General features: G+C 47.8%; 1 protein-coding gene across 1 annotated transcript; it reads right to left on the bottom strand.

The window, feature by feature from the left end:
• Positions 1 to 18,323: 18,323 nt before the first annotated feature.
• On the bottom strand, positions 18,324 to 50,838 carry LRRC38 (leucine rich repeat containing 38). The gene is made up of 2 exons (XM_077138059.1): positions 50,214 to 50,838; positions 18,324 to 20,315 (listed from the first exon to the last, which is right to left on the bottom strand). Exons 1-2 carry the CDS (start codon positions 50,836 to 50,838, stop codon positions 20,062 to 20,064), a joined length of 879 nt encoding a protein of 292 aa, XP_076994174.1. The 3' UTR covers positions 18,324 to 20,061.
• Between the last annotated feature and the right edge of the window lie 21,251 nt (positions 50,839 to 72,089).

The following is a 72,089-nucleotide window of genomic DNA, read 5'->3' as shown; positions in this document are numbered from 1 at the left end:
TAAGAGCAGTCCCCACAAAGTTGCAATTTTTGCAACATTTAGTGATTCGCTGGGCTCAGTCCCATACGGGTAGCCTATTAAAAATGGACTAATATACGATACTAGCTAATGTTAATCTGCACCCCACTTTTTAAGCCCCTACCCTCAGGTAAATAGGGAACCTAACATCAGCCAATCAGAACATTTCCTCGCCTGCTTCCAAGTTTGCCCTTTATAAGCTTCCACTTTCCACCCCCTTGGCAGAGCGCCACTCTACATTCTGGGTGAGGTGCTGCCCAATTCATGAATCACTCAATAAAGCTGTGACATCCTAACTTTCATGTCATTAAAATTTTTTATCAGTAGTAAGGAGCAATCCCTCCTGGGGAAGGGCCGAGAAAGCTCCCTGAAGCAACAGGAGATGATGAGATCTGGGATGCAGAGCTGAGCGAGCACTGGAGAATGGGGTCCAACTTCTGGGGAACAGTGCATAGACTGTCAGATTTGGAGGAGCCAGAGGCATGGCTGGAGTTTGCAGATAAGCAGCCCTGAGTTGGAAGCCTGGGAAATAAGACCAAGGAACTCAGTTTGGATCAAACAGGTGGTCAGTAAGGGGTAGGCAGGGGCTATAAAACAGTCTCAGTAAAAAGTATCAGCACCTCCTTTTTTAAAAAAAAAATGTGAAATTCACAAAACATAAAATTAACCATTTTAAAGGGTACAATCCAGTGGCATTTGGTACATTCACAATGTTGCACAACCATCGTCTCTGTTTATGCCGCATCATTTTCAGCACCCTCCAAGGAGACCCCGTACTCATTCTCAGGCTGCTTTTAGGGGCTGGGAGGGGCAGCCTGGAATCAGGACAGCCAGAAATCAGCACAACTTTAGCACGAGGACTGGAAGGTTCAGGGATGCAGGCCCCCCCTCGATTCGCCACATCAAGTGGTACCACATCAGGTGCTGGAAATGGCAGTTTCTACCACCTTTTTGGGTTGTTTCAGTTTTAACATCATTAATAGACTTCAGTTTTTAGTGCAGCTGTAGTTTTACGGAAAAATTGTTCAGAAAGTACAGAGTTCCCACATGCCCCCTTCTACTTCCACCCACTGCCTCTCACCAAGTTTCCCCTGTTATTAACATCTTGGCCTAGTGTGGGGCATTTGTTACAACTGATGAACCAAAATTGATATATTATTAGTAACTGAAGCCCACAGTTTACATTAGGGTCCTCTCTGTGTTGTACAGGTCCATGAGTTTTGACTAATGTGTAATGTCATGTACCCGCCATTACAATAGCCTAAAGAACAGTTTCACTACCCCACAAATGTCCTTTGCCCAATGTTCTAGTTTCCTAGCTGCTGAGTGATGGTTGTCCAACATTGCTGGGATGCCATATACCAGAAACAGAATGGCTTTTAAAAAGGGGAATTTAATAAATTGCAAGTTTACAGTTCTAAGGCCGAGAAAATGTCCCAATTAAAACAAGTCTATAGAAATGTCCAATCAAAGGCATCCAGGGAAAGATACCTTGGTTCAAGAAGGCCGATGAAGTTCAGGGTTTCTCTCTCAAGTGACAAGGCACATGATGAACACAGTCAAGGCTTCTCTCTCACCTGGAAGGGCACATGGCGAGCACGGCATCATCTGCTAGCTTTCTCTCCTGGCTTCTGGTTTCATGAAGCTCCCCGGGAGGCGTTTCCCTTTTTCATCTCCAAAGGTTGCTGGCTGGTGGACTCTCTGCTTCGTGGTGCTGCAGCATTCTCTGCCCTCTCCGAATCGCCTCCATTCTCCAAAATGTTTCCTCTTTTTTAGGACTCCAGAAATTTATCAAGACCCACCCAAATGGATGGAAACATGTTGTCACCTAATCCAGTTTAACAAACACTCTCGATTAAATCACATTTCCAGGGAGATGATCTGATTACAGTTTCAAACATACAGTACTGAATAGAGATTAGAAGAAACGGCTGCCTTTACAAAATGGGATTAGGATTAAAACATGGCTTTTCTAGGGGACACACATCCTTTCAAACCAGCACACTCAACCTACCCATCCCTACCTCCCTTTAACCATCTTTTTGAGATACTGATTTAAAAAATGAAATTCGCTGGCAAAGGCCCATAACTTGTATATGGCCCTCTAGTGGGGACCTGGATTGTACTTGATCATATTTATTTGGCCTTAGAAATACAGGTTATGAGGAAAGAAAAGGGGCAGGGAGCAGGGCTTATGATGACTGAGTTTATGTTCTTTGTCCAGATGGGACAGTTGAACACATGCTTTGGGAAAGCAGAATTTTCCCTCTGGGAAGGTCTAGCCTGGAGAGCCAAGGATGCCTGTCTCATTTTGGTTGATTTAAGAAAATTCTCCCCTTACACAAAAGAAAACCCCATTCTCCATTCGCCAGAGCTCTTGGAAGGTGCAGGTGGCTGTCACAGCGGGGAGGGGTAAACTCATCGTCGGCCCAGACAGGCCCTGGAGAGGAGTGCCCACCAGCACCGGCACCTGCAGCAAGGTACCCTGCTACCTCAGCACCGACTGCCAAGGGGCACCCTGCCCCCCAGTCTCTGACTCCCTGGACGGGGAAAGACTTTACAGCTGAATGTAGCATCCAGGGAATTCCCAGAGACTGACCACTTCGATGAACTCTGTCTAATGATCTGAGAGTAGGCTCTCTTTCCCTCCAATTAACCACATGATATTGTCCAGCAATTGGCTATAAACTGGGGAGGCACCAGAGTGCCTGGGGGTTCTCCCTCCATGTTGGGTCCTCCCTGCTTTGTAGACTGTCACCATTGGGTCACTACGCCCTTGCCCCACAACTTTCGGTGGCTCCTTCTACATACATTGTGATCCCAAACTCCTCTATCTGGCTTCTGAGGGCCTGGTTGGTTGTGAAGCAATTGCCTGTAATGGGCCATCTTTTGGGAGCTTCAGTGTGCTCCTGGAGCTAGGGTTCCACCCACTCTCCCAAAGGACCCTTTGATCCCAGTTGCTCAGCTAACACCTAGTGGAGCTGTGCGCTGTCCCCCAAACCTGTTCTACCTCTGATTTGATTCAGCAACGGGGCCCTCACCCAGGGAGGGGGCCCAGCTTACCTCCCACTGCTGCCTCGCTTTTGCTTATTCCCCCAACCCTGAGCTCTCTTCTGGGTCTCTCAATCCCCCTAGATTGCAGGAGTTTCTGTGGGCAGCAGTAGTGGAAAATTAAATAGAGGGGACAGTGGCTGAATGGCAACATAGTCACGATGGGAGGGGGAGGTGAAACAGAACTACCGTGTCCCAGAGATAGAGTGGGAAGGAATTCTCTTTTCCCCCCCACTTAAAATAATGGTAATAACTACATATTTCAGAAAATTTATGAATAAATTAAATTTAAAAAATAATAAATAAATAAAAATAAGAAGAAATCTATTTTATAATTGAGAAATATGCAGCAAATTGATTTCTTTATACGTTTAAAGAAGTAGTGGCAGGGGGTGGTGGGGGTGTCTAATCCATGATAGGTCTTCTTAGGAAAGTTTGACATGGGGGCGGGTGGGGTGGCCATGACCTTGAAAGGTTGATAGCCACAGACCTAGAACTGTGGCTCTGGAATAGGAGCGGGGGTGGGGGGTGGGATGGCTTTTGTCCTGCGGGGAACATTTAGGCACATCTGGAGACATTCTCGTCTGTCTGGGGTGCAGCTGGCATTTAGTGGGTGGAGGCCAGGACGCTGCTGCACGCTCTGCAGTACTGAGAACAGCCCCTGCAGCGCGGAATTATCCCGTCCCAGGAGTCAGTAGGGCTGCGGTTGGGAATCCCCGACCTAGAACCAGGGTTTCCACCGGCTCCTGATTGAGGCATTTGTTAAATAAGAGCCCCAACCGGGGCATAAGGAATCCACATTTCCAGGGAAGTGGGCCTGGCCAAGAATTTCCAGACTTCTAGAGCTGATGGAGTCCTCATCCCGTCCTCCTCCTTTGGAGGGATGGGAAGCCTGTGGGTCAGGGAGTGGAAGGGCCTTTTCTAGGGGTCAGCGGTAGGGTCAGGACTACAGCCCCGACTTCCTGCTCCCCTGTTCCTGTTCCAACTGCCCCACAAGGGCCGGGGAGAGAAGTCACGCTCTCTCTCCCCACCACTGTCAGAACGCCCACCTGCGGCAGGGGGCAGAGCCTGTGGGCACCACCACTTGGAGGAGACGCCTGCTCTCCTCTGGGTCGGATCCCCTAGAAGCGAGCCTGGGGAAGGAATCTGGGGGTACATGACTAAAGGAGCAGAGGCCCTTAGAAGAAGCCAGCAAGGAAGGGAGGGAAGCAGAAGGATGGGGGGAGGGGCTACACAAGACTGGCTTCAGCCTGATTGGACGTGAATGAAAGGGGCGGAGCTCCCCATCAGTGGGCGGGGGAGGAGGGAGCAGGCAGGGTGCACGGGAGTCTGCTTCTCTTAGCTAGTGAGGACCCACAGCACGCCTCTTCCCACCTCCCTGTTCAGTGACATCATGTTGGGAGCTTGAAGCTCACAGAGGAGGGACTATTTACCCCACGGAAATGGGCAAGTCCTACAAGTCAGGAATTTTTTTCCTTTATCCAGTTTCCCAGCACATTATTGACAGAAAGTAGCGTAGTGGTTGCCAGGGGCTGGGGAACGGGTAGGGAGGTGGGGAATGACTGATAATGGGTACAAGGTTTCCTTTTGTGATGATGGAATGTTCTGGAACTAGAGAGTGGAGATGGTTGTGAATAAACTAAAAACCACCGATTGTATATCTTGAAAAGATTAATAGTAGCGACTTATACCTCAATTTTGAAAGATGGGGAAAAAGGAAGCCATGTGGCAACAGTGCCTTCTTGATCCCCAGGAAGGGCTGGAGAGCCCCAAGCCAGCCCGGCAGGGAGGTGGCAGGTCCAAGAGAGAGCCACCTGGGTAGAGCTGATTGGCACAAGGGAAGGGAGCTGGGTGGGTGCAGGAGAAACTTCGGTTAGCGCAGGAGGCCCTCAGAGACCCTGGAAATGCTGACCAGGACCAGAGCCCCAGGGAGAGATGGTCCCTGGATTGCTTCATGCCAAGATGGACCAGATTCCCCTTCCTCCTTTCCTCCTGGATGGATGAGTGGGTAGAAGATGGATGAGTGGATGGATGGATGGATGATTGGAAGGGTGGATGAGTGGATGGATGATTGGGTGATTTTTTTCCAATCAGGGATTGTTTTCCTTTATCCAGTTTCTCAGCACATTATTGACAAAAAGTAGCTTAGTGGTTGCCAGGGACCAGGGAGCGGGTAGGGGGATGGGGAAGATGACCATCCCGGCCACTCTAAGCTTCTTTGGTTTCTCCCTTATTCTCTGCCTAGAACATTCTCCCCTCATCCAGTTGCCCACACCTGCCCGCTTAACCTGGCTAACTCCTGCTCACCTTTCCAGCTTCGGATGAAATGCCCCTGTCCTGGAGACCCTAATGTCGCCCTGCTCGGGGCTCCCAGCACTTCCTATTGTAACTCCCCACGTGTGTTGTGACTCCTTGTTTACTTCCCTTCTGTGATAGAAAATGACTTGTGATAGAAAATGATTTGAGGTTAGAGGCCATCTGTGCCTGCTTTGCTTCTGTCAGACCAGTCCTTGCCCATAGATTCTACTTAATAAATATTTATTGAAGGAGTGAGTTAGTGAGTGTGTAAGCAATTCCACGGAAGAAGCGTCTAGGATAAGGAGGATCAAGGCAGGAAAAATGGGGAGAGGGAAAAGTGCAAACCTGAACAACCTGGAAGCCTGTGCTCCCATCCCTAGAACCCAGGAAGAGTGGTGGTGGGGGTGACTATATGTGTGTCAGATGGTGGCTGGAGAGGCCTGGATTTCTACACCAAAGACTGGGCTGATCTGTGCTGGCCTTTCCCTGGATGTGGGAGTCACAGTGGAGAACCAGAAGTAATAAAAGTGGTTAATCCCACATTGCACAGGTGGAGAAGACCATTCTCTCTCCCTTCCCCCCTCTTCCTGCCATCACACCATTTTCCCCAACATATAATCAGTTACTTGAGAAGAATCAGTATTAGGAAGAGAGTAAGCTCTTTGAGTGAACTGAGCAAAGCAGCAGACTGACTGTTAGAGCTCAGAATTACTGAGGGAGAAAGTCTTGGGGAAATCAAGCACTTGGAGCAGTGCATGAGTCCCCGCCCTCTGCAGAGGGAGGGGGAGACAAGGACAGATGAAGAGCACCCTCATCTTGCCATCTGTAGATTTTAAGTAAATCCACAACCAGACCTTTTTGCAAGGAAAGCCTGTCCAAGTAATTAACTGAAGTAATTAGGGGTCAGATGGTCACAAATGGAAGTCACTCAGTTCCCAGCTGCTAATGCCAAGGCTGGCGGTGCCATGGAGAGGAGAACAAGGGGAAGAGAGTAAGTGGAAGAGAGCTCAGAGAGGTGAAGAGGTAGCTGCCAGTGCTTAGCCAGATGCTGTGATCTGTCAGAGGGTCTTAATCTCCTGGGTTCTCAGAAGGAGTGCAAGATGCAAAAACGGGTAATCAGTAGGCCATGCTGGGCAAAGGAATAGGCTTCTGAGCAATGACAAAGATCAGCAACTGCCAAGGAAGGAAAATCTCAAGTTCTTCCTGATATTGCTAATCCCTGGACTCAGAACTGTGTCCTCTGCAAGGTGAAAGGAATTGTCCTTTAGTGCACTCAGCTTGAGTCTTGTAAATCCTTCCCTGACTATACTCCTCACATGTCATGTGTGGTTTTCAATTCCTTGGAAAGGATAAAAGACTTACCCTCCATCTGGACACCCATTCACCCACCTGTCAATCCATCACTCATCTATCCACCCTCCACCCACCCACCCACCCACCCATCCATCCATCCATCCACCCATCCATACAACAATCCATTCATCTATTCATCCAATCATCCATCCACTCATCCACCCATCCAATCATCCATCATCCATGCACCCACCCACCCATCCATCCATCCACTCATCCATCCATCCATCCACCCATCCATCCACTCATCCATCTTCTACCCACTCATCCATCCAACTACTCACCCATCCATCCATCCATCAGTCCACCCACCCACTCACCCACCCACCCATCCATCCATCCATCCACCCATCCATACAACAATCCATTCATCTATTCATCCAATCATCCATCCACTCATCCACCCATCCAATCATCCATCATCCACGCACCCACCCACCCATCCATCCATCCACTCATCCATCCATCCATCCACCCATCCATCCACTCATCCATCTTCTACCCACTCATCCATCCAACTACTCACCCATCCATCCATCCATCAGTTCACCCACCCACCCACTCATCTACCCATCCACCCACCCACCACCCACCCATCCATCTACCAACTCACTCATCCATGCATCTACCCACCCACACATCCACTCATTCATCCATCTACCCACTCATCCACCCATCCACTCACCCACCCATCCACCCATCCACCCATATATCCATCCATCTGTCCATCCACCCACCCACCCATCCATCCATCCATCCATCCATCCATCCATCCATCCTTCCATCCATCCATCCATCCATCCATCCATCCATCCATCCATCCATCCATCCATCCATCCTTCCATCCATCCATCCATCCATCCATCCATCCATCCATCCATCCATCCTTCCATCCATCCATCCATCCATCCATCCATCCATCCATCCATCCATCCATCCTTCCATCCATCCATCCATCCATCCATCCATCTATCCATCCATCTGTCCATCCACCCATCCACCCATATATCCATCCATCTGTCCATCCACCCACCCATCCATCCATCCATCCATCCACTCAGTCACCCGGCTGTTCCTATGTCTGTCTGTTCCTCCATCAATTCGTCCACCTACACATCCATCCACGTTGCAAATACTTATCATGCTCCTGTCAAGTGCAAGGCAGGTCTGAGCTCTGGAGATAGAGGATCAACCAGACAAGCACTAACCAGTTTATAATCTAGTGAGGGGGAAGCAGACAATGCACAAGCAAAGAAAACAAACCTGAGAAAACCACATCATGATGAGTGGTGTGGTGAGAATAAAACAGCAATGATGCATCAGGATGTACCAGGTGGGGGTTCTGCTAGTGGGACAGGCAGGGAAGGCCTCTCTGAGGTGACCTTTGGGCTGAGACTTGAATGGCAAGAAGGAGCAGCCGCCTGGGGGAAGAGCAGCCCAGAAAGAGTATGGCCTTGGACGAGGGTCCTTGGCTGGAACAGGCCAGACTGGGTAAGGAATCGAAGGGAGCAAGAGTGGTGGGAGAGCAAAGGGAGGAGGGTGGCAAAGCTGGGCACTTCTCACAGTGGCATCCACAGCGTAAGAGCCAGCCAGGCCAGCAGCAGGTCCAGCTCGGCTGTCTTTGAAATGTGGTGGTGTTATGCTTGAATATTTTCATACTCTGCTATCCTAATACTTTGGTAATGCATCTCCCAAATATTCTGATAGACCCACTTCATTGGTCCTGGGTTCCTGACAAAATCAACTGCATTAAACTCTGGCTTGGACTCCAGCCTGGACTCTGCCCCCTCACTCCTTGGACTTCCTTCTTTAAGAGAAGCTGGGGTGCGATTCTCTTCAGCTGGGGAACTGTGTTTGTTCAACTGCTCATTTGACAATTGAAGGCTCCTGTCTGCCAGGCCCAGGCAAGGGCAGGTATTTAGTACTGGATGATGCAGATTACCCCTGACCTCATGGAGCATTCAAGCCAGAGAGGGTCTCTGGGGACACAGGATTCAAACAGGCGGAAGTAAGACATTCACGGTGCTGGCAGAGAACCCTATGCTGGGCTCTCCTGGCCCCTGCATTTCTTTCTCTCTCTTTGACTATATACTATACATATATATTAGCACCCCTGGAGTCCCAGAAATTACATTAGGGAAGCCGACTTGTGGTACTCTTTGAAATCCTGTCTTCTTCCTCCGTGCCCTGGCTCAGCCTAACTCCCCCTCTATAATGGAAAGATTTTCCAAATCCAATGGAGACTCAATGGGTCTTGCAAATAATTCAATCTTGTCATGCAGACCCTGAGCCTGGAGATTCAAAGCTTTGCCAAGTAATTTACAAGACTGCTGATGAAAGTCATGCAGAAATCTGGGTAGACAAAACTATTTGGAAAGAAAAAGGAAAGAAAGAAATACTCTAGAGCTAAAACTGCACTTGAATAAGCCCCAGGAAACCCTCTAGGCCCAGGGTTCAGGGCACTTGTACTGTGATTACTGTAAACAACCTGAACATAGGAAAAGAAACTCCCTAAACCTTCCCAAAATTGCAGCAACCCCAACCCCCACCCCAATGCTCTTTGCTCTCTAAGAAAACAAAGTGCTTTTTAACACACAACATTCTCAGAATCTTATAATAATAATGGTATATAATCTAAAATAAATATTTTAAATGCTTATACTTATGTCTTGATAAATAAAAGTAATTCAGTTATAAAAACCTTTTATCCAAGCTTTGCATGAATTAAATTTATATGTATAACTAATTACAAAGGATTTAACAAAACTCTAGAGACAACCTGGATTTCAAAACTCATATAAAATCAAATTGTATACAATGCATTGTTTTGCTTTGTTTTGTTTTATGGGGGACAGTATAACAGCTATACATGTCATTAATCCTTGTTAAAAGATGGCACATTGCTGTTTCAAAGGTGCATTGACTCTTCAATGCATTTATAAAGAAAATTTGACATCACTACCATAAACAGAAAACCAGTAATGATTGCCATAGGTAGAAGCTATCAGTAAATAGTAATGACAATGGAATAAAAATGTCTGGAAGATGGCCTTTCCCCTTGAGATGACTGCTTTCTCTGTAGGCTCACATTTCACATTGTGGAAAACACTGACTCATGGTAAATTGTTAGAAAAGAGGCAAATATTTTGTGGGCATCTGCTGTGTACCAAGTGCTAATTCATGATCAAAATGTCTAAGAGACAGACCCTGCCTTCAGGGAGCCTCGTCAATACCATGAACTGAACATCAATTTTAAAAAAAACAATATTATAACTGAAAAGTGAAATAAACTGCTGTATAGCCAAAAAGAAAAGTGCATTGACTAAGGTGTTTTAAAGACTTGAACAAATCTTTGTGCAAAAGATGTTTTCATTGTTTCTTTTGCATAGTTTCACTATATTATTTAGAAAGAACAAGGAATATTAATAAAAACCTTCAGGCCAGGTGTGTTAGTTTGAAAGGATGTATGTACCCTAGAAAAGCCATGTTTTAATCCTAATCCCATTTTGTAAAGGCAGCCGTTTCTTCCAATCTCTATTCAGTACTGTATGAGACTATAATTAGATCATCTCCCTGGAGATGTGACTCAATCAAGAGTGGTTGTTAAACTGGGTTAGGTGGAGACAGGTCTCCACCCATTCGGGTGGGTCTTGATAGTTTACTGGAATCCTATAAAAGAGGAAACATTTTGGAGAAAGTGAGAGAATATGAGAGAGCAGAGAATGTCACAGCACCACGAAGCAGAGAGTCCACCAGCCAGCGACCTTTGGAGATGAGGAAGGAAAACGCCTCCTGGGGAGCTTCATGATACAGGAAGCCAGGAGAGAAAGCCAGCAGATGACGCTGTGCTCGCCATGTGCCCTTCCAGGTGAGAGAGAAGCTTTGACTGTGTTTGCCATGTGCCTTGTCACTTGAGAGAGAAACCCTGAACTTCATCGGCCTTCTTGAACCAAGGTATCTTTCCCTAGATGCCTTTGATTGGACATTTCTATAGTTTTCTATTGTTTTAATTGGACATTTTTTCTTGATCTTAGAACTGTAAACTTGAAACTTATTAAATTCCCCTTTTTAAAAGCCATTCCATTCCTGCTATATTGCATTCCAGCAGCTAGCAAACTAGACCACCAGAGATAAAAACATTAATGTTCTCTGTTTTGTTTCCACATTAATTCTAATTAGAATTAATAGAATTGGTGCTGTTAAAGTTTAGTAACTTTTAGACTGGACAAATAATTAAAAGAAAAGACTAGAAAAGCACTGATTGTTTTTGTAAACCTGCAATTAAATCATGGCTTGGCCTTATTAGCCAGCCCACCCAACTTATCTACAGAAAACTATTTCATAAATATACCCTTCATAAAATATATCGCTGAAATACTGATAAAATGGTAAACTGAAGAAAATAATATTTCTGACAACCATCCCTTATGAGCTAAGTACAATACAAGCATACAATTTTGTTTTACTGATATTTTCCCTAAATTGATACAGATTTACTAATCAAATGAGCTAGTTTGAATCTACTAAGTATTTTAAAATGAAGAGAAAATTATGTTTGCATTTAGCCAATTTGAGTTGTTATTCCGACAAGTTTGAATTGACCATAATTATAGGTTGTAAGATGAAGAGTTTCCAAAATCATTTAGTAACTTAATTATATAAGGAAAACAGGATATGTATTTCTTTTATTAAAGAAAAAGAGGGTAGTTTTGTCTTAAAACAGAATGAGATAAAGGAAAATGTAGGACAGGACCCAAATAAATACAGAAAGTTGCTTATGCTTTACAGAAAAGGAAATCTATTTCTTGTGGTCAGAGCTGGGAAAGATTTGATGGGTCTATCTATAAAGTTTTTAAAAGGCTTTGGAACAGATAATATACTGACGCAAAACTAAGATTTGGTTTTCTGTCTCTTAAAGTAATAAAGATTTCTTGGATTATTAGTCTGTTTTAATAAGAGATTATAAAGGTTTTCTTTTCTGAATAACCAGAGTAAAAGGCAGAAAGTCTATGTTTTATCAGAATAACTTCTTGTGCTTTATGTTAACTTTACAATATTACAACTTCACAATGTCCTTGCTGTTTAAGAAAAAACAGACTCTAAGGTCATATCAAATCATATCTCTGTTGATTTAATGTTTGTATTAACTTTATCATCTTTTATTATCTTAAAAACAAGTTTTCTCACTTAAAAAAAAACTGAGTCTTTTCTTAACTTTAATTAAAATAAAGAACCAATATTGTTTCACAGTGGTCCTTTTCCTAGTTAACATAGTATTCAACTCAAGGTGAAACCCTAAGGAATGTTTTTTATTTCAAACCATCTTTGGGGTTTTCCAGGAAACCCCTAGAGAATTGCAGAGGATTTATTCTTTCACCTTGTAGAAAGAGAAATGCTAAAAATAATTAGTTCATTTAATATGTTATAAATCATATAGGAAATGTCAAAATTAAAAGGATCTTCTAACCTGCTGATAGTTGAATTTGTATTGATGAACTATTGTTCATATAAATATTTAAAGATCATATAAAATTCCTAGGGGCTTAACAATGTTCTCACTGTCCATACTATGCCCTGATAGTGATCTGCATGATATTAGATTGTTAGTCATGGTTTTAGTTATTTTAAAGTCGTTATCTGTCCCAGAAACAACCACATTTTCTTGTCAGTTATATTATTTTACTCCGATGAGTCTCCATAAGTGCTGACAGTTGACTATAGGTCAGAGCTTCATTTTCAACAAAAAGACACTTTGAAAAGGAAGGAAAGAGGGTGCAAGGGTAGTTCCATGGTAGAATTCTTGCCTGCCATGTGGGAGACATGGGTTCGATTCCTGGCCCATGCACTTCCAAAAACAAACAAGCAAACAAAGAAAGAAAAAACAAACAATGACTCAACAAATGGTGCTGCAATAACAGGATACTCACATGGAAAAAAGAATGAAATGTAATCCATGCCTTACAGCATACACACACACACACACACACACACACACACACACACAAAGGAAGCAAGGCAAGTCTATACATTATGCCCTATCCATTAATTAACATAACCCTAGTAAAAGTGTAAAGGGGAATCAGACAGAACTTCTGCTATGGTCTATAGTTAATAATCTCAATATTAGTTCACTCTCAAATATTTTTATCTCTGGAAATTATTTTCATTTAGAAAATAATCATAAAGGAATTGGGACCCAGATTGTAAGCTCTTGCAGTAGTCACATTTGTTTCTAAGCTTTAGTTGTTATTTATAATTCTGAGATGTTTTGCTCTTTGCATGTAACCTGGTAGCACCCTGTAATTTCGGGTGTGTGTGTGACACTTGAGACTCACAGTTGAAGTTCTCCAGCTCTGTAGGTGCTGAAGAAGCTGCATTAATTCTTAAAAAAAAAAAAAATCTCCATAGAGCAACTGCTGAAGAAACTGAAAAAGGGGGCAGACTTCAATAAGAATAATAAATAAAATTGATCTGATTAGAACTAAAGTGAACAAGAATACAAGGTGAAGAGGAACATTGTCTGTATTTTAAGATTTTAATTTCTATATGAGACCATGGAGGAGAGATTTATTTTACCCCAAATCTGAATTTTCTGCGGCACACTATCGGATTTAACCTGTTCAGTCAGTTATTGGAACAATCTAACTCAGCTTTATTTAACACAGAACCTGAAACGAGAAATGAGACCTTAGTTTTCTGCATAGGCTGAGGCAATACCGTGACGCATTCCAAAATGTTGTGGGCATAAAATGAAAAGTATTTGTCCCTCGAGGGACTGTGGAAGAAAAGCACAGAACTGTAAACTTCCCCACCTGGGGAATTCCCCATACTCCCTCAAGCTTACTGAAACGGTCATTTGTAAACCTGGGCGTGTCCCACGTGCCAGGCACTCAGCTGGCAGCTTCCCATCCCACGACCTCATTGTGTCCCTGCTAAGAATTCAGAGGACGTGAGGTTTCCGGTGGCTCATGCGTGGCTCCGGTTGCTTTGGGGTGGAGCCGACAGGCCACTGCCCACCACCGCCGGCTGGGGGCTCTTCTGAGGCTCGTCAGCACTCGACTGCCTCACTATGATCCTTCACCACCAGAGGCTCAGAAGGCGACATTGGTTCTGTACCGAGTGGCAAACTCGGAAAGAACAACTCATGGAAAACCAGCTCCCAGCTGCGGTTCCAATCACAGGAACTCCGGAGAGTGGCGAGTTCCCAGCCACCGAGGCTGAACATGGGTGTGAAGTGTCACCAAAACAGCACTGGTGTTTTCCCAAGGCCAAAATACAATAACTCACACTCTGCAAAGGCATGTTTTTCAAACACAGATGGTGTGTCCAAACAGCAGAGAACCGTGCCTTTTCTCCCCCTTTAAAATATCTTTTATGGGAAAAAAACAATTTAAACGTTTGAATGGGTGTTTATTAACCTGGGGTCATCAAAGAACAAAGCTACCTTGTTGGTTGCAGGCAAATGAGAGCTATGGGGGTCTGCTTTGGGAGGACTCACCAGGCAGGGTTTGAAGAGACCACTTGGTAGATAATAAACCACACCTGAGATCGAGGAGACCCCGAAAGGGAAGTGACAGCCCAGGCCCAGGCTGGAGGTGCTTGTGGTGGGAGAACCACAGTCCAGTTAAATTTCACAGAGGAAAAACCAGCCATTCCCTGGACACCGCATCTGAGATTCAAGCCTGTCACTTTGACCATCAGAGCCTGTGGGGATGTCGGGAGGAGGAGGAGGGGGCTAGGGGGAGAAAGGGGAAGAGAAGGAGGAGGGGGAGGATGGGGAAGCGTGGATGTTCAGTGCAAACTGAAAAGTATTTGTCCCATCACTAAGGAAAGAAGTCAGATGTGTAAATGGGTCTCAGCCTTTCTTCCCATCTGAAGCCCTGTATGGACCAGCTACGAGGGGCAGAAGCCGTATCCCATCCTGGGGCTCTGAGCCAGGGCATCCAGGGTCCTTTGGTTCCTGCTGTGGTGTGAGGACACTCCTCATATCTGGGAAGGCAGGACAAGTGTACAAATGCACCCCCCCACACACACACCTCTATCTAAATACTTACAAGACATCTATGAAGATAAACTGTTACAGAAAACTGGATAGAACTACCCAGCTACCTTGACAAAAATACCTTCTTCATAGTTTGGACACCAAGTTTAGGTTGCACATTCTTGAATCCCTGGAGAGCTTTACTGGAATAGGACAGAGTGGGGGGAGCTGCACCCCTGCACTTCCTACCACCTGCACCTCTCCAGCCTGCACATTCTAGGGGTCTCAGCACCCCCAATGTCCATTCACATCTCCACCCACATCTATCCCTTAGTCAATGTTGGAGGAGGGATGCCGGGAAGAGGCCCAACTGGCCTAAAGTGAGTCATCTGGGCAGGGAATTCTCAGGTCCGAAGTACCAGAGAATGTTCTAGAAAGGGGGAGACTGGCTCTGGGTGGACATGTGCTCTTGGCCCCATGGATACTTCACCCCATAGGGTAGAGCACAGCAGGGCACAGGCCAGAGCAGGGTTCTCTAAAGCACTGGACCCTCGAGAGGGCCCTCCCTTGCACAGGCCCAAGGGCCACTTTGGTGGTACCTGCTGCCATGCCGATAAGAATTGACCTGTGGTGCTGTCAGGACCCTCTGGTCAACAAATCCTAAAGAGAGCAAGACAATGAGACAGGCTATTCTGATGGCTTTGACAGTCCCGCAAAGGTCTGAGACGCTGGGTTTGAGACCTGAAATGAACTAATCCTGGGTGTGTGCAGCCACTGCTTTTGCCTCTCCCCAACAGACAGTCCCAAGAAACGAGCTGTCCCATCTCTCCCTCCAGGCCTGTGCCACCAGCTGGGGGAGGGGCTGTGTCCTGCGGTGGCCAAGCAGCCCACTTGTGGCCAAATTCCCAGTCCGTCCATCACTGGCTGCCTGCGCCATGGCCCTGCTCCACACGTGACTCCCGGGTCCAAACCTCAGAGGCAAAGTGGAGGTGAAGGAATGGACCCCAAAGGGGAAGTGATAATAGTTCCTGCCTGCAATTGTGAATTCTTTGAGTCACCTTGGCTGGGTCCGGGGTGCCAGCTGTAGATCAAGCTGTCTAGGGGTGCAAGGATGGTTCAGTGGTAGAACCCTCACCTACCATGCAGAGACCTGAGTTCAGTTCCCGGCCCGTGCACATCCCCCCCACCAAAAAAAAATTTTTTTTCAGCAAATGGTGCTGCAATAAGGGGATAATCCCATGGGAAAAGAATGAAAAGTGACCCCACCATACAGCATACAGAAAAAAAAAAAAGCAAATCTAGGTGTTGCTGTGAAGGCATTGTGTAGGTGTGATTAACCTTGAAAGGACGGGGGGCCTTCGGCCAGGTGGGTGTCCCCCATCAGTTGAAGGCCTTAAGAGCAAAAATTGAGGTTTCCCGGCTAAGAAGAAATGCTGCCTTAAGACGGTAGCATTCATTCCTGCCTGAGTTTCCCTCTTGCTGGGCTGCCTTACAGGATTTGAACTTGCCATTCCCTACTATCATGTGAGCCAATTCCTCAGAATTAATCTCTTAATGTGTACTTGTGTGTGTGTGTGTATACACATATGCGTCTATTTGTGTATACACACACACATGCTCACGCACATCCCATTGGTTCTGTTTCCCCGGAGAACCTGGCACTGCTTCGGGACTTGTGCGTTGCTGAAATGAGAAGGGCTTGACTCAGCGCACGGCGTGGCCGGCACTTAAATACACACGAACCACCATCCTAGCCAAGAACAAACGCAGGCGCTGCCGTCTGTTCTGGCTGTGCTGCTTCCTGGAATCCACCTACCTCCTCTGAGTCTCGGGTTCCGCAGCCATAACATTTTGGATGATCGTGTCTGCCTCCTGGAGTTGTGAGCATGCTTAAACAGAGCTCATGCTTGTAGAGTGCCTAGTATTCATTTATTTGCTCTTTCAACCAATAGGTATGAGGCACCAAGTAGGAGCCAGACACTTCTCTAACAGCTGGGCACGCAAACAGCCCGAGTTCCTGCCCCTGGGAGCCCACGTTGGAGTGCAGGGAAATGAACAGTAAACATGTAAACAAATAGGATAAAGTCACATCATGGTATGTGCTGTGCAGAGAAACCCATGGGGTAGGGTGATGAAGAGAGACACTGGGGAGGTGAGATTTGAACTGAGGTGCAAACATCCCCCAAGGGGATCTGGGAAAGAGGCTTTCCTAGCACCCAGGAGACCCTCCATTGGTCAGGAGCACTTTCGATAGTGTTGTCAAAAATAACAATAATTTGACATTCTTAGGGCAAGTCAGGGAGCACCAAGTCACTGTCTGCTGGGGGTACCGGGTCCCCCCCTGAAAAGGCCCTTCCCTGCTTCAGATGTGGCTCCTGGCCTCCTTCACATCAGGATTTTCTCAGTTCTCGTTTCAGCGGTCCCCAATGTCCCCAGCATTTCCCAGAAACTTTGTATCCAAGCAGCATTCAAATCCTCCTCTTCTTCTCCAGAATCGTGTTTACTCAGAACTCCGGGGCACAGTGGGCAGACACGCTGGTTGGTCCTTGCCCGGCAGGCCCCGCGGCATCCCTTCCTGTTCATTATTTTATTACTAAATGACCAGCAGGCCCCTGCGCTGGGCAGGGCTCATGCCTTCTAAGGAAACAGCTGAGCCCACTGGCCGGCGTGGGTCACTGGAGGCAGACTGACAGAATAAAACAGACTCAGGAAGGAGTCCATCCACTGGCACCTGTTAGAATAACGAGCCAGTGCTCTTTCTCCCAGCTTGGGGCACCATTTCCCTAGGATTCTGGGAGAAACAAATTGTGGCTCTTGCTTGGGCCCAGCTGGACTGAGGGCCTTTTTGTGTATCCCAGGTACTGTGCTTGTGGCGTGGGGAACGGACACCTCCTGCCGAGAGGTAGCTTTCCCAGCGCGGCCCACGTCTCAGCAGCGGAGTCTGGGGCAGGAGGGGCTGCACCAAGCAGACCTGGGGAGAAGCCGACATTCCATCTCTGTGCCTCGGAAATTCCCATCTCCTGTCCCCTTGGCCCGCTCCTTTGCTTTTCCACTCCTTCCTCACCTAGCAGAATGCCAGCGGAGCTTCTCTCTCTCCTGGCTAGAAACCTCCTGGAAACTTTGTTGACTTGACAGTATCAGTGATGGCTGGAACCCCCAGACGGGAATGAAAGCAGCGACTGACCCCTGAGCGGCTTCCAGGGGCCTGTGTTCTTTCCTTCTCTGCAACGAGGGGGCCCGGGTGCCAGAGCCCACGGGGGTTGCCCGTCCGCAGAGCACTGCGACATGCTGACATTACCGTGGAGCCCGGGAAGAGGCTGCTCGCCTCTCCACCCACCCAGGGGCGCTGCCAGCCCCTCGGAGCCAGGGTCTCATCCACTGGAGCCAACATCACTGGGGGGTAGAAGGTGTGACCGAGAGTCTCCCAAGGGTGAAGGCGGTAGATGGAGGGCAGGAAAGGAGGGAGGGAAGTGTTATGGGCTGAACTGCATCTCCCCCCCACACTCCCCTGCCTCCCCCCCACCAGAAGACATCTTCACGTCCTATTCTCCTTCTGTGAACGTGACCCTATTTGGAAATAGCATCTCTGAAGATGTTATTAGTTAAGATGAGACTAAACCGGACTAGGGCTGGCGTCTTTATAAGGAGAGGACATTTGGATGCGGACGGAGAGGGTGAGTAGGTGGCCTTGTGACAGGGCACTGAGCTATGCCACCAGTCAAAGGAACTCACAGATTGCTGCGAGCCACTGCCAGAGCCCGACAGTGTCCAGAGGCAGCTCAGCCTGCTGATTCATTTCGGGCTTCTGGCCTCCAGACCTAGATGCTCAGCTCCTGATGTTTTAAGCCACTCCCTTTGGGGCACTTTGTTAGGGCAGCCCCAGGAAACTAAGACAGGAGGTAGAGAGGTGACAGAAGGAGGAGGCAGGCCTCAGGTCAGTCAGAGGCTTCCCAACCCCCCTGCCGTGTCACCTCATTCATTTCTTTCCCGGCACTCGTTGCTGTGATTACGGTGTTACTTCCTTGCTTTAGGTTCCACCCATAAGAATGCAAGGTCCAGGAAACCAGGGACCTTGTCTTTCTCATTCAGTGCATACCCCCAGTGCCTAGAATAGTGCCTGGCCTTAGCAAGCACTTCATAAATATCTGTGGGAGCAAAAATGGAAGGGAGCCAAGGAGGATGGAAACCTAAGGAATAGACTATGAGAAGCAATGGAGATGTTAGGCTGAAAATATCCCGGGAGCCTCTCAGGAGCCCCTGATTTAAGTCCCGGGCCCCAGCATGGTCCAGTGTTGCTAACACAAGTCTTCCTGTATGGACCCACTGGGGTGAATGATTTCATGGGTTTCATATAGTTTCTCAGTCAGAGCACCGGACTCTACATCGTAGAAAGCACTGCCTGTCACAGCCCACGTGCCAAAGAAACGTCTCACTCACCCTAAGGCCCATGATGGAGGATTTTCAGAAGCAAAACCCAGTTTTCTAATGCTTACTGGTCCAGTAAAAGCCTGCTGATCGAATAGGAATCCTGACTTCCAGGAAAGTCTACTGCAAGTTCTGAAGACGCCAACCCTGGCACAGGGCAAGTTGTGGAGAATGGCAAACACTGTTGTTTGGCTGAACAGACTGAGGCCAGGGGTGGGAAAGGAGACGCCTTCATCGTACTCCAGAGGGAAGAGTGATTCTGACAAAGAGGCCGTCACAATTGTTCAAAGTGACTATCCCTGCCTCTGCAAGTTGCTACCTCTTAGGTTATAAGCATCAAGGTTTGAGTTATGTCCACAAAAGTTTCCCTAACTAGCTTGCAAAAATGTAAGTATAACAAAAACCCTTTGGCCAGTTCTCAGTTTGTATCCTTGGTGCCTTTTTTTGGCTTATATGCGTTTATCATCTTCCTGAATAACATCCCAAAGGTTATTATATAAAGAGAAGAATCCCCACTCCCATGACAGGGGATCTGAACTCGAATCCTGGCAGCTTGAGTTGCTATCTCTTGGAAGGAAGGAGATGCTTTGATCTCCCAATCCAGGCCAGAGGAATGAATGGCATGGAATCATTTTTTCGGTCAAAAACTGCAAGGCTTCAGGTCTCCTTGGGAGATTCTCAGCCATCAGCGGTGAAGCCTGACCTGGTCATCTTCTTTCCACCTACACTTCAGACTGAGAGGCAGGTGCTCCTGCAGGAAAGGTGCCATTGACCCTTCCTGGACTCCTCTACTGGACCCACCAGCATCCAAGACACTTGTACTATAAGGAACAGGGCTCCGCCCAGCCCACGGCAGGTGTCCACAGCACTCCCCTCTTTACTTTGAGGGTCCCACTGGCTGGCATATTGGAAAGCACGGAATGGGAGGGGCTGACTCAGTCATCCTCGTCCTTCTCTTCATCCTCGGTGTCTTTGCTGGGGGTGCACCTCTGGCAGCACTGCACCACGGTGGCCAGGAAGAAGCTGGAGATGATGGCGGCGGTGGACACGGCTACGCCGGAGAAGACGATGATGAACAGGTCTGTGAGCGAGAGGCTGAACTTGCACTCCTTGAAGCTGGCCTCTGACAGCTCGTGCAGGGATACCCTCCTGTTCCCCATGGGCAGGGAGCACTGGATTTCGTCCAGGCCTATGGAGAAGACAGGCAGAATGAGACAGAGGTTTAGGCTGCAGCACAGGATTGCCTGAAGGTCAACAAGGAGTGGCAAAGCAGGAGATCCCTACCCTATCCCTGAAAAATGGGGGGAGAAGGTTAACCGGAAATTAATTTAAATCTGTTTAAAAGCCTCAACATACTCACCACGGGGAAAATCAGAACTTGTTGGTCTCCCTTGATCTATTTGAAGGGCAAGTGCTGTTTTGATTTAAATTACCCGGCTTGGGGATAGAAAGGGGCACCATATTTCTTTAGGGTTTACGACCTCTGCAGAGCTTAATCCAGACCTAGGAAATGCCCAGCTCCCAGGATGGAAATTGAGGCAGATGCAGTGGGAAGGGAGGTGGTGCCACCCAGTGGGGGTCCCTCCAGTTTGTAGTTGCCATTACTCAAGCGGGATGCGACCCTCCTTTTCCTTGGCCTCAGAGCTAAGATTGACAGATTAGCATCACATGGTAGCAGCTCCGCTGGCCTGAAAGGATTTTCCCTTGACAGGAAGCAGGGAAGGAAATAAGCATATATCTGAAGGCGGCCTTCAAATGGTATCCCCTGAAGCTAGAATGAAGTGGTTGTCACACTTTCACGTGCTAAAGAATCACCAGAAGACAGTTGACATGCGGATTCCCAGGCATCCCCTGCAGAGACTCTGATTCAATAGGTCTTGGGTGGGACCCCAAACCCTGCATTTTTAATAAGCATTTTAATAACTAACCTGGTGGTTCGGAGGCTGCTGGTGCCTGGGGCACATTTTGGGCAGTGCTTCTTTCTAATTGTCTGAGAGTGTGTGTGAGGGGTTGGTGGGGCTTCGGGGAGACTCACCCCTAAATGCGACCCAGCTGCACCCTTTAATTCTGTTTTATACATGGAGGTCCTCTTTACGGTTCCACTTGAAAAGTGTTTGGCTAATTTTAGAAGTTTACATCTTCTGGTCTAGAAAAATATCACAACTGAATGTGTGCTGAGTCGATGCTTTCTAACAAGGACAAGAGAAAACAATACACAGAACTTGCGGGGCCCAGGCACTGCTCTCAGCCCTTCCCACACATTAACCCATTAATTCTCACGACAACCCCATGGAGTACGTCCTGACATCATCCCCATTTGACAGATTAGGAAACTGAGGCTCAGCTAGAAAGTGGCCAAGCCTAGATTCCAACTCAAGCAACTTGGCCAGAGACCTGGACATAAGGGACGTAAAGGGAGACCTGCCCCAGCCAAGAGAAACTAAGTGGGAGGACAGACGGCCCCCCGGCTCTCATGTGTCCATCCAGCTACTATTTACTGAGCAGTCGGCCTGTGCCGAGGGCAGGGCGGTACACAAGCCAAACGAGGGCCCTACCCTCGGAGACTATCAATTCTAATGGGAGGAGACGGACACCCATTCATTATGCAATAAATGTTTATTGAGTGGTTACTATGTTCTGGGTCCTTGGCATACAGTAATGAACAAAACAAAGTCCTTGCCCTAATGCAGCTTCTTTTTAGAAAGTAAATAAATTAATCAAGAAATACTAAACTGGATAAAGATTGTGATCGGTACAAAACAGGAAATGTCAGCATGAAACAATAAGGAGGGCTGGGAACGTCTTTAGATGGGGTGGTGAGGAAAACGCCCCTGCGAGGAGCTAAAATCTAAAGGATGAGATGGATCCAGTCAGGGGGACAACTTCCTAGGCAGAGAAGAAGTTGGGAAAGAGCTCGGCATTTGGGGAAGACGGTGTAGCCAGGGGAGGCAGAGCGAGAAAAGGGGGATTTAGTATAAGCTGAGATGGGAAAGGCGGGCAGGAGTCCAGGCGAAGCCCCTGACAGGGAGGGCCCTTCAATTTCCAAACACAGCCCTGCTGCCTGCCCACCTCCACCGGACATGAACCACAGATATAATCACTTACGTCTTGTTAAGCAGCTAAAGACTGTTGCCAAACTGATAGGCAGTATGAACTAATATACAATATGGACTATATATAACTCAAACTACAGCCATGATTTTACAACCCAAATATAACAAAGGGTAGGATATTAAAATGCATAAAGAGCTAGGTTCTTCTGCTTCTGATTTGGAAGAGGAAAGGAAAACAAAGTAGCAGTAACGAACGTTTGCCGGACACTGTCCTAAGTGCTCACAGGACTTTATAAGAGTAAGTTCTATTATCATGCCCATTTTATGGATGAGAAAATTGAAGCCCAGGGAGTTTACATAACTTGCCCTTGGCAACACAGCTAGCAAGCGGGGAAGCTGGGATTGGAACCTGGGCAGTTGGCTCTGGAGGCTTCCTTTTGGCAAGGTGCCTTCTCTGCAGTGCAAGTAATCAGAGAAAGGTGAAGACTCCATTTGGACATTAAGTTCAACTGCCTTTAATCTCTGTCCACCTGTAGCTTCCTTCAATCCTCAGGAAAACCTGCACTCGCTCTCTTTTGGCATCCCATGGTTCAAAAAGATGGCCCTCCACCCATCTCCAGCATTATCCAAAAGTCAGGCTGTTTCTTCACACTTTGCTGATCAGCAGTTCTGCCAACTACATGGCAACCACCCTTTACATACACCTTTTTTTGGGTATCTTTCGTTCTCCAGGTGGAGGAAGGGTGTCTGAGCTTCCTTCTTCCTTCTGTGCAGGCCCATCTTTAACACAGTCTACAGCCAAACTCCTGATGCTCTTGTCCCCATGGCAACTGGTTGCTTAGCAACCAGACTTCTCCCCTGAATCAGTGCCTACTTCACACACCCTCGCAGAGCCCTGCAAGCTTTGGGGACCACAGTTGACTACTGTTTGTGATTGCTTCTTTTTTTCTTAAAGAGGTCAAACTATTATATATCTCTCCTGAAGATTTTAATTGCATTTAAAACAGAGTTATTACAAAGAAAAGAAAGAAAAAAGCAATAATTTTCAAAGCACACTTCAACAACAGGTCCCAGAATCTGTAACGGGCCACCATTCCCTCCTCTCAGATTTTTCCCTCTAGCTGCTCCAAAACACTGGAGGCTTTACCAATCATAATAGCAGAATCATACAGTATCTGTCCAGAACTGTCTGTCTGATATTTTGAGAACATTCACAGTTTTGCCAGCTGATCAAATGGTATTTAAGTTAGTGCTTAATATTTAGAATTTAAGAACTTAGCTATCTAAATTCGTAGATTTTTTTCCTTGCTGCCTTAATTTTGAATTGGTTTATGAAATTTACTGTGCAAACACGTTTTACAATGATCATTTTGACACTTTGTTTAAATATGCCTATGGTTAAGCTAAGATACCCATTTTTGTTGGTACTGAGTGTACTGTTTGTTTTCTTAAATAAAGATATTTAAAAGAAGGAACACAGAGTTGTTATGGCTCCCTTGCAGACACTGTTTTCTTCAGCATACAAGTGGGAAAAATCAACCTTACCTCCTCTTAACACCCCCTCCTTCCCTTACCCCAACCCAAAGATGTTGTGGAAATAAGTAAGATAGATCCCTTGCACTTTAGAAAGTGCAAGAAGTTTCTAAAGCCAAGAGTTAATCTGTAGTCTTTAAATAGGTATGTATTTAGATACAGAAACTTTCTAGCAATCCTTTTCTCCAATGAGCGGTGTTAACTGGAAAACACTACAACACAGCAGTACAGGCCTACAAAGCCTGCCGTTTAAAGCAAACCTTTGTTGGGTCAATCCACTACTCTCAGAGCCAATCCTGATTCCTACAATGTTTTTTGCACCTTGAGATTAGGGTTGGCATTTTTACAAAACAGCAGTTTCAGAAAATGTCATCTCACGTTTCTCTGTGGCTAGAAGAAACAGGCTTGTTTGAAAAACACCCACACACAAGCCCTCCAGACGTAGCAGACTTGGGAACGATGCTCAGTGGAGCTGTCACCATACGATACACTGACTTAATGGGTTTTCTTAGGTCACAAAGGACAGAGAAATAAGGAAAGTTAAAAAGAGTCAGCCAGCAAATCGGTCACATCAGAAGGGGGATCTGCACGAGGCGAGCTCAAGACTCTGGGGTCCTCTCTTCTCTTCTCTTCTGCAGAATCTTACTTCAGACCCAGGGTTTCTCAACCTCAGAACTAAAGCTATTTGGAGCCAGATAATTCTTTGTATGTGGGACTGTCTTGTGCATAGTAGGACTTTTAACAGCATCCCAGGCCCCTATCCAACAGTGCACCTTTTGCCCAGTTGTGATGATCAAAAATGCCACCAGACATTGTCACATGTTCCTGCAGGAAGCTTTTTCTGAGGCCCTGGCTGGGGCTTCTGCACGTTGGGCTTCCCTGGTCTGGGTGAACAGGTAGTATGGTGCAGGGGTCAAGAGTTGGACTCTGGAACCAGACTCTTGGGGTCAGTCCCAACTCTGTTGTTTCTTTGCTGTGTGGCCTTGGGCAACTTACATGACCTCTCAGTGCGTCCATTTCATCATCTGAAAAGTGAGAATAATTATAGTAGCTTCCTCATCGGGTCAGCAGGAAGATTGAATAGACTAGCATGTACGACCCTGAGAGCAGTGTCTGGCACCCACCAAGCACGGTGTATCTATCAGCCTTTGTTCTCTATTTTTAACCAAGACAGCTAAGGTGATGGGGGCACCCCACCCCACCCTCCACCGAGAACTACTGTTTTAGACTGAGATGCTCTAAGTAGATAACCTTCTAAGACAGAGCGCCTCTTAGTTACTGGACAGCTATTCAGTTATTAAATGGCTTTCTTTAATTCATTCATTAAACAGGCCAGGCTTTATGCTGGGTGTCAGGAGGGATACAAAACAAAAAAAAAAAGGAAAAGACACGGTCCTGGCCTTGAGCAACTTAGTCTGATTGGACAGACACTGGGATATGTGCACAAATAAAGGCATTTCAGGATAGAAGCGAGAAGTTGCATGAAAGAGGAGGGAAAGCCTACTGAGGAGACCAGAAGAGACAAAGGACAGCTATGGGTGGGAGGGCCAGAGAGGCCGTGGAAGGGCTGGCATTTGGGCACGTGGAGGTGAGGAAGGAGGATACCTGCAAAGTCTCTACCTGACTTTGCAGTTCTCTTTACCTGGCCCCCATCATCTTAGCTGTCTTGGTTAAAAATAGAGAACAAAGGCTGATAGATACACCGTGCTTGGTGGGTGCCAGACGCTGCTCTCAGGGCCGTACATGCTAGTCTATTCAATCTTCCTGCTGACCCGATGAGGAGGCTACTATAATTATTCCCACTTTACAGATGATGAAATGGACGCTCAGAGAGGTCATATAAGTTGCCCAAGGCCACACAGCAAAGAAACAACAGAGTTGGGACTGACCCCAAGAGTCTGGTTCCAGAGTCCAACTCTTGACCCCTGCACCATACTACCTGTTCACCCAGACCAGGGAAGCCCAACGTGCAGAAGCCCCAGCCAGGGCCTCAGAAAAAGCTTCCTGCAGGCAGAGTGCCTCCTAAAGAAATGTCCTAGAAATCTCCAACAACCCTCCTCATCCCCAGGCTGGACAGACTCGACTGGTCAAGTTGTCAGCATAGCCTCTGGACCCCCATGAAATGCCCCCAGACCTCAGAAGAGACACCCCGACTGAAGATCCCTGCTGCATCACCTGGTGGCTGTGTGACGGAGCCCCACCTCCCTAAGTGTCCTCTCTGGATGACACTGTGATACATGAAAAGTTCTCACATGGTCGGAGCACACGCACATGCTGGGAAAAGTCGGGGCTATTACCATTATTTCAATTTTCAGGGCCCCTCATTGTACACGGCCCCAACTCTCCAGTGGCCTGAGGAGTGTGTTGCAGGAGCTGCTTTGCATGACATTACGCTGAGACGGAAATTAAAATGACACTGTCTTCCTTCCTCTGCTTGCTCAGGCTGTCTGAGATGGGGAGGTGAAAAGAGCAAAAGCCAAAGCTCATTAGTGATTAAAGAGTTCAAAGTGGATATTCTTTGCATGCCAAGAATCATCGTCTCCTAAAACTCGCCTGGGATATTTCATCAGGCATTAGCAGCTGGCCTGCAAAAGGCTGGCCCGGCCCCAGGCCACGCAGGGTAGAGACAGAGCTGGGGATCCCAGGGGAGGTGGGGGAGATGCTTGGAGCAGATTTCTGAAAAGAGAGATTCTGCACATCTCTCAATTCAGTCTAAAGCACCTCGTACTTCCTGAGCCCTAAATGGGGAAGAATGTGTTTATGTGTGTGTTGGGGGAGGGGAGGCTTTAATTCTAACTATGTTCTAAGTCTGCACCCAGCCTTTAATGCATGTCGTTTATGAGTCAGGGCTCAGAAATCTTTGGCAATTCCCATACTTTAAGGGGGTGAAGCCAGAATCCAAACTACCCTCTCATTTTGTTTTACTAGATAGACCATGTTTTTTCCAGCACGTGTGCTGTCTGCAATATAGAAGAAAGTCAAGTGCCTGGCCTCAGCAAGCTTATAATACAAGAAGAGAGCCAAAACTAAGACATGTCAAGCAATTAGGAAGGTAGGTAATATATGGCAAGAATCAAGGGCAGGGCTTTGCAAATTCAGAGAATGAAGAGACAGGGGCCCCCTCTCTCTCAGTCAACATGACAAGCAAACTCACTGCCCACCCCACCCCCCATATGCGGGACATGACCCCAGGGGTGTGGACCTTCCTGGCAACGTGGGACAGAAATCCTAGAATGAGCTGGGACTCAGCACCAAGGGATTAAGAAAACCTCGACCAAAAGGGGGAAGAGTGAAATGAGACAAAATAAAGTATCAATAGCTGAGAAATTCCATACAGAGTCAAGAGGTTATCCTGGAGGTTATTCTTACGCATTAAGTAGATATCACCTTGTTAGTCAAGATGTAATGGAGAGGCTGGAGGGAACTGCCTGAAAATGTACAGCTGTGTTCCAGCAGCCATGTTTCTTGAAGATGATATAATGATATAGCTTTCACATTGTGACTGTGTGATTGTGAAAACCTTGTGTCTGATGCTCCTTTTATCTACCTTATGGACAGAGGAGTAAAACATATGGATTAAAAATAAATAAATAATAGGGGTAAACAAATGTTAAAATAAACTTAGTAGATTGAAATGCTAGTGATCAATGAAAGGTAGGGGTAAGGGGTATGGTATGTATGAATTTTTTTCTGTTTTCTTTTTATTTCTTTTTCTGAATTGATGCAAATGTTCTAAGAAATGATCATGATGATGAACATACAACTATGTGATGAAAAAGAAAAGAATGTTCATTTTGTATATTGATTGGTTTTATTAATAAAAGTTAAAAAAGAGAGAGAGATAGACAGGGGCCCAGAAGTAATCAATACCTATTTATTGAATAAACAACTATTTTGAGTCTGAGGGACGACTGGGGACAATGAGGAGGGCATTTGGGAAAACCCAAATCTGTGAGTAGGGAACAATAATAGAACTAAAAAGAATAGATCAGGGGTTCAAACAACATTGGGGTCCCATGGGGACAGTACCCGTGCTTCAGGCCGCTCATTCGTTCCTGTTGCCTGCCTGGCCCCTATAAAAGCATTTGAGTTCACACTCCCCTGGGGCAGTGGGTTCTGCCTGTCCCTGCTCCTGTCCCTAAGGGAAAGGCCACCTAGACAAGGCTCAGAGCTGTGCTCCTCAAGCTTTTGAGTTATGACAACTGGTAAAAAATAAGAAATTGGGGAGGCTGACATGGGACTGCAATTCTCAGTTCTGCCAAGTAAGGACATTAAACACACACATTCCCACCACCATTTTATAAGAGAGAACATTTGTCCATCAATAATGTTAAGAAGGGCAGGACATCATTAAATGTCTGTAAACATACTTGGCCTTCAGAAAAAACATGCTGTCCTCATTGTTCTCATCTTCCTGAGGACCTGTGAGTGCCTAGGAAACGATCTGGGAAGCATCGTCTCTATTACATGCTCTCTCCTCCACTGAAATAAATAACTGTGGTTGCGTCCTCATTCTGCAAGCCAGGATAGGCAAACTGCAGGCCAAATCACCATCCCACCCAATTCATTCCCCTGCCTGCTTTTGTAAATGCCCTTTTATTGACAAATAGCCAGGCCCATTTGCTTATGCATTATCTGTGGGTGCTGTTCTGCTTTACATGTCAAAATTGAGTAGCTGCAGTTGAGTAGCTGCAATAGACACTGTAGGACTTGCAAGGCCTAAATGTTTACTATTTGGCCAGTTATAGAAAAATGTCTCCCGACCCCTGTTCAAGACCTGGTCCAGGAATCACCTCCTCCAGGAAGCCTGCCCTGGATGCTTCCTGCGTTCCCACCTCCCCTGATTCAGATTTCCCCTCCCCAGTCCCCACACCAACTCCAACAAGGTCACCCCGTCCCCAGAGGGTGCATCTCTCATCTCTGCATTCATAGCTTCCTGCACAAAGCCTGGCACATCAAATCATTAACAGAAATAAAACAAAATAGAGTTGCTTTTACTAAGGGATTTAAAATGGAGTTGGGAGGTCATTCTGTAGGTTACTCTTATGCAGGTCTCAGCCAGATAGCACAAACTGCCTGAGTATGCAGTGCCTCAAGCAATGATGTGCCTTAAAACCCCAAGGACAGTCGAACCGTAAAACAAACCACAAGATAAAGCGCTCAGTTAACTTTCTAACCTGAAGGACAATTAGAGTACTCCAAATATCTGCCAGTCACAAACGACTTGCCTAATCTCTTCCTTTAAAAACCGTTGCCTGGAAATGCCAGGACAGGACACTATTTGGGCTGCCGCCTGAATCCGAGCTCCCCGAATTGCAGTTCTAAGGGCCCCTAACAAATGCCTTTGTAGCCTGGCAGCCTGGTTAGTTATTTCTTGGTGGACAAAAGAAATGAAAATGCTTTCAGAGGAGGCTCCTGGAGCAGGGCACCGGCCTGGGTCCCAAAGGTGGGCTGGGAGTCTGTGTGTAACGTCCAGTCCGTCAAAAAGTCTATGAGGAACCACTCACCTGTTTTCTGCCAGGTCAGTCGACATATTACTCAAAATGTAAACTGTTCGGTGGTGTGCTGGTTTGAAAGGAAGTATGCCCCCTAAGAAAAGCCATGTTTTAATATAAATCTCATTTCTTAAAGGTAGAATAATCCCTATTCAGTACTGTATATTTGAAACTGTAATGAGATCATCTCCCTGGTTGATGTGATTTAGTTAAGAATGGTTGTTAAACTGGATTAGGGGATGACATGTCTCCACCCATTTGAGTGGGTCTTGATTAGTTTCTGAAGTCCTATAAAAGAGGAAACATTTTGGAGATTCAGAGAGATTGAGAGAGACTCAGAGAGAGCAGAGAATGCTTCAGCACCACGAAGCAGAGAGTCCACCAGCCAGCGACCTTTGGAGATGAAGAAGGAAAACGCCTCCCGGGGAGCTTCATGAAACAGGAAGCCAGGAGACAAAGCTAGCAGATGACACTGTCTTCACCATGTGCCCTTCCAGCTGAGAGAGAAGCCCTGACTGTGTTCACCATGTGCCTTCTCACTTGAGAGAGAAACCCTGAACTATATCAGCCTTCTTGAACCAACCTATCTTTTCCTGGATGGATGTCTTAGATTGGACATTTCTTTAGACTTGCTGTAATTGGGACATTTTCTCAGCCTTAGAACTGTAAACTTGCAACTTATTAAATTCCCCTTTTTGGAAGCCATTCCGTTTCTGGTATATTGCATTCCAGCAGCTAGCAAACTAGAACAGGTGGACAAGGCCTTCCGAACCCGAGGGCCAGAAACACTAATACAATAGATTCTTGGTGGCAGAAATGTTAGTAAGTACCCATTGCATGGTTCCTCCACCTTGTCCAAGAAAGCACATTCCCGATGGAGGAACACTTCCTGCTCATGATGAATCATTTCTGATATAATTTTGGTAATAGCTGGTGTGTTCAGATGACACAGTTCTCTCCCTGGGTTTAGAACCGAATGAAAGAGATGTGAGATTTGAAGGGAGACACTAAAATGCCAGTCTTGTTACTGATAAAATTGCAGTAGCCTCATAACAGTTTTCTTACTTCCGTTTTGCAGGCTGCCCCAATTCTTCCCTAGCCAGACAGAATGAGTCTTTTTAAAAGGAGGCTACATCCCATCGCTCCTCTGCTCAGACCTCCCTAAGGCTCCCCATCTCGCTCAAAGTGAAATCCACAATGACCCTTCACACTGCCCCCAACTCTCCACTCTGCCCTGCTTGCTGGGCCTCCAACATCTCAAGCACAGGCCTACCCCAGGACCTTTGCACTTATTCCTTCTGCCTGACGTACCCCTCCCCGACTCCCCCATTTCTTTGGGGCTCGCTCCTTCACTTTCTTCAGGCCTCAGTCACCTAATCAGAAAGGCCTGCCCTCACCCCAGCCCCCATCCTGTAATCTAAAGCAGCAGCTCTTCTGACCCTACTCCCCAACATTCTCCATTTCCCTACCCAGCTTTATTTTTCTCTATAGCACTCAATACCACCTGACATATTATACACATATCTATTTGCTTATTTTCTGCTTTCTTGTTCCTCCCCATTCGTATGTCAGTTCCACAAGGTTAGACTCTAATTTTTTCTCCTGCCATATTCCAGTAGCTAGAACTGTGAAATAATATTTTTGAAGGCATTTATGAATAAAGACAGGATTAGAGAATGTGGCTTAGTTATACAGTCACAAAAAGCTGCCTAACTATCTCCCTGAGATGAAACAGACCTACCCACCAGAGGCCTGTAATGCTGCACAACCACAGGCCCCTCCCTTGCAGGACAGAGCTTCTGCCCCCAAATTCATCGGCAAATAACCCACAACTCCTTGGAAGGTGAAGAAACGAAGGCTATGTTCGTTTTCTCCCATGGGTTTCCCTCTTGGGAGGCAGAACTTCTCATTGCTCATTGGAAATAGGTGAGTGGGGACACACCCTCCCCTGACATCGGCTAACCCAGTTGCAGCCTCACCATGTGCAAGGTATGCTTCTAAGCGCTCTCCACTGCTTAGAGTCCTTCAGTCCACAGAACAAATTCCGTGCACGGTCCTGTGATGATCCTGGTTGGCAGAAAAGGAAACCGAAGCTCAGAACAGTTCTGTAACTTGCTCAAGGTTATCCGGCTAAAAATGATGGAGCTGGGATTTGGAATTAGGCAGTCTGACTCTTACTGCCTTAAAAATGCTTTAATAGTATATATAGTAGGATTTCTCTCTCTCATTTCAAAAGTTAAGTATCTTTGCTGAGGATCATTCTACCAGTGGTTATCACAGAAGACAGGTGGAGATTGTAGAAGGGCTTCTTATCCTAATTTATAAATTTCTGTAGTGTTTTCTCTTTCTGTTTTCTTAACAATGAGTATTTATTACTTTTGGAAGAAACTAAAACATACAACTATCAATAAAAATGATTTTTAAAAATAATAATAATAATGCTTGGACAAGTTATTTTATTGCTCAGAATACTAAGACCTGATGGGTCATATAATATGCTAGTTTCACAGTAAGCTCATAAACCTGGTTTGGAACTTATGCCAATTCCAGTGGTTACCCAAGCTTGGAGCACTCAGGAAAAGAGCACAAAAGTTCGTTCGAAAGGGTTTGAGTGCTTTAAATGTAATGCCATTTGTTGCCCTTTGGCTTCCTCCCTCCACTCCCTCCTCTTTTTGGTGGCTACTCCCAGGTTTCTTTCAGAGCAATCACCTCTCACTCACTATGTATGACTTGATGTGACTTCCTTAAGATGCCCTCTCCTCCCTTGGCCAAGGGGTCAGCACATATTCCACACTGGGCCACTCATTCGTCCCAGAGCACTTGAATCTTGAGTGGACTGAAAAAAAGGATGGCTGGAACCCATTCAGGCTGGCAGCTCCGCCTTGGAGAAATTGCCAATTAGTTTCTCCTCCCTAGATCCCCAGAGCTGCCCTGGTTCTTCTTCGAGTATAGCTTCCTTCTTTCTAATTCTTTTAATTACCTGATATCCTTGCAGTACATTCCTTTCCCGTGTACCTTACCCAGAGTTGGTTTCTATTGTTCATACTTGAGATGCCCCCTGGTAGGTTATAGGAACATGGAGTTCAGGAATCGAGTGGACACCTGCCCAAACTGGACAGCCTCTGTCCCATCACCCCAAGCCATGTAACTCTGCTCATCTGTCCCACGAAATCACATGCTTGGGGCATAAGGGTCTTGGGAGGCAGTAGGAATGATTCAGTGCAACACGTCCCCATTCCTATGAAGACAACTCAAGGGGCAGGCTCATCTGAGGCGGACAGGGCCATCCCTACCTTTGCCTTGTTAGCATCTTCCTCTTTAAACCCATCTCTATTTTCCACCAAAACTAAAGTAGGTGCCATCTCATGCTGGCCTGGGCAGATCTGCACTTCTGCCCCCACCCCTTTACAGCCACCTCCTTCTCCTACACAAGGGCACACCCAGAAGAGACAGGACCATCTCCCTGCCTGCCTCCCCCTGCAGGCTTTCTCCCCTTGACTGTGACTTCTCCCAACAGCTGACACCTGAGCTGGAGAGGCTGAAGAACTGCCATCTTCCCAAAATAGATGGCACACAGAGGATGGTAAATTGAGATTAATCCCTGGCCCCAACTGGCACTCACTGGCCCGTCCTGGCCCCTTGCCAGCAAAAGGCCTACAGGTGAGCAGCTGTGGCTGCAGACCCAGAGTTCTCTCGGGCCTCTGTCCTGATCTGGCCTCCTGGAACTGCCTAACTCAGATCGGTGACCGGCTCCGGGAGGGCTTTTTGTCATTAAAAGTAGAGTTTCGTTTTCCTAATGCCACTTACTATGCAAAACGTGCATACACCCTCAGACAACGGAAATAAATAAAAAGAAGGGGGATAAAAGAACCCATAAATGCACAGTGGTTAATATGTTGGCTGATTCCTTTCTAGATTTTTCTGCATCTATGCTACATAAATCCTCCAGGTGGAATTGCACTGGGCCACTTCCTTCCATTCCACAGATGTAATTATAAACATCACTTTTAATGGCTACAGTGTATTTTCTTTTGCAGACAGGCCATGATTTATTTACCCTATTGTAGGGTGTTGCCAATTTTCTTTTTCCTTACTAGAAGCAAGGCTGTGCTCAACATCCTGGCACACATTCTCGATTATTTACCAAAGATATATTCCTATGAGTTGAAGGCTGTGGGTGAGAATCTCTGGACTCTGCCAACAATGGAGTCTTCCCCTTTTTCTCTTGCCAATATGATAAGCCATAAAAGAGCATATTGCTGATGTAATTTGCATTTCTCTGATTATTAGTAGAACTGAAAGTTGTATCGTATGTTCATCGACCGTTTGGATTTATCCTTTTGTGATCTGCCTGCCCAAGACCCTTTTACAAAAAATTTATTTTATTTTTCTGTAAACATTTCCAAGATTTACAATCACTCTATATCCAACCAAGAAACAACCCCCTCCCTACCCCTACACCATCTCCTGCTAACCTCGAATCTGCTTCCTGTCTTTACAGATTTGCTATTTCTAGATTTCAGATAAGTGAGATCATACAGTATTTGTCCTTACAAGCCTTGCTTATTTCACTCAGCATAATGTTTCCAAGCTTCATGCATGCAGCAGCATGTCTCAGAACTTCATTTCTGAATAACATGCCATTGCTGGGTGGATTGCATTTTGCTCAAAACCTGTGGTAAGAGCTCTACAAGTGTTACTTACCAAGTGTGAGAAATTCTTAGTGAAATTCCAAATCCGTGGAGGGTTTGGGAGGGAATGTGTGTACTTCAGGCCTACCCATCTGACCTACGGGGAAGGTGGGGGGCTCTTTCCCCAAACCTGGAGGAGAGGAAGGATCAAAGGGAAGGTTCTGCAAAGATCCCTCCCATGACTCTTGGCAAAAGGCCACCATTCTCGGTCAGTCTCCTCTTACCCAGAGGATGCAGCCTGTGCCCTCCCTGCCAGCCTCTTGCACCTCCAAACCCAAGGGGCCAGAAGGAGAAGAAGCTGTTTGTCCTTTCACCCCCCAGCCAGGCTCCTAAACGGTGAGATGTGAAAGCACCTCGGAAGTCTATTAGTCTCCCTCCCTGCTTTTCTCCCTTATTTTCAGATGAAATACAAGAGGAAGTTAGGCAATTTCTTGAAGGTTACATGGGGTCTGGCCTGGAACTCAGTTCTCATGATTCATTGTTTAAGGTTCTTTCCAGGCACTGGACATTTCATTCACTGTGAACATATGGAGAGGTTGCATGTATTATGTGAACTGCTGGGCAGCCACTCCATAGCTAGCACAAAAACAGATGGGATTTGAACCCCAGTGGACCTAAACCCAAAGCCTGTGCTCTCAGCCACTGGGCTATGGACTGCTGTGCAAAAGAAGATAACTAATACCAGACTGGGAACAGAGGACTGGGCCCTTCTCGGCTGTTCCACTAGTTTGCTGTGTGACCTTGGGAAAGTCACTTGATCTCTCTGAGCCATGATTTCCTAACTGAAAAATGAAGAGGGGTAGACTAGACAATTCTATAGTCCAAGCTTTTCTGTGTCCCCTGGGATGGTTGCTCCAAGAGGACAAAGCTTTGCAGGATCTCCTGCTGTGTCCTCAGCTCCTGGGCAGCATGGAGCAGCAGCACGAATGAAGAAACACGTCTGGTGGCTCACATAGTGACACCACCCACATGTGTCTGGACGCCCAGGCTACACAGGGTCACGGGGAGCGGTCAGTTTTCTGGCTCAAAGGAAGTTGGATGTAAACTTAGACATGTACAATAATATATTTAGAACCAGATTCTGGCTGCTCACGGCTGCCCTGGTGTTTGAGAGAGGATTTGACATAAGCAGAGTGTGGCCTGAGATGTGCAAGGGTCTCAGAGCTTTTTATTTCTTCCTCAGCTGCATGGCCTAAGAGCCTTGTCTATGTTGACAGAAGCACGGCAGAGGGCAGGGAAGGCGTGGGAGACAGAGCAACTGCTCCAGACATCAGGGCCGCCGTAGGTTCATGCTCCTTTGGGAGCCCTTCCATGGCAGCAGAGACAGGACAGGGTGAAAGCAGAGCCAGGACAGGAAGTCAGAGTCAGAGGGTTGATGGGCGCCCAGCAGAAATCTCAGCCAATCTCCAGTGACTCCTTTGGCCCTACAGGAAAGCAGTCACTTAGCCTCTCCTTGAATGTCTCCATGTCAACGCCCCAACTTCCAAACGGCTCCTCTTTCATTGCCTCCCATCAGCCTCCCTGTAGTGCCAGCCATGAGCCTCTGTCTTCTGAGGCCAAAGCAACTCTCCCATCACAGACATCGGAGGCAGGAGGTATATTCTTCTGAGTCTCTGCTTTTGACAGTTGAAAACCCATTTTTATATGTCAACATGGGTCTTGCTTTCCAAGTATGAAGAGTATCTGGCAGTTTCTAATAGACAGGAAGCCTAGAAAACTGTTAAAAAGCTGTGATTTGAAGGGGACTCGACTCAGGTGCCCCAAACTTCTCCCCTCAAGTGCCACCATATCTGAAATTCTAGGAGATTCAGGTCTCAGTGATAAGCAGAGCTCCCTGTCTCCCACCTGTCTCTACACTATTAGTATTGGGTTGACCCAAGTTAGTAACATTCGGACGAGAGTTCGTTTACCAGATTGGTTTCTCTACACAAGGGGGATGATTCTGGAGACCGCCTCCGCTCTGCTCTTACCTTTGCCTTGGCCTGGCATCTATGCACTCGGTCATTCACTCATTCCACAAATAGGTAGGGAACACCTGTTGCATGGCATCAGAGTCTGTGCATGGGGTTAAAACAAATCAGACAAGTCTTTGCCCTTGTGTCTACCATTTAGTGAGGGGAGATAGATAGACTGAGAGTAGAAAGTAAAATGTGTGATATGGTGGATGGTGATAGGGGCTTGGGAGAAAGGAGAGGTGAGGGGTAGGGTGGGGGAGGAGAGCGGGAGGCCATGGGCTGCAGGGTTGACCAGGTCTGTCAGGGACAGTTCCCTGAGAAGGTAGCATTTTAGCAAACGGGCTGAGAGAAGTGGGGTGGTGAGGCATGCAGACATCTGGGGGAAGGGTGTTCCAGGTAGAGGAGCCGCAAGTGCAAAGGTCCTGTGGTAGGAAGGTGTCTGATGTGCGTGAATAACAACGAGGAGTCCAGGATGCCTGGACCAGAAAGAGTGGTAGGAAATTCAGTCAGAGGCCTCTCAATTGATCTCAAGGGGTCTTGCAAGTCCCTGGGGGGACTTTGGTTTCACTTCTACTCTGGTTTCTGCTAATATGTTCAAGTTGCCTTTGGTTTACACCCTTCAAGGCCTAGCTGTGAACTGGAGAAGAGTCACTAAGTTTCAGTCTAAGACTTAGTAAGGAGCCAAGGACCAAGAGAGTGTGCTTGTAGCGGAGCCACGCGAGTGTCTGATCGGAGGTTTGAGAGGCCACATAATGCTTAGCAGCAAAGATGCTGGGTCCTGCCTCAGCTCGGCCTCTTCTTTGCTGGTGACCTTGGGCAATTAACTTTCAACTGTTCTTGTGACATGATTGATCCTGGCACACTTAGAGCTGCACAGTCCATTTCAGGAGCCACAGGCTGCACAGTGAATACCCGAAACAAAGTGAGGTGTCCTGTAGTGGAAAACACTCCACATTTTAAAGACTTAGCACAAGAAAAGAATGGATAAGCATCTCATTAAAAATTTTTATATTGATGACAAGTTGAAATGGTAGCATTTTGGATATAATGTATGAAATGAAATATTAAAATTTTAATGTGACTACTAGAAAAAATTAAATTACACTTGACTCCTATTTCTGTTAGGTGGCACAGACCTAAAGTGTACAACTTAGTGCTCGAAACTTGGAAGATGCTCCATAAATGAAACCAGGAGATCAGCCTGCTCAGGGGCAGGGAGCAGGGAAAACCCCCAGCCAAGCAACAGGAGCCTTCTTTGCACCCTAAGTGCTCGTTTCACCACGGGCAAGCAAAGAGAAGCAATTCGTTTTACGTCATGAAATCTGAGGGCTGGATGCCATAGTTGAGACCATCTGTCCATCCCCACCTTCATCTTGTTGGCCGCCGTCCATGCGCCGCCTTCTGGCAGAATGAGCAGTCATTGCTCCCCTAAGTGCTTCCCTGCTTAGGAATCTGCAGTCCCTGCTCTAGACAGGATCCCAGCAGGAAACCCTGACCCACTCGAATGGAGTAATTTGAAGTGAGTCTAACAAAGGGGCTATTTCCAAAGATGTGGACTGCATTTAGGACAATCAACAAGGGATTGGGCAGGAACTAGGGCTCAGAGCATTGGGGAGGGCAGCCTTCCCAGCTCAGGCTGGGAAGGAAAAGGGGAGTGAGCTGTAACCTGAACCCCAGAAGGCAGCTCTGCCAGAGGGCAGCACAGCAGGAGCTGGGGCCTTCACAGCCAGCTGGCCTCCTCTCCTAGCAGGGATGGCGCTGCTAAGGGTATGCACATGTCTACATGTGGGTTATACTTCAATAAAAAGTTAAGGAACCCTAAGTAACATTCTTAGAAGAAAACCTTCATGACCTAGGATTTGGTTGATTTCTTACATATGGTTTCTTGGCACAAGGAACAAAAGGAAAAATAGGTAAAACGGACATCATCAAAATTAAAAACTTTTGTACATCAAAGGACAGTATCGAGAAGGTAAAAAGGCAACTGACAGAATGGGGGTAAACAGCTGCAAATGGCATATCTGATAAGGATTTAATATCCAAAATATTTAGAGAACTCCTAAAACTTGACAACAAAAAGACAAATAGCTCAATTTAAAACAGGGCAAACGACTTGAATAGATAATTTTTTCCAAAGAAGATACACAGATGGCCGAGAAGCACATAAAAAGATGCTCAACATCATTAGTCTTCAAGGAAAGGCAAATCAAAACCACAATGATAGCATTTCACACCAGCTACTGTTATTAAGAAAAACAGAAAATAGGTATTGAAGAGGAAGCAGAGAAACAGGAACTCTCATACATTGTTGGTGAAGATATAAAATGGTACAGCTGCTATGGAAAGTGTTTGGCAGGTCCTCAGATAGTTAAACATGGTGTGCTGGTTTGAAAGGATGTATGCAAGCTAGAAAAGCCATGTTTTAATCAAAATCCCATTTCGTAACGGCAGAATAATCCCTATTCAACACTGTATGTTTGAATCTGTAATCAGATCATCTCCCGGGAGGTGTAACTCAATCAACAGTGGTTGTTAAACTGGATTAGGTGGGTCATTTGGGTGGGGCTTGATTAGTTGACTGGAATCCTACAAAAGAGGAAACATTTTGGAGAATGCGAGAGATTCTGAGAGAGCAGAGCGACATAGCCACGAGAAGCAGAGTCCACCAGCCTGCGACCTTTGGAGATGAAGAAGGAAAATGCCTCCCAGGGAGCTTTGTGAAACAGGAAGCCAGGAGAGAAAGCTAGCAGATGACGCCGTGTTCACCACGTGCCCTTCCAGCTGAGAGAGAAGCCCTGACTGTGTTCATCATGTGCCTTTCCGCTTTAGAGAAACCCTGAACTTCATCAGCCTTCTTGAACCAAGGTATCTTTCCCTGGATGCCTTAGATTGGACATTTCTATAGACTTGTTGTAATTGGGACATTTTCTCAGCCTTAGAACCGTAAACTAGCCGCTTAATAAATTTCCCTTTTTAAAAGCCATTCCACTTCTGGTATATCGCATTCCAGCAGCTAGCAAGCTAGAACACGTGCAATTACCCTGCAATTCCCCTTCTAAGTATATGCCCCTAAAGATTTGGCAACAGGGACTCAAACAGATATTTGCACACCATTTTTCAAAGCAGCTTTATCCCCAGTAGCCAAAAGGGAGAAGGAACCCAAGTGTCCATCAACAAATGACAGATGAATAAAATGTGGTATAAAGAAAATGGAATTTTATTCAGCCATAAAAAGGAACGAAGTTGCGATACATGTGACAACACAGATGAAGCCTGAAAGACACCATATAAGTGGAATGAACCAGGCACAAAAGGACAGATATTGCTTGATTCCATTTATATGAAATATCTAGGATAAACAAATTCCTAGAGACAGAAAGTGGACTACAGGTTACCCGGGGCTGGGGAACGGGAAGGAATGGGGAGTAGTTGCTTAACGGCAAAGTTAGGGCAAAGAAAAAAAGCAATGCATGTCCATTGTGTAAACATTGGAAAATACACAGAAGCAAAAAGAAGAAAAGAAAAATTAAAACCACCCTTCTACCTGGAGAAAACTGCCATTGGCACTTAGCGCACAGGCAACCAGACAGCTTCCTAGGGAACTCCAGACCTCCAGGGCTTCCCATATCTGCTCCCCTGCACTCCCGGGCAGCCACTGTCCCGGCTGGGTGTTTCCCCCACCTGGCCCCCACCCGCCTCCCCAACTCCCACCCCTAAAGGCTTCCCCATCATGAGCAGGCCCTGCGGCCCGGAGCCCCCGCGCTCTCTCCTGTCTGGGCAAGGTGAAGACCCTGCTGGGACCCTCCCATATCTGCGGCTCTTGCTGTGGGATGCTGAGGATGGTCTATAAACCGCTGTCTGGTCACATGGCCGGGGTGGCGATGGCCCTGTCCTTGTGCAGGGCACGCCCGTGTCTTCCCACAGTTCCCTCACATCACTGTTTCCCTGTTCCTCCCAGCAGAGTGGCAGACAAGAAAACCAAAGCTCAGAGACTCGGCCGAGTCTAAGCAGGCGGCAGCAGAGGTGAGAGGTCCTGCTCTCTGCCCTAAGCCCTTTGCCCCTCAACCTGACAGCTGCATCCTTCACCCTGACCCGAAGAATCACTGACCACGGCTACTTTTAAAACCACAACGCCTCCCTGACCTAAAGGGAGAAAAGAAATGTAACAAAATAAGATAGCAGTGGCTGAGAGAGTTCAAATAGAGTCGAGAGGCTATTCTGGAGGCTGTTCTTATGCAATCTCCTGCTAAATATTGCTAATTGCTACCGTTTGCCAAACCCTAACCCCAAACGAAAATCACTCTTGTTACCTAAAAGAACCCCCAGGACGCTATCTGAGAGCCTACAAAAGTTTCACACACTAAGTTTACTCTTCAGAAACCTACTGTTCAGATGATTCCTAGGCCAGATAAGTCCTGAAACCCAAAGGGGTCAGCCTCTCCTAGAACATCAACCAGTTCCATCCCATCTCACATTGTCCACATCCCTTTTCAACATGAAAAAAGTTGGAACAGGCATAACCCAAATATCCCTAAAGATTGGGAGCAGATCAGAGGAGAAGGAGAAGTTATAACAGAGAAGTCAGGATTTAACAAATGAGCATGACTGCGGAATCATTACAGTGATATTTACTTTTAGTCTCCATGGTCTTGGAGCAGCTAGAAGGAAAAACCTGAAATTGTGACACTGTAACCCATACCAACCTTTGAAATCTGTTCTATAACTACTGGTTAAAATGTACTTTAAAATGTATTGCCTTTTTGTATACATGTTATATTTCACACACACACAAAAAAGTTTAACAAAAACAATGCAAGGCCCATTGTAATTTCTCAAGAAATGTTAAATATTATTTAAAATAAAACAGATCTCAGTGTAAGGACAGATGAGTAAGAAAATAAAAACAAAAAATAGATAAATAATAGTGGGGGTATGGGATGTTTTTGATGTTTTTTTTAACTTCTATTTTTATTCTTTTTTTTTTTTTTGGAGTAATGATAAATGTTCAAAGACCGATTGTGATAATGATACTGTGAGCCACACTTTGGATGATTATACGGTATGTGAATATATAATATGTATCAATAAAATTGCATTTCAAAAAACAGGCCTTGACCCACGGGTTTCTTAGGAAAAAGCAATGCTGTTCGTTATAATTCTGCTGTGTGGGGCAGGGGTGGGGGGGTGTCATCTCTTCACGTGCAGAGGGACACAAAGGGAACTGGTCTCGTGCCATGTGATTGGAAAGAGAAGCCCCTACGTAGTGGCGAACCTGTGCCCAGGGACCCCAGCCAGGGGACCCTGCTGGGAGCTGGGGGTGAGGGGCCTCTGGACACAGCCCTCCAGCATGTTTTGGGGGGGTCGGGCAGCACAGTGCTCTAAATGATTCTTAACGGGAATATTACTCATCCTCCTGGCCCCAGGGACACTTGGGGTCACCACGCCTGACCCCGGGCCCCCCCTGTCTGAGAGGGGAGAAGACTGAAGCCGAGAGAGGAGGCTGAAGCCCAGGCTCCACAGCTGGCCAACGATGGAGCCAGGACTGGGGATCAGGCTCTCCGGCCCTTTGGTTTGTGTTTGGCTCCGACAGGCCGCCCCTCAATCTGAGTGCCCTTAGCTCCTTTGGAGCGCTGACTCCCTGTCCTTGGTATTGATCAAATGGCAGCTGGGAGGATGGAGAAGATGAGACGCGGGCGATGCCTTGCCTGGCAGGCGCCGGAGGGGAGGAACCTGGCTGCAGGGAGGATACGTGCCGAGCATGCACACAGCGTTTGTCCACAGACGTGGTGGGACATTTGGGACTGGACAGGCAGTTCCTAAAGGCAATGGCATTGAGGAGCCTCTGGGCATATCTGCTCTGCCTGTATCTCTATGTCTTTTAAACAAAAGACAGCGTCTGCGTGGTGAAGGAAACTGCATCTTGAGCTCCTTCACAGGGTGTCGCCTGAGGTCAGAAGGACAGGAGGCTGGTCACACTGGGGCTTGGTCCGCCTTCAGCTACCTGGAAGCTCAGCTGTGGTCATGGGTGCCTGCGGGGCGCCCACCCAGCCCCCTTCTCTCTGCCCCACCGTAAACCGCATCCCCATCCGAGGTAACGGACCAGCTCCCGTCGGCCAGCTCGCACCACGCTGCCCCCTCCATCTCCCAACCTGGGTGGACCAGGGAGGGGCACCTCCCAAGCGGAGTCGGGCAGAGCCTCCTCCCAAGATCTTGCAACCGAGACCAAGAGAACAAAACCCTGCCCAGTCTTAGGTGGTCTCTGGAAGGGAGCAGCGGGGGGAGGCTACATACAGCCACATGAATGGAAAAGTAGAGAGAGCCCACCCGTGGGTGAGGAGAAGAATGAAAAAGAGTGAGAAGCAAGATGAGAGCCAGAGAAAGAGCTTCCGGGCTCCCTGCGGTCTCTCCATTCCCGCTCCTGGCACCTCCTGGGGCCCCCCTGTCCTCAGGACCTACAGTTTCCTGCCACACCTCGGGGTCCTTACACATTGGTTGTAAGGATCTGGTTGGTTTGGGTGAATTTACCAGCACTGGTGTCTGATTCAGCCTGGGTTAAACTGAGACCCGTGGCCCACACCTCCCGAGCTCTCTCCACCAAGCACTCCATCTGACTTGGCAGAAAAGTGAACAGCGGCTTCAGAAGACGACTGCTCGGGCATCATACCAGCACTGCTCCAGCAGAAGGGACAGGACGGCTGGCTCCCTCCTCCCTTCACCGAGGGGACACTGAGCATCAGGGAGGTACTGGGATTGGTCCGGGATGGCACAGACCTGGGAAAGAAACCCAGGGACTCTGCATTCTGGACCCCTGCCTTTGCTGTCAGCCGAGGTAGGCTTTCCTTTACAGACCAGCCGGGGAGGGGGCGTTTGATGAGGACAAAAGTAAAGGCCGATGATCTCAGTCTGTCCCCTGATGGCCCAGGTGGCCAAGGCCTCAGGAGTGTGTGTGTCTGTTGGCTTCACGGAGCCCCACTTTAGGCTAGAAAGGCGTCGCTGCTTCCTGCTGAGGATGTAGCAGCGAGTGGGTCACCTCTTGGAGCCTGCGTTTTCAGTGGAGCAAGATTAATGGACAAGGCAATGCCAGCCCTCGGTGAGTGCCAGGAGGTGAATTCAAGGAGAAACGATAAAGGGTGTTGGGGAGGGGCTGGTAGGGACCACTCAGGGGGACGATCAGGAAGGTGACACGGGAAAGAGACAGCCATCTAAAAATTTGGGAAAGTAACAAGATAAAGGCCCTGATGGGACATTGGTGCTTGACAGTGTTCGAGGGATGCAGGAAGGCTGGTGTGACCTGGCACAGGGAGGGGGCAGGTGTGGGGGAGGGAGGTGGTCAGAGAGGCAGGGTCTCGAGGGCTGCAGAGGGGAGTTGGGTTTGTTTTAAGTGCAATGGAAGCTACTCGGATGTTTTGGAATACACTGCATACTGTGCATACTACTGGGGCTCAAGGGTGAACAGACATAACTTGCGTCCTCAAAGAGTCAGGCACGTGAACTGACAACCTCATGCAGGAGTCCACAAGATCACTCAGGACGGGCTCCTGACCCAGCCTTGGGGACCCAAAAGGGTGGAGAGCGGAAGGTTGAGGGGAACCAGAAAGTGAAGGGAGGGATGGGAAAGAAGGAGGGGCAGGAAGGATCCTGCGAAAGGTGTGGGCAAGGGGGTGTTAAAGGAACCACAACGTTTCTCAGGACTGAAAGTGAAACCCGGCTGTGAGCAGGGAACTCTGGCTGCGGGGATACACGTGGACTCATGCGGCCGTGAACACACCCTGGTCCCGTATGTCCCTCATGATGACCCTCACCTTGGGGGGGCCCTACTGTGCCTGGATAGCCACTGTCAGCCTGGAGGCAGATAAGACCTGACTAAGTCCTGGAGGCCACGAGATTCTGGGACAACAGGATCTGGATACACCTGGGGTGAAAGGGCGTGACCTTGAGTTATCAGGTAACTGGTCAACTTCAGTGAAGGCTGAAACTGTCCTCTCCAAACCAGATCCTCAACTGCATGACTGCACGAGGGCATCCAAGATGGGCAAGAAGGAAGGTAGTCCACTGCTCCTGTGGACCGGCCATGAGTTCCCTGACTTGATGAAGGTGACACTTTCTGAAAGGTCAGGTGCTAGGGACAGAGGCGGCAGGACGCTAAGGGACATTCCAGGGAGCAAAGCAAGACAGAGCAAGGTTGCCTTAGTCCAGTTTACCAGCTGACTCTCCACTGGAACTCCAGCCCGCAGAGGTTGTAACTGTCCCTGGGCTTCATAAAAGCAAAAGATGATACCAGATGACTCAGCTCTAATTAAGAGATCAGTTAAAAAGGCATGAGCCGGTGGCACACATGACATGTAGAGAGCTAGAGAGCTGCAAAAGGGGGTGGGGAGGTGGGGGCAGATCACTGGCAATAGCAGGTGATTCTGCTGTCAACCCTATTCAGAAACAGGATTCTTATCTTTTGGGTATAAACACATATATATTCATGCACACTGATCAAATAATACAAATTAAAGCAACAATGAAATGTCATTTTTTTGCCGAACTGGAAATTTTTTAAAAATAAAACACAAAGCTGGCCAAGTTGTGGCAAGAAGTTAGCCTCTATCTGCTGATGGAGCCAGCTGTCCAGAGTGCAATTAGCAAATATGTGACCAGAAGTTTAAAATAACACATAGATTTTGACCCAGCATTTCAACTTCAAAGAATCCACCCCTAAGAACTAACCAGAGGTCTTCACAGATCCTACATGCATAAGGATGGTCAGCTCAGCCTTGCTTATATACAGAAAATAAAAGGAAATGACCCACATTTCTTTCGACAGGAGACAGGTTCAACTAATACATCTATAAAATGATCTATTATATGGTCAATAAAGGCTAAATATTCAAAGAACTTCTATGACAGGAAACTCTCCCAACTCAATAAGGAAAAAAAGCAGCAATAAAAACATATAGTATAATATTCATTTGTTTGGGGGAAAAACATGCGCAGGGGAATAAAACATACTAAAACTTTAGTAGTGATGGGATTCTGAATGGTCTTTATTTTCTTTATTATACTTATCTACATTTCCTAAGTCTACAGTGAGCATGTTATTTTTATAATCAGAAAAAAAGAACTGCTTTTACTTTTAAAGGGAAGAAAAAGAAATAAAATCATCTGGAGGAAAGGACCTGTTTGATCTCCAAGCCATCTGCTTTTGTCCCCTTTGGCTGAAATGCCATTTATTCTATCAGCATGACAGAAAGTTTCCACTCATCTGTTCAAACACTGTCCCCTACCATAGTACAGGACATTAGAAAAAGAAAGTACAAGAAATGGGGATGGTGGGAACGCCCAGGGAGTGGAGATTATGATGTAATTTGGTGAACACCGTGCTATGATTCCCCTTCCTAGAAAGGTCCCCACAGGGACCCCAAGTCCCCAGAGGTTCAGATGCTCCAGGAACTATTTGGTGGACCTTATCTAGGAAGCAGGGACCAGAGTCAGCAAACTCAAGATGTGGTATGTGGCCCTATTCACTTTTGCCTTAGTCTACCCCTCCTCCCAGCCCTTCTCTTCTGGCACCCTATATGCCAAGGACGCCAGGAGCAAGAGTCAGCTCACTTTTCTTCCTTTCACCGTGTGCCACATGTGCTCCCAGCTAGAGAGGGAGGTGCAGGAGAACCCCTCGGGGAATCTGACCTCCCACCCCGCCGCCCGAGTGTTCCTTTCCTGTAATCCGCTCCCTGAGCGTGGGGTGGGTTGTGTCAATTGGGAAGGCGTGCTTGCTCCACGCACTTCCCCCGCACAGCCCAGAGCCAGCCCCTCTGCCTGGCCAGCTTCAGTTTCTCAACCCAGGAGGAGCCAATCCTGGGTTGCCAGGTGCACTCCGTGCCCTTCCTTACTGCACAGACGGCAGGCTCCTGACTTGCACAGGGTTCCTTCCTGAGCCTCAATTTCACAATTTTTAAAACAAGGACAATATTTTCTTCTCTTGCAGCCATAGAATTTCAGAGCCTTAAAGTCCTTCTACCAAATTCCTTTGCTTACAAAAGAAAAATCCGAAGCACAGAGAGAGCTTGCAACTTTTATAGGGTCACAAAGCTGGTTAGTTACTGAGCTGAAACCCGACCTTAGGTTTCCATAGATCCAGCGAGAAGGCTTTTCTGCTCTGGCAGAGGTACCCAAGCCCTCATGTGCAATGGATGCCCCTGGAGGTGGGGAGTTTGCTAAAATGCGGAGCCCCAGGCCCCATTCCCCCTCACACTTATTCCACAGGTCTGCATTTCATACCAGCTCCTCGGGGAATTCCCACACAGGTGGCCCTCAGGAGCCCCAGAGGATGCTTTGAGAAAGACCAGCATACCCCCCACCTCTGTGTTTTATTCCCCACTGACTTGCCTGGCTGCAGTACAGGGAAGGTGGGAGAGCAGAAGCAAAAGGTTTTAGGAAACAAAGAGCACGCATTCCTGCTTCCTCATCCCTGTCCCTGCCTGGCCCTCCCCACTCTCTCCCTCTCTACCTGCGCTCTTCACTCGAATGATTTCCAAGGTCCCATGCTTTGAATCTGGAGCCTTTCCTACTTAAAAAGGGATGGCCAGTGTCCCCTCGGTGGCACAGCTCCCCAAACAGCCTCAGACCCACTTGTTCACAGGTGACCAAGTGCCGAATCTTGGCTGGAAGGAGTGAGTAGCCAGCTGTCACCCAAGAGCATCAGAGAGGGAGGTGGAGGGGTGACCCTTTCCTTTCCATGCTGAAAATGCATATCAGAAAGAGTCTGTGGCAGCCGCTATGTGACCTTGTACTAATCACTTTGCTTCTTTGCACCTCTTTTGTCTCTTATTCCATAAATATGAAGAAAGGAAACTGCCAGGCCTAGCTGCATTCAAGACAAAGCACCTGTAGATGACAAAGTGACCTATACCCATAAGGGAGGATTGCTAGATAAAATATAGGATGCACAAATATTCTGAATTTCCAATATTCCCAAATATTGCATGGACATATGTTACTGGTGCTTGTTTGGTTTTTGGTCTCTGGACATCCCAGCAGCCCGGCTCCCTCCTCTCGCAGCCTCAGTCCCAGCAGCCCTGCTGCTTCTGAGTCCTTAGCCCCAGAACCCTCAGGCCCTAAAGGAGCCTGGGCAAAGGAAACCGGCCAGCCATGCCGGAGTTTTCTCCCCCCTACCCCCAGGCTGCTCTGTGGCCGAGTGCCCCCACCAGGCTGCAGCCGCCCAGGAAAACCACCTGGCACACAAGCACATCTTTGTAACTGTCACAGCCAGTCAAGGTCAGAGGGAGACAGCCTGCTCCGTGGTGCTTCCTGGGGGACAGGGGACAGGAGGCACAGGAAGGGCAGTGAGGACGAGATCTTGTTGCTGCTTCCTTTGAATTCCCTCCCCAGAAGAGGCTTGGGTCTGATGAAGCCCAATTTTCCTTGGCAGGAAGTGGTGGTCAACATGGCAGGGGGGCTGGGATGGCCCCCAGCTCGGTCTTTACTCCTCGATCCGACTTTGGGCCTCTGAGTTCAAACAGGATAATGATGCACCTCTTTTGTCTCTTATTCCATAAATATGAAGAAAGGAAACTGCCAGGCCTAGCTGTATTCAAGACAGAGCACCTGTAGATGACAAAGTGACCTATACCCATAAGGGAGGATTGCTAGATAAAATACAGGGTGCACAAATACTCTGAATTTCCAATATTCCCAAATATTGCATGGACATGTTACTGGTACTTGTTTGGCTTTTTGTCTGTTTGGTCTCTGGACATCCCGGCAGCCCGGCTCCCTCCTCTCGCAGCCTCCTAACTCCTCTCACAGTTAGGTGTTGGAACAGCTAACACGCGTTCAGTGCTTACCACGTGCCAGGCTCTGTTCCCTGAACTTTATAAATAATGTCCTTTGAATCCTCCCAGCATCCTGATGAGGTGGGTTCTGTTGCCACCCGCATTTTACTGATAGGAAACTGGGGAGCAGAAAGGTCACAGTGCTGGTAAGACGTGAGAGCAGGATCTGAAGCCCACAGCTCAGAGCCAGCTTTCCGGCTCTCAGCCTCGTTGCCTGTGACTCCGTGGGAAGCAAAAGCTGCCCAAGTGCAGGAGGAAGAGAGAAGGGAGAGATGAACATCTGTTGAGCATCTCTGCTAAGCACCCTGCTGGGCCCTTTCCAACCTAGATCTCATTTCAACCTCGCAGCAGACCCATGAGGGGATACCGTTAGTGCGATGTGAACTGAGGGGCAGGGAAGCAGGCCCAGGGGAGTCAAGGCACTCGCCCAGGATCACAGATCTGAACTTGGGGCTCCCCCTTCTAGGCTTGTGCTAGATCCTCCACCCTGCCCTCCACTCCAGCCCCGTTCAGCAGTTTGCAGGACACTGCTTAGGCAGCCTTCAGTAGGTTGGTGCTGCCCTTCAGTGCTTCACCCTCCAAGGTGCCAGGAGGCTGCCGGCCACCCTCTGGCCTCCCCCATCTGCTCCCTAGTGAGTGACCAAGCCTCTACCAGCCCCCGCCCATCCCCAGGACCCTGGGCACAACCCCCTACTCTGAGGCTGGCCACCCTTTCCCCCAGCCCACCTGGGGGGCCTTTTCTTGCCTGTATGACAGATGGGGAGGAACAACTTCTTAAAGCTGAGCTGCTCTTTATTCCCCCACACCACGTCCTTTCCACCCTGACAACCACCCCATCAGATGGCTCACACTGTACCAACTGGGTCCCAGTTTGACAGATGAGGAAAACGCAGCTCCAAAAATATTAAGTGTCTGACCCAGTTGTTAAGCCTGGTCTCAAACCCATGTCTTCAGACTCCAATCCCAGGACTCTGTAGATTTGTCAGGGGTTCAACTGACATCCTCTGGAGATGAGGAAACTGAGGCCCAGACAGGGGAAGTGGCTTGCTCCAGGTCACAGCCAGCCATGGCAGAGCTGGGACTGAAACCCAAAGCTGCCGACTCCTGAAGATCTCACCCTCAAGCAGATGACAGTAGGAAACAATTATTCTAACACAACTAATGATGGGGGTGAGTGATGCCAGCTCCACCCAAAGCGAAGGCAAGGTGCACCCCCATTCCACCAGGAGACCTCAGTCCAGACAGTCCTGTGTCCAGGTCAGCATCGCCGTGTGGGGAGAGTCTGGGGAGCCAGGCAGGCGAGCAAAGGTGAACTCTGGAACTGGGGAACTCTGCACCTTGCATGTCCATCTCTGTGGAACTGCCCCCGTGATAAAGTAGCCTGGGCTGCAAGCGCCAGCTCAGTGGCCTGGGTCCTCTGAGGAGCGAGTGTCCTGACGCACGTGCTCAGTAACAGAAGAGAATGAGTAAGCGAACCCAGGAATTCAGCATCTTTGATTTCTCAGTAAACGGGGAAAAAATGATTGGCCAAACCTGAGCTCTTATTTACATCACTTTTTAACCCTATGGGTAACAGTTCAAGTTCTCAGGATGCCAAATTCTCGGGGGTGAGGTTGGGTGGAGGGGCAAGGGGGGTGGGTCTGAGAAGTCACTGCTTGGACCAAGGGGTCCCAACTGGAAGGCAGGAATTCGCCGAGGGCAAGGATGTACCCCAGACCTGGTGCTCACCCCTATGGATGCTGGGGATCTGCTCCTCTCAGACGCCTTTACTTCCTTCCTGCTATTTTTCAAGGGCCCCCAACTCCCTCGCCCGGTGTTCCTGTCTGCCAAAAGGTGGTGTCCATGTCACGGTTCTAACCCCTTCCCTGCTGAATGGAGCAAAAGGTACACCAACGTTTCTGTTCAGCTATTTCACTCTGGGCTGAAAAGCCCCAGAAAGATAAACCTTTTCTGCACCACTGGCTCGTAGTGGGCTGTCATCACTCCTCTCCAGAAATATTCCTCACTCCTTTCAGAAAGAAGAGTTAACTGGAGCTCGGAAGCTAAGACACCTGCTCTGGGTTTGGAGGCTGCTGAAGGGCAGTTAGAACTGACTGGCTGCCTCTCTCTAGGGTCAGTGCGAGGAGAACGAGAACGGTGCTGAGCTGTTTCCTACACGGTCAGGGGCACCTACCTAGGACCCAAATGCCAGTGAAACCATCTACCATCAGTGGGGCCAGAGAGACAGCAGGTCTCTAACTTTCCAAAGTTAGAGACCTGCTAGAGAAACAGGGAAAGAAGCAAGGCATCAAGGCCCCAAGACTCCAGAGAATTGGAGATGTGGCTCTTCTCTTTCCCTTCTCCCTCTCTCCAGCAGAGACCCAGGAAAAGTTAAGGCTGGGAATCTGGGAGAGCTCAGCCTGGAACGGCTGCCATCCAGGACAGCTGCTCGGGGCTCAAGCCTCCGGGTTGAAGCCTGTTTGAGGAGCTGTTCCTGACTCCTGCCGCGGTGGCCTCTCCCCTCTCCTGCCTCCCCGCGCCCCCCGCCGGGCGCCGGCTCACCTTTGGGCAGCTTGGAGGCGTTCTCCTGGATCCAGGAGAAGAGGTGGGCGAAGTCGCAGTCGCAGAGCCAGGGGTTCCCGTCCAGGCGCACGGTGCGGAGCGCGGGCAGCGCGGCCAGGGCGGCCACGTTGAGGCTGCGCAGGTTGTTGTCGTTGAGCTCCAGCACCTGCAGCGACTCCAGGCTCTCGAAGGCGGCCTCGTGCACGCCCGCCAGGTTGTTGTTGGCCAGGCTCAGCTTGACCAGCCTCCCGGCTGAGCGGAAGGCTCCGGCGCCCAGCTGGGTCAGGTTGTTGTAGCTGAGGTCCAGGAAGGCGAGCTTGGCGGAGCCGCTGAACGTGCCCTCCTCCAGCGAGCGCAGGGAGTTGTTTCTGAAGTCCAGGTAAACCAGGTCGCCATAGAAGATGAAGAAGTCCTCGGGGATCTGCTGGATGCGGTTGCCGGCCACCAGCAGCTTGCGCACGTCCAGCGGGAAAGGGTCGGGCACGCTGGGCAGCCCGCGGTCGCGGCAGTCCACGGTGTGCGGGTCGGTGCAGGCGCAGCCCGTGGGGCACCCGTGCCCGGGCCGGAGCAGCAGCAGGAGGCTGCAGAGCCCGAGCGCCGCGGCGGCGGCGGCGCAGGGGCGCATGGCCGAGGGGCCCCGGCGAGTCGCGGCGACAACTACGGAGGCTCCCGGCGCTGCGGGGCCCCGGCAGCCCCACGCGGGGAGCACGGAGACCGTGCGACCGGGCGCGCGGGGGCGACCGAGCGCGGCGCGGACAGACCCGGGGAGTCCCGAAGCGGCAGGGACGGATGGGGGTGGGGGTGGGGAGCTGGGCAGGAAGAGGTGAGGGAATGGGGAAGGGATTTACCCGGACAGGAAATCAGCCCGCTGGAAATTCCCGGGGGAGATGTGGGAGCGGCAGGGGTGGCCGAGTGGCTGTTGCCAAGCGCAGCCCCACCGGGCAGTGTATTTCCGAGACAGGGAAATAAGAACTGTCGCGTGGACTTGGCCGGCGATGCTCGACGACTAAGTTCAGTTACCCAGCCCCCGAGCGGTTTCTGTAGCACGCGTCCGTGGCGTGCGCCCCGCACCCCCGCGCCGGCCTGGTGCCAAGGCGCGCTCCCGCACGGGACCTGGGTCACTCTAGCTCTGCGTGGTGGGGCAATCCCAGGAGGCCCTGGGGGCTGCTGATCCGAGGCCGGGTTGGGGCTCCAGGGGATGAGAGGTTGGCTGGTCTTCCTACCTCCCTCCCCTCAGCTGCACTTGACCTATCTCAGTGAGGGGGAAGGGGTGAGTGAGGCCGGCCAGATGCTGCCAGGGCCCCATCTGTGGCCAGTCAGCACTTTCCATGCTGGCCCAGGGCTTCTGGAGCTTCTGAGTGGAACTGGCATCTCCCTGGCAAAGAACAGAGAAAACGGTAGTGTCAGGTTCAGGAGGTCTGGATTCCACCAAGCAGCCACCGTTCTCTTGGCCAGGCGTGTCTGGACCTCCTTAGGTGCATCTGTAAAATGGAAAAGGGTAATTTTATCTCACCAGCTTTGGAGGAGGATCAGGGAGTCAAGAACCAAATTTCCAAAAATATCTTCTCTAACTCCCATCCCTCCCCCACCAAATCCCCAGCTTTAGTCCCCAAGATAGGTGGCTCAGGAGGCCCAGGGCTGAAAGGACAACAAGGAGTTGTCGAGCTCAGCCTCAGACATTGGAGCAGATTTCCTCTCCACTACCTCCGGGCTCCTTTCCTTTGGTTCTCCACTCTCTTAGAAACTTCATTCTCAGGGGGTCCCAACAGAGGCACCAAGAGATTGTCCCCTACTGTTGGCTATTTTGGTCCAAATACCCTGGAATTAACACGCTCCCACTGGACCAAAATAACCAGGGAACAGCTGAAGGGCTGCAGGTCTCTAGAGAACCTGCCCCACCCGTCCGGCCCCTGGTGGGGACTGGCAGAGCCTGGGATTCTGAAACCTCAAAGCTAAGCCCCAGGCCTTTTTCCAAAGGTACACACAGCCACGATGCCTTCCAATGCCTCTGAGCCACAGGATAAAAAGTCTGAGCCCCAGGCACCGAGCCAGGGGCTCTTCAGAGGATGCATGTTTGCATGGACACTTTAGGGTGGGACAGAGACCCAGGTTGAAGCCTCAAGGCCACCAAGTCAGACCTCCCAAGGGCCCTGTCTGTGTCCCCACTCTTCCAGGGTCCCCAAAGGCATCAACCACAGCTTTTAGGGTTTGGTCCCCCTCTCTGGTCTCATCCTCCTGTAGAGGAAGGTACAGGAGGAGGGGATTGTCCCAAGGATCCCAGAGTGGGTGCAGGTGCCCCCAAACTGTACAAACAGCACATTATCAAAGCGTGAAACACAGTGCAGGCAGGTGGTGGGATAACTGGTCTCCCACCCTTGCAACTCTCTAGATGCACCCTGAAATTATCTGTTGCATCCTCCACTTTTCCAAACACAGCCTCAGACTTCGTTTTGGCTGCTGACTCTAGTACTGAAGGGAACCTGTTACTGGCTTGAGCCTTTGGTATCATTGTTTTATGACACCCCCACCCCCGTTTGGCTGGGCTTCCGTCTCACATGTGGGTGTCTTTGTATGTTTCTGAAAATTGTTAATTCCATAGTAAAGGCTGGAATTCTTGGCAATGAACTCAGCGGTAGCTTTAGTGCTGAAACTTCAGCTGACACTCAGCTGTGACTTTATTAAGGAAACAGAAGTGAGCCTTTCATTTAACTACAGCATGTTTAGCCAATAAGAGATTGCAAAACAGGGCGTTGCATGTAGGAAAATAATAAAAGGGGCTCTCGGTAATGAAAATGTTGAGAAATACCACTCCTGACCTTGACTTCTCCTTAAAACTAGGGAGAAAATGCCTTCCCTCTCCCTTCCATAGATGGTATGAGGGTCACACGGGGATATGTATATGAATGTGATTTGAAAAGTGTTCAGGAAAGCACCACATATAAAAGTGGCCATAAGTCTTGCTACGGAATCACCCATCTCTTGAGTCGTGTCCCCCAAATCTTGGATCCAAATTTTTCTTTTTTTCCATTAATACCAGCAGGACTAGCTATGGCTTAGGTGTGTGGGGAACAGGGAGGTCCCCCACGTTCCAGGACTTCTGTCCCCAGGGCAGATGCAAGCTTTGCCACCTCTGATTTTCCCCCAGCAAGAAAACATAGACTTGACCTTGCAAGGTCACACCATGAGTCAGTGACAGGCACTGGAAATAGAACACAGGCAGGCAGACTCCCCAGCTGCTTCACTCAGCCCTACCAAAGGAGCCTCTTCTGACTGGAGGGAGAACATGGCAGGTGATACGGTGAGACCTTCAAAGATTCCAGTTGTCACCTCTGTTTCTGTGTTTATCCTCCAAGTCAACACACTTGGTGATTCCTCTTCGAAATGCCCAAATCAGGGGTGGGGCAAATACCCAAGGTATTCTGAGATTTTAAAAAGCTGGTGTCAAGTCTTCCCTAAAGCCCTAAGCAGAACCCATCAACCTCCTCTCTGCTCCCCAACAGACACAGTCCTTGTCTTGTGTCATAAGAGGTCGTACGACGTCTGATTCCCCAGGCAGCTGACCTTGGGGACCACAAGGACAGCTGACTGTCCCCAGGAAATCCCCTGTGGCAAAAGCAGGCTGGTAATGAGGCTTTCTCCTTTTGGTTACCAAGACTCACCTTAAGTTAGCCAAAGTCCTAGACCCTAAATTGTAAACAAGATGACACCAGTCTGTTGTATGCAGGAGTCTGAATTTAGATGAGAAGACCCCGTTTGAAATATAAGAGTGTGCCTGGTGTTTGGGGATGTCATTTGGGTTACTGGTGTGTGGACCTCCAATGAGTGCCTGACTGACCTGGGTAGGAGACATGAGGACACCCAAGGAAGGAGACCTACTCTACCCTTCCGCCTAGGGCAGACGGACGGACCTGGCTCTCCGCTCCACACACACCGCAATGCCTCTGTCCTTCCTAATGTGCCACCTAAAGCTCCTCTGTGTTCCCACCCCACTGCCCCTCTTTGCCACCACCACCAGGGGGGCACCATCAGCTGCCTGCACTGGTCAGAGCCCAACCCTTCCCAGCAAAGATCTTCAGGAAAACCTGCTTCTGTTTTCACTCCTCTCCCGAGGGCCTGGGCCCACTTTTTAGAGGAAAAGCTCCTTCTCCTCTCCGGGTTTCACCTCTGAAACCAGGAACTGGATCTCCAGTCAGCCTGAACGGGAGGCAGGCTGGTGGTAATGGTTGGGAGCTGGATTTGGAGTCAAACCCACTGGGATCAAGTCCCGCCTTTCCTGTTCACTGGCTCGGTCACCTTGGGCAAGTTACTTAACTTTGCTAAGCCTCAGTTTTCCCATCTCTGAAATGGGATATTAATGTCTACTTCCCTGGGTTGCTCTGAGGATTAAATTGAGTTATCAAGTGCATACTAGTGATGCCAACACATAGAAGGGACACAATAAATGGTAGCCACATAACTATTCCTCTATCCTTTCTTTCACCTATTGTAGGTAAAGAGTTCACGGAGGTGGGTATTCTTTAGGTGAAGAATTTAAGCATTTGTCTCTCTGGAATTTATTAGTTAGAGATGCCTTAACATTCTAGGGTCAGTTTTAGGAACTCTCTGCCCTGAACATCCCCCACTCCTCCGGAACCCACACACATGTGCACACACACTCACACCTTACCCTCTCTGGCTCTGGTTGACTTTGTGGGCACAGGCACGGGTGAGTGGCTTCCTCAGCTTGGGTGGACTAAAGAGACAGAGGGCATGGTCATCTCCTCAGCCCAGCACAAGGAGACATCCGCTCCCTGCTCATGACTGTGCTCCTGGAGCGGGCCAGTGACCCAGCAAATATGTGACCTTGAGTAGGTTCAGAAAAGGGTGGGATATTGCCTGATGGTCTATCCCCAGGGGGAGGAGACCTCAGAGCACACATTCGTAACTGGGAGGCACTTAGCTCAGGAAGATCAGGAGCTGCCCTCAAGTCATCTTCCACTTGTTCCACGTCCTGTCCACTGGCAAAACCCGCCAGCTCTACTTCTCTGCCTCTCACTATTTCCTCTTAGGTCCAAACCAATACCATTTTACAGTAGCCCTCTAACTGGTCTTCCTGCTTCCCACTCTTGCCCAAAGCCCTCTCAGACTCCAAGGAAAGTCTCCTCAGGGAAGCCAAGATGATCTTTTGAACGTGTGTATCAGACCATGTCATCTCCCTCATTAGACACCTGTGATGTCTTCCTGTGTGTGGTGGGAGGACGTCAAAGATGACCTCCACCTCCTGCTTTTCCTTGAATGTGGGTGGGACATGTGACTTGCATCTAACCCATAGCATGGGGCGAGAGTGGTGGTTATCATTTCCGTGATGGGTTTACAAAGATGTGATTCCATCTTGCTAGGGAACTCTCTCCATTGCCTCCTTGAGAGCACTTATTACCTTCTGACATTATCCAGTTAACTTGTTTGTTTTCTCATTTGCTCTCCCTTTCCCACTAAGTGGAATTTCTCTGAGGATTCTTGAAATTGACCCCAGAACAGAACAGACACTCAGGAAAGGTTAATTGATTAGTTATTAACTAAGTACCATGTACAATGATGCTTCTCGACTAGGCTACCGGTTACTCAACAGCTTCCAGTAGTGTCCCACCTGGAGTGTCCCATCACCTTTTCTAGTAGGTGGGGCCTTCATCCCTCCAGAGGTGGAGTTGGTTGTTCTTTGGAGAGAAAGGGATGCAAGTGGAAAGCTCCTCTAGCCATATTTCTAGTTCTTCTCCACTCCATCAAAATCAGGCAGCACCCCTACCAATGACCTCATCACATCCAGCTTTAGGCCTTCACACTTACCCTCTTTTTGGTTTGCTCTCACCATCTTCCAAATTTGCCTCAAGGAAACTTGGCCTCCTCTAGGGAGCCCTTCTGGTTAACCCCCAACAATTTCCTGGGTTCCCTTTGTTCTCCATTCAGGGAGAAAGGTGCTTTGCTAGGCATGGGAGTACAAAGATGGATCAGGTACAGCCCCATCCTCAAGGAGCCCACGGTTTAGGAGGTTCCATGTGAAGAAATAACCACAATTGGGTGAAAGCTTGAGCCTTATCTGTTCGGTTGGTCAAACGCAAATTTACCCAGTTTTATGAAGTGAACTGAAATGGGATAGGTATTTTCATGTAGGGTCAGAGTTAAAAGCATCAGCCTTGTACTTTTTCTGTCACTTCTGGCTGCTTCTCTTCTGCAAATGACATAGTCTCTCCAAGCCTCAGTTGTTCCATCTGTAAATGGAACTTGTATTTTTCTACCTCATAGGGTCATTGCAAGGATTGAATGAGATAATAAGCAAACTAGCATTTGGCACAACATCTGAGAGTGCTCAATAAATAGTAGCTGTAAATAAAAACAAATTCAGTTACTAATATCACCATGACTTCACCTCCATCAGCAGCATCCTGTGGGGGGTAAGGCTACCATGCATTTTGAGAAGTCCAATAGCAAACATCTGTCACCTGTTTCATATTCTAAAGAAAGGCCCTGAGCTTGGTCCTGGGGTAATAAAATAGAGGAGGTGGCCTGGATTCTCAAGCGATTCACTGTCTCCTTGAAGACAGGGGACACAGGGCATCAGCCAGCAAACAATTCAAAGACTGGCTATACACGAACTGCCAAACAAAGGCCCCAGGAAATAAATACCATGGGCATTCAGAGGAGCCAGAGATGCCTGGGCTGGGGAGATTGGGGAGATTGGGAAAGGAACATCTTGGCACGATTGGCCACATTTTCCAAATGAGATCCTGGAGCACTTGGCCATGTGGCTTCATGCTTCCCTGCCCTGGCACACCGCAGTCCCTCTGCCTGCCCACCTGGCAGTCTCCTGCTCGACCTTCAAGATGCCTCACCCTTCCCAGGTGCAGCCAAATAAGTCTTCCTTTGTATCTCTCGCTGTCTGGGTTTCTATTAGAGCCCCTTGCATGTGGTGTTGCATTTATCTGATTACATGTTTGTATCCCCTACTCAGGCATCAGTGAGCTCCTAGGTGAGAAGAAAGGGGTGCTGGGAACAAGGGCAGCAGGTAAAGGTGTTTGCAAACAAAGGTCATGTCTTCGTCTATGCACAGAGCCCGCGTACAATGTATCCTTGATGAGTGAGTAAGTGAATGAATGAACAGAAGAATGAATTTGCCATATGGAACAATAACTGGTCTAGGTACTTGAAGTCTGACTTTATTTGGAAAGTACAAGCAATATGGGCCTCTGGAATTATGCTACTTTGTTCAGTCCCAACAAATACTACACACAGTGCCATGATCTCATGACACTCTCTCTTCTTGCTGGAAACAATGCCGGTGGTCACGAACTCTTTCATTTGCTATTGACCGACCTGCCAAGCCCCTTCTTACCTTTCCTCTCAGTTGAGGCTCAGTGCAATCGCCAGGTCCGTTTTGCAGAAAGGCAGCTTCAGGTGGCTCAGTGCTGGCTCAACCTTATCCGGTGGGCGAGTACCAAGAATAGCTGCCATGCCAAGTCCAGGAACCAGCGTCCTGTGCTCCCTTTGCAGCTCTGAAGGCCTAGTGTGTGCCATATGGAATAATAAGTGGACTAGGTCACTTTTTGAGACGTTATTAGATAGCTATGGATTAGCGGGGCTGACCAATGGGGTGTAGGACCTTAGAGCCTGGAATTTTAATAGTTATTTTGCGTCCACCAACAAATCTGATTGCTGAGCAGCACTTAGGCCTGTCATCACTGTCCCCTCTGCCCTCCCCACCTAATACTGCAGCTACCTTGCACACACCCGCGTGCATGCACACAACTTCTTTGCTTCCAGGTGTGAGTCTTTCAGAGAGGGCTGATGGGGACCTGACTTAACCTGAAGGTGGAATAGTTTAATGCCAGCAGAATTCTTTCTAGTAAATGCGGAGGCACAAATGATGCTATTTTTATGCGAAGTTGTATGTGATTTACATAAATTTGCATGTATTTCCCAAAGCCATCATGCTGAGTTCATGAAACAAATATTTAATAGGTGAAGCCACTTTATCCAGGCCCCAGTGGCAGGAGAAGACACGTTTACTACCCAAGCAGACCAGGCTTCCTTTTTCCTTAAGGATCTAATTTCACATGAAATCACTTCCGGTATTACTAAAGACCTCTAAGGCTGCAGGAAACAGGATGCTTATGATAATAAGTACAATGGCTAACATTTACTGAGCACTTACTATGTGCCAGGCACTGCCCTGTGAACTTGAAACGTGCTATCTTATTTAAACTTCACAACAAGCCGAAAGGTAGGCCCTCCTCTTGTCCTATTTTATAGGCTCATGGGGTTAAGGCCACATGGCTTGCCGGTGATTCAAACACAGGTAGTCTGGCTCCATTCATTTACAAGGCAAATATTGGTTTGAGCACCTACTGTATGCCAAATATTATTCTAGGCACTGGAGACATTGCAGTGAACCACAAAGCCAAAGCCACTGCCTTCCCAAAGCACTGGTGTGCATTAGTCAGGGTGAGGCTGAGCTGCTATAACAAAGAGAATCGCCCCCCCCCCCCCAAACTGAGTGAACTAAAACACAAAGAAGTTTACTTCTCTCCCAAGTGGGCATGCAAGTGAGTGCTCCAGGCTGATGGGGAGCCCTCCTCAACATGGTCATTGAGGGATCCGGGGTCCCCCCGAGGCTGTGCTCCGCTAAGCACCTTGAGTGCTACCTTCACCTGCTCCAGTGAAGCGGGGCTGTGGCCACATCCCGGGGCGGCCAGCGGGAAGATGGAAGGGAGAATGGAGGGGTCACCCCCAGGTCCTAGAGCCCCGGTCCGGGAGGGGCAACTGTCACTTCATTTCCTTTCTGTAGGCGAGTCCCCGTGGCCATCTCTGACTTTGGAGAGCCTGGGGAATGGGGTCTGGTCAGGTGCCGTGGAGGGAGGGACAATGGGTTTGGGTGCACAGCCGGCAGCCTTCGCCACCAAATGCCGTTCGCTAAGCAAATAAATACATTAGGTGACATCGGGGAGGGTAAGTGCGATGAAGAAAGATGAAGCAGGTTTAGGAGCTGGGCAGTAATGGGGTCACCTTTTAATTCAGGGTCATCTGAGGAGCTCCTCGCCACTCTCCTGAACCGACCGCATCCACATCCAGGCTCGCTGTGCTGGTGATGAAGCTGTGAGAGCCCCGAGCACTTCCCGAACCAAAGAAGGTCAGTCACCAGCTGAGGATCCAGGTGCTCTGGCCAGGCAAGAGCCCTCTGTACGTGACCTTCATGCAGTCCCTCACACCTTTTTCCAAGTGATTTTCTATTTGTTCATCATTTTATTCTCACAAAAATATCCTTCGAGATAACTAGGGCAGGTATGGCTGTTTGACAGAGGGGAACGTGAGGCTCAGAAATGTCCACTGGAGTAAAAAAACAAACCACATTGAGATCTCATGCACCAAGAACTACGCTAGGACCTGGGATGAAAAGGGATGTCGTTCCCTCACATACCTTGGCAGCCTGTTTAGTGCTGGCCGCAGACATAAAAGAAAATTGCAAAACAGACAATCAGAGAAGTGTGTGCAAAATACAGTGGTACAGAGGTGGGAGGGGATAATAATTCTACCTGGGTGGGAGGGATCTGAAAAAGCATCAGAGAAAAAGGGATGGCTGGCCAGGGTTTTGAAGGATGAATAGGAGTTATCCAAGCAGATGGGGAATTCATTTGAGGTAGAAAAATGCATTCCAGAGAAAAGGAGCAGCTTAGTAAAGGCATAAAAGTATAACAGTATAAAAATGCTTCATGAATTTGGCTGTGGGCATTTGAGTAAGGTTCATTGAAACTTTAAAATCAGGGACATAAGATAATTCTGATCTCCTGATTCCTAGTCCACACTAGATTTTGACCTTCTTATTTCCTGTCCCACGGTCCAGAGGACTAATCCCTGGGTGTTGCACAGCGCTTTTAAACCTCTGATCACAGAGCTGTGATTTCCATTCATTCACCTGACAATACTGACCCAGTACCTTCTAAACGCACTGGAATACTGGGGTCACACGATAGGTGGATCGGAAAGGGAGAAGGGCTGCTTCGGGAAGGCCACTTTTTATTGGGAAGTCGGGAATCTGGACTTTGTTCTGAGCTCTTGAAGTTTTCATGTTCCCTGGAAAAGGACATGGCTGTGCGTTTTAGAGAAATGACTTTGGGCAGGGGATTGCCTTGGAAAGAGGCAAGACTGGAGGCAGGAAAGGTGGTTCTAGAAGACTCTCACAGCCAGTCAAGAGAGTGGTGATGTCTCCCAGTGCTGCCAGGAATCTGCCCAAGAGACACGAAGACATGCATCCACACCAGGCATACATGCTCATGTTCCCGGCAGCATTATTCAGGATAGACCAAACCCAGGAGCAACCTAAATATCCATCAGCCGGTGAATGGATAAACTAAATGTAACACATCCATTATATGGAATAGCATTCAACAATGGAAAAGAGCAAAGTACTGATCCATGCTACAACCCGGATGAACCTCAAAAACCACATGTTGTACGATTTCATTTATGTGAAATGTCCACGGAAGGCAGAAAGCAGAGGCAGAAAGCAGACCTGCCTGCCCCGGGGAGGGGATTCACTGCCAACAGCCCGAGGGAACTTTTGTGAGTGTTGTAAACCTTCTAAAGTTGTATTGTGCAGATGGTTACACAACTCTATAAATTCATTAAAAATCATTAAATTGCATATTTTCAATGTGTGAATTTGATGGTATATAAATTAAACCTCAGTCAGCTGTTTTAAAAAATGAACAAGGAATAAATAAGTGAAGAATACAGGATTTTTAGGATAGTGAAACACTTCTGTGCGATACCACAGCAGCAGACGCATGACTTTGTGCATTTGTCCAAACCCACGGAACTCCACACACGGAGTGATCCCTAAGGCCGACTCAGGACTTTAGATACACACGGTGTATCGCTCGTGGCTCATTGGTGGTAACAAATGCACCACCCTCAGGCAAGATAGTAATAATGGGGGAAGCCGTGTGTTTTTTGTGGATATGGGGGAACCATGTACTTTCTGCACAATTTTTCTGTAAACCTAAAACTGCCCCAAGAATAAGTTTATTAAAAAAAAATAAAATAGAGCAACGGTGCGTTCTTGAACTAGGGGTCCTGATGGTGGGGGTGCAGGGAAGTGGGTGAACTGAAGGCTCTGGAGGGACAGACGTTGGGGGGCTGGCGGTCAGGGGCATGCCCACCATAGGCCTGCTGGACCTGAATGGCCGGCCACCCTGCCTTCCCTAATCCTCACCTTCAAACTGAGCGCGGGGGGGACGTGGGCGAGGGGTGAGCACGTGGGGGACACCGTTCAAGCCGAGGAGGCTCTGGGGGAGGAAGGCTGAGTTCTAGGTACTTGGCCTTGACCTTAAATAGGCCGAGAGGAGCGACCCTGCGATTGAAGCCTGGGGTTTGAGACCTCACACCCCTCGCCCCTCCCCAGGACACAGCAGGGTGCTGGCCTTGCAGAAAGTATTAATTTTATTTATTTGTTTTTCTTGTGGTAGGGTATGTATAGCATGGAATTTGCCACTTTAATCAGTTTTCTTGGTTGTTGTTTCTTGTTTTGTTTTGTCTTTTAGGGGTATAAAGCATTTATTTACATCACTAAAGTCTGGGAGACCAGTCTTGGGGTTTGTTCATATGAAACTTAACCCCACAAAGGATAGGTCAAGCCTACTTAAAATTAGGCCTAAGAGTCACCCCCAAGAGAATCTTTTTTGTTACTCAGACGTGACTCTCTCTCCAGCCAACACAACAAGCAAACTCATCACCCTCCCCCTGTCGATGTGGGACATGACTCCCAGGGGTGTGAACCTTCCTGGCAACGTGGGACAGAAATCCTAGAATGAGCTGAGACTCAGCATCAAGGGATTGAGAAAAACCCAAGAATGAGCTGAGACTCAGCATCAAGGGATTGAGAAAAACCCTAGAATGAGCTGAGACTCAGCATCAGGGGTTGAGAAAACCTTCTCGACCAAATGGGGGAAGAGTGAAATGAGACAAAGTGTCAATGGCTGAGAGATTCCAAACAGAGTCGAGAGGTTATCCTGGGGTTATTCTTATGCATCAAGTAGATATCACCTTGTTAGTCAAGATGTAATGGACAGGCTGGAGGGAACTGCCTGAAAATGTAGAGCTGTGTTCCAGTAGCCATGCTTCTTAATGATGATTGTATAATGATATAGCTTTCACAATGTGACTGTGTGATTGTGAAAACCTTGTGTCTGATGCTCCTTTTATCTACCTTGTCAACAGATGAGTAGAACATATGGAATAAAAATAAATAATAGGGGGAGCAAATGTTAAAATAACTTCAGTTTGAAATGCTAGTGATCAATGAAAGGGAGGGGTAAGGTATATGCTATTTATAAATATTTTTTTTCTGTTTTCGTTTTATTTCTTTTTCTGAATAGATACAAATGTTCCAAGAAATGATCATGATGATGAATATGCAACTATGTGATGATATTGTGAATTACTGATTATATATGTAGAACAGAATGATCAAAATAGCAATGTTTGAGTTTGTTATGTGTGTTTTGGTAGTTAAAAAATAAATAAATAGAAATTTAATAAAAATAAGTAAATAAATAAAGTCTGGGGAGAGAGTGACAACCTTCTCAAGGATATCTGAGATGGCTCAGGACCAGAAATGAGGCTGGCTTTGGTTTTTATTCGTGGTTGGAGGGCCAGGCGGGGTTCCTGTCTGTGGGTAAGGTTACCATCTTAGAGGAGGGCACATCCAAGGTTCTCACCAGGTTGTTCAGCTCTAATAAGGAGGTGGAGATGGAAGCCAAGTCTGGCTCTGGTTAGAGGCTGAGGTCAGTTTCCAGGTAGAGGTGGAGGTTGGGTCCAGGTGGAGTCAACATTTAAGTCCAGGTGGTGGCAGAGGTCAAGCAAGACAGGGGTGGGGAGTAGCCTGACCATGAGAGGTGCCAGGGCAGAGGAGGTGACCCACGACCCAGCACTGGTGACAGAGGGGCTCTCACAGGTTGGTCCATGATGGGTTGTCCTGTGAAAGGAAGGGCCCCTCTTGCAGTCATGTTGAACTGGGAATGGAGAAGTCCAAAATCCTCCAAAATTGGCAGGTTGCAAAGCTGGAGGCTCCCTGGAAGTGTCTGCCACTGTAACCAGTTTTAAAGGTGCAGTTCGGTGGCACTAATTGCATTTATAATTCTGTGAGAGAGAGCTGGCTTTGTGTAGCGGTGCCATTTCCTTGCTGTGGGGTCCTGCCACGGTACTTCTTGCTTCTGCGCCTCCGTCTCCACAACTGTGAAATGGGGTCAACGTCCCTCCCTCACGGGGCGAGGTAAGCGTTAAGCAGAGGCCTGGCGGTGGGAAGTCCTGAGCAGGGGCTTCCCTTCCCCTGCCTACTCTCAGCACCACCCCGGACCCCGACCCCTCGTCCATCCTAGGATTACCAGCAGCAGCTGCAAGGAGGGCCCCACGTTCCTTCCCTACATGGACGGTCCTTTCCTCCACCCCTTTCCTCCATCCCACTGTCCATCCAGCCTGCATTTCACCCCCCGCCCATCCAATGTACCCACAACCCAGGCCCTCGGGGTCTGCTCTCTCTTGGGAGGACCCTCTGATTTGTGTAATCTGCTCTTGGGTGAAAACAATGGGTCAAGACACCGTCCTGCGTCAAGAAATCTATCTGCATATATGTGCTGGTTTGAAAGGATGTATGGACCCTAGAAAAGCCATGTTTTAATCAAAATCCCATTTTGTAAAGGCAGAATAATCCCTATTCAATACTGTATGTTTGAATCTGTAATTAGATCATCTCCCTGGAGATGTAACCCAATCAAGAGTGGTTGTTAAGCCGGATTAGGGGAGATGTGTCTCCACCCATTTGTGTAGGTTTTGATTGGTTTACTGGAGTCCTATAAAAGTGGAAACATTTTAGAGAATGAAAGATTCGGAGAGAGCAGAGCAGAATGACATAGCCATGAGAAGCAGAGTCCACTAGCCAGCGACCTTTGGAGATGAAGAAGGAAAATGCCTCCCTGGGAGCTTCATGGAACAGGAAGCCAGCAAATGATGCCATGTTCACCGTGTGCCCTTCCAGATGAGAGAGGAACTCGGACTGTGTTCACCATGTGCTCTTCCACTTGAGAGAGAAACCCTGAACTTAATTGGCCTTCTTGAACCAAGGTCTCTTTACCTGGATGCCTTAGATTGGACATTTCTATAGACTTGTTTTAATTGGGACATTTTCTCGGCCTTAGAACTGTAAACTAGTAACTTGTTAAATTCCCCCTTTTAAAAGCCATTCTGTTTCTAGTATATTGCATTCTGGCAGCTAGCAAACTAGAACAATATGTCATACCCTGCTGGAAACACTGGCCAGCCCTGTGCCCCCCAGGGCGCCGGCACCCTCTGGGACTGACAGCCCTGGGACCTGAAGGACCGTCTTTGATTGACAGTCAGGAATTGCACAGGTCTTACCGCTTACAACAAGCAGAAGTCAGTAATCAGGTTTTAAAACGTGAACTTATTGAAAGAAAACCTGTTAAGCACATACGAGGAGATGGCAAATACTGACAGTGGTTAAGGGGTGAATGAAGTTTGGGGAACCATACCCTAAGTGACTTGGCGGGGATCTACTGAAATAGGGCAGGATTTCAACCTGACGGGAGGTGAAGGGGGCAGCAGGGAGCAGGGTGGAGGGAGGGACCTGGGGCTGGTGGAGAGATTTAGGTTCCGGGCCTCTAGAAGTCACATTTTTCCACTTCACCTAGACATAAGGTGCCTCCCTCAGCCGGGAGGGTAGGATAAGGGAGGGAGGCAAGCATTCAGGGGGGTACTTGTAACTTACTTTTCAGTGGCTGGCTGATGAGCTCTCCTCTCCAGGCGTGTCATTGGGACCCACATGGCAGTGGGAGCTGCCTGGGTCAGCGGGGTGGGCACGTGGAGCTCCCGCCACTGCATCCCGAGTTTTCCGGTCCACCAGTGCAGAGTGGACATGACTTGCAGCTATGCACGGACCCCGCCAACCCAGCAGGCAGCCCCCGCTGGTCCGAGCCACATGATCGATGTCTTCCTCCAGCGATAAGCAGCTTCTAGGGAAGGGGCCCTCCATGCTCCTTGTGGCCATTCACTCGTGGGACCAATATTTATCTGATGCCTGCTATGCAAACACCCAGAGCTAAGCCCAGGTATCCGCAGGACGGTCCGGGGCCACCAAGTGTCTGTGCTCCACCGTGGGAAGTAAACGGCCCTGACCTGCCCCAGAACCACTGACGCCCATCCAGGGGTCAGGAGGGCCCGCAGGCACTGCCAGCCCCGTGGCCGAGCTCACAGACCTGCCAACATCACTTATAACTGCAAGGTCTTGGCTCAAGTTATTTGAATGTTCTGTGCCTAACTTTCCTCTGCTGAAAAATGGGAATTATAGGGCTGGGTGAGAGCACACGAAATAACTTGGTAAATGTTAGCTCCACCACTGTAACGGTTCTGCCCCCGCTGCTGCTTCTTCCTCCTGCCCACAGCCACGGATACCCCGCCCTGGAAATTGCCCTGCATCCGTATCCTGTTCCCCAGCTCACTACAATCCTGCGCTGGGACAGTTGGCATCACGTGTTTGGTGGCTGTAAAACATTTCTTCTCCTAACCGGCTTCCTATCTCCCGTCGTTACCACCACCTAAGCGCAGTCCAGGCTCCTGGCATTCTTTCCAGAAAAGAACAGAGCTTTGCCTCAAGTCCATCTGATGGCCAAAGATGTGCAGATGGATGAGGCTGAGCAGATTGCTATTTAGAAAAGCAAAAAATTAGAAACAACCAGAACCACCTGACAACAGAGCTGGTACAATACATTACGGAATGAAACACCAGGCATGGCTTAGAAATCCTGTTTTAGAAGATTGGTCAGCAACCGGGAAAATAGGAAGTGGAAAGAAGCTTTTACAAAACAGTATGGGCAGAAGATGGCGGCTTAGTAAGACGCGCGGGTCTTAGTTCCTCCTCCAGAAAAGCAACTAAAGAAACAGAAACAATACGAAACAGCTCCCGGAGTCACGACAGAGACCAAAAAGACAGCGTACCCCATTCTGGAGCGGCTGAACGGGCAGGGAGAATCCGCTGCGGTGAGATACCCGAGGGGCGCGCGTTTTCCCGGCCGGGGCGGCTGGTGACTGGTGTCCCCTCCACGCACGTGGCTCCCCGGTCTGACTGGGAACGTTGGATAGCGGGGCCCTCCCGTCACGCTTGGCGTCTCGGGCCAGCTGGGCAATTTGGACAGGCACTCCCCCAAGCCGCGTTGGCCAGCGACCCCCGCCTCCACGCACGGTTTCCCGGGCCGACTGCCCCGCAGACAGACGAGCGCCACGAGCGCCACCTACTGGGCAGGAAAAGAAAAACAGAGCCCAGAGATTTCACAGAAAAACCTTTCAACCAGCCGGGTCCCACACCCAGGGAAATCTGATCAAATGCCCAGACACCAGCAGAAAATAATGGATGACGCTCGGAAAATTGAAGATATGGCCCAGTCAAAGGAACAAACCAATAGTTCAAATGAGATACAGGAGCTGAGACAACTAATGCTGAATATACGAACAGAAATGGAAAAACTCTTCAAAAACCAAATCAATAAATTGAGGGAGGACATGAAGAAGACATGGGCTGAACAAAAAGAAGAAATAGAAAATCTGAAAAAACAAATCACAGAACTTATGGGAGTGAAGGACAAAGAAGAAAAAATGGAAAAAACAATGGATACCTACAATGGTAGATCTAAAGAGACAGAAGCTACAATTAGTGAACTGGAGGATGGAACATCTGAATTCCAAAAAGAAACAGAAACTATAGGGAAAAGAATGGAAAAACTTGAGCAGGGGATCAGGGAACTGAATGACAATATGAAGCACACAAATATACGTGTTGTGGGTGTCCCAGAAGGAGAAGAGAAGGGAAAAGGAGGAGAAAAACTAATGGAAGAAATTATCACTGAAAATTTCCCAACTCTTATGAAAGACCTAAATTTACAGATCCAAGAAGTGCAGCGCACCCCAAAGAGAATAGACCCAAATAGGCGTTCTCCAAGACATTTACTAGTTAGAATGTCAGAGGTCAAAGAGAAAGAGAGGATCTTGAAAGCAGCAAGAGAAAAACAATCCGTCACATACAAGGGAAACCCAGTAAGACTATGTGTAGATTTCTCAGCAGAAACCATGGAAGCTAGTAGACAGTGGGATGATATTTTTAAATTACTAAAAGAGAAAAACTGCCAACCAAGACTCCTATATCCAGCAAAATTGTCCTTCAAAAATGAAGGAGAAATTAAAACATTTATAGACAAAAAGTCACTGAGAGAATTTGTGACCAAGAGACCAGCTCTGCAAGAAATACTAAAGGGAGCACTAGAGTCAGATACGAAAAGACAGAAGAGAGAGGTATGGAGTAAAGTGTAGAAAGAAGGAAAATCAGATATGATATATATAATACAAAAGGCAAAATGTTAGAGGAAAATATTATCCAAACAGTAATAACACTAAAAGTTAATGGACTGAATTTCCCAATCAAAAGACATAGAATGGCAGAATGGATTACGACCCAGCAATACCACTGCTAGGTATCTACTCAAAGGACTTAAGGGCAGAGACACAGACGGACATTTGCACACCAGTGTTTATAGCAGCATTATCTGCAATTGCAAAGGGATGGAAACAGCCAAAATGTCCATCAACAGACGAGTGGCTAAACAAACTGTGGCGTATACCTACGATGGAATATTATGCAGCTTTAAGACAGACTAAACTTATGAAGCATGTAATAACATGGATGGACCTAGAGAACATTATGCTGAGTGAGTCTAGCCAAAAACTAAAGGACAAATACTGTATGGTCCCACTGATGTGAACCGACATTCGAGAATCAGCTTGGAATATATCATTGGTAACAGAGACCAGCAGGAGTTAGAAACAGGGTAAGATAATGGGTAATTGGAGCTGAAGGGATACAGACTGTGCAACAGGACTAGATACAAAAACTCAAAAATGGACAGCACAATAATACCTAAGTGTAATGTAACTATGTTGGAACACTGAATGAAGCTGCACCTGAAATATGGTTTTTTGTTTGTTTGTTTGTGTGTTTGTATCTTTTGTTTTTGTTTTTTTCTTTTTCCTTTTTATATATATATTTTTTATTAGTATTATTTTAATTCTCTTCTCTATATTAACATTCTATATTTTTTTCTGCTGTTTTGCTAGTTCTTTTCCTAAATCGATGCAAATGTACTAAGAAATGATGATCATACATCTATGTGATGATACTAAGAATTACTGAGTGCATGTGTAGAATGGAATGATTTCTAGATGTTGTGTTAATTTCTTTTATTTTTTTCATAAAAAAAAAAAATTAAAAAAAAATAAAATAAATAAACTAAAAAAAAAAAAAAAAACAGTATGGGCAATACAGGGCCAAGGTTGTTTTACACTTACACGGATAGAGAAGAATAAAATATTAGCAGAGCCTATTTCAAAGTGGAATGAATTTGTAATCCAGGAAAAAATGATGAAATCAAAGCCAAAGCTTCTGATGGCTCGTCTTGGCCCTTTGAGTCCATCCAAACCACTTGTCAAGGCATTCAGTGTCCACCTCTGCCCTCAACCTGGGTCTCACCTACACAGAATGTTCTTCTCTGCTCTGTGTCCCCCCTGCCCAGGACCCCCTCCAGTCTGCACTGCTGCCCGGGATAGAACAGCTGGTTCCCATCTGTATTCTCCTAACCCACAGCACATACGTCTGATGCGACGCCAGCCTCGCTGAGTGACAGAGGGTCCTTATGCAGCCTAACCCTAACCCTAACCCTAACCCTAACCCTGCAGCGGGTGTCAGTCTCTTAGGAGATCCAGGGACCCACTCGGATCATCGGCTCCTGGCACATTGTAGGTGCTCAGTAGCGATGTTCTTATAGCTCACGTCACCACTTAAAAGCCAGGAGTACGTGTGGTCCAATGTCTCCATGGTGGCAACCTTGGAGACACGCCTTCTTGGAACCTAATGTAATTAAAAACACAAGTTCAATTGTTGCTGGCACTTCTTGAATAACGTTAAAGAGGATCCAAACCATGAGCCGCAGCAACTCTTTTCAAGTCTCTCTCTTTCTCTGGTTCTCTTGTTTCCAGGTCTTAAAGCTGCACAGCTGTTCACCAGCTCCACCTCACCTGCCCCCAATCGCGCACTCTCATTGCTCTCCCCAGACTTATTCTCCTCACCCTTTCTGCCTGTTCAGATCCTGTTTCCTGTGTTTCTCTACTCATTATCCCAGGTTGATATCTCAAAGGTCCAGAAACCAGACTAGATAACTGGATAATTACCCAATCTGGGTGATTATGTACCCAGATAGAATGCTCCTAAAATAGAGGCAAAGGAGAAGGGAAAGACAAACTGTCTCTTTAGCCCAGGCGGAAGGGACTTTAAAAATACTGTTCCTTTCCATGAGAATGCATGCTATAGTGACAAGTTAGATGCAAATGAAATGCTGGTTTGGGAAGGGTGGCCCTCGAGAGCTATATTCCTGTTGGTGGGGGAAGAAGGGAAATGTTCCCTGCTGTGTGGAAGGACTTGGAGACACCAACCCCCTCCTCTGTCTCTTCCTTTTGGGAGTTGTGCCCCTCAGCATCGGGGATTTTACGGGAACAGCTCAGCCTTTGCAGTGGAGAGGTCCACACTGGCCCAGCTCTGCCTATTCCTGGGTAGGTATGTCCATTTCTGTTTTAGGATATCCGCTTCCTCTTAGATTTAAGCCACCTTTACAAACGCCAGATTTTTTTTTTTCAGTCATAAAGAGAATGTTCTGGTTCTCTGTCCACTGACTGCTCTATTATTTCTCAGGTGGTTCAGACCCAGGTAGGGATGAGACATGCTATTTATTGGGCCTCCTCAAACCCCATCACGTCCCTGCTCATATCTCCTGTGTCTACCTGTGGCTGCCAAAGCTGCAACCTTCTTACCTTCTTTTCTAAGCTGCACCGATGTTAGGTGTAACTGTCCCTCCCCAGGGCAGCTCTTTTCACCTCTGGGCATCAGTGATAGCACTTCTTGCCTTTTCCTTTTATCAATCCTAGCTTGTGCTCTGGCTGGAGGCCAAATGTGATTTTTTTTTCCCACGGAGGAGTTGTTTGAGGCTAGATGAGTCAGTCCGTGTCTCTGAGCCCCAGTTTTCCTTATGGACACCATCTCAATAACAATCTCTTGTTAAATTTGCTTTAATTAAATGGGCTGACACCTGTGAAGCTTCCAGTAAACTCTAAAGCATTCACCAGTTTAAGGTCCTCTTTCTCCCGAGCCTCCGATGACCAGTATACATTTGTCCTGTGCTCAAGGACATAAGAGACCACCCACGTTCTTGTCACACAAGCCCCTTTTTCACTGAAATTTCTCTTCCTGGGATGAATAAATCTCAAGTTCTTTGGGAGCTGCGGAGATGGCACGCTATATTGGTGCTTTTGTGGAAATTCTCCTAAATTACGCATCCAGAAAATCATCTACTTCTTTGACAAGCACTCAAAGAACCTATAGCTGAGCTGGATGCCTATTATGGAGGTTTGCTTTGAATTTGCTGCAGTCTCCTGTGAGCAAGGTGTGCAGTGTTTCTATTTGCTTTTTATTCATTTAAACAACAAACAACTTGGTCCCTCGATTGAGTTCTGAGAGGTAGAGATTTGAAGAATATACTGCAGACTGGTCCTCTGAGTAGAGAAAGGGCATTCATTTCGGCTGGCAGATGGAAATAAATTGAACTGATTCTGAGCCACAAATCTCTTGCTCAATTTATCTTACTTTTTCCCAGAAATTTCCAATCCCCCTTACACTCAATGCTCCATTCATTCATTCTGTTTCTGGGTCTTGATGATAATTTGTGATAGTTCTAATGGGATTGTCACATTCGAGGTAATCTTTGATGCATTCTACCCATCTAAGACATGTCCTACTGTGCCTAGAAATGTGTCATAATCAGTGATAGGCTGGTGAATGTTTAACAGTCAGCTCTCTGGAAAAATGTATGTGTATATATATGCATACATAAGATTAGTATTGATTTTGCTGATATAATTTACAAATAATAATAAAATATATCATGCTCTTTGTTGCAAATTCCACATAGCCAACTGATTCTCACAGAATGCTTTTGCTGATTTTTGCTGAACTCTTTCTTGATCTGTAGCCAACCTATGGCTGCAATTCAACCATGATTTGGCAAAATCAGACTTTTTGCTTGGTTATGCTCTGATTCAGCAAAGCCACTGCTGATGTCATTGATGATAGAGTACAGCTCCAGCATGACGGATGCTGATGGATACGGTATAGCATTTATGAAGCACCTCCTGTGTGCACGGAGAGCCACAAAACAGCCCTGGACCAGATATTGAGGCGGAGATGAGGCAATGGAAGGCACATCCACAAGCCACAAACATGAGCCCTTGGTTCTCAATGGTCCCTAACCTCTCATCTTAGCACGGGCGGCTCATCTCAGAAACCCTCCAGATCATTACTGCCTTTAAGGGGGAACACTTAGGCAGAGCCACTCAAATCAGATTGGAGAGGCTGAAGTTGGAAACTCTCCAGTGTCTAATAGGAAACCAACCGTCTGATCCTTCAGAGAGCAAATGACTTCAGCAAAGGGTGGATTTCATCGCCTGAAAGGATGGAAAGATGGTGAGTGGGAATGCCTCATTGGAAGTGACACCTAATTACCAATTTCCCATCTGATTCCAGCCTCTGCAAGCATAAAATCCTTCTGGTGCCTAGTCCATGCCCTCTCTACCCACAAATACACTCCCAGAGAGGGTGAATCAAGGCATTTTCGTCTGCTTAATCATGAGCCCTGTAAGAGCAGAGAATGAGTTCTGCATCAGAATGTTTCCTCTCCCAATCCT

The sequence above is a fragment of the Tamandua tetradactyla genome, chromosome 2 (assembly GCF_023851605.1).
Source record: "Tamandua tetradactyla isolate mTamTet1 chromosome 2, mTamTet1.pri, whole genome shotgun sequence".
Classification (NCBI taxonomy): domain Eukaryota; kingdom Metazoa; phylum Chordata; class Mammalia; order Pilosa; family Myrmecophagidae; genus Tamandua; species Tamandua tetradactyla.
This window is presented reverse-complemented; position numbering and strand designations above follow the sequence as displayed.

Bases quoted from the DNA above. Each gene is read 5' to 3' on its own strand.
- LRRC38 (XM_077138059.1), bottom strand. From the start codon at position 50,838: ATGCGCCCCTGCGCCGCCGCCGCCGCGGCGCTCGGGCTCTGCAGCCTC. The intron at 20,316-50,213 runs GTGAGCCGGCGC...TCTTCTCCATAG, and splicing joins CGCCTCCAAGCTGCCCAAAG to GCCTGGACGAAATCCAGTGC.